This window comes from Centruroides sculpturatus, unplaced genomic scaffold (genome assembly GCF_000671375.1).
Source record: "Centruroides sculpturatus isolate CEXI.00-Female unplaced genomic scaffold, Cexi_2.0 scaffold1378, whole genome shotgun sequence".
NCBI lineage: Eukaryota > Metazoa > Arthropoda > Arachnida > Scorpiones > Buthidae > Centruroides > Centruroides sculpturatus.
Genome location: NW_019385597.1, coordinates 140,705 through 212,793, shown reverse-complemented (window position 1 = coordinate 212,793; position 72,089 = coordinate 140,705). Strand labels below are relative to the sequence as shown.

General features: G+C 30.9%; 3 protein-coding genes and 1 long non-coding RNA gene across 4 annotated transcripts; 3 read left to right on the top strand and 1 right to left on the bottom strand.

The window, feature by feature from the left end:
• The first annotated feature begins 14,570 nt into the window (after positions 1-14,570).
• On the top strand, positions 14,571-15,923 carry LOC111640449. Its single transcript, XR_002759274.1, has 3 exons — positions 14,571-14,630; positions 14,750-14,888; positions 15,295-15,923. It is a non-coding gene; the product is annotated as an uncharacterized LOC111640449 (long non-coding RNA).
• Positions 15,924-16,164: 241 nt separating this feature from the next.
• LOC111640448 (patched domain-containing protein 3-like) lies at positions 16,165-22,836 on the bottom strand. Its single transcript, XM_023386455.1, has 4 exons — positions 22,785-22,836; positions 18,975-19,980; positions 18,579-18,911; positions 16,165-18,504 (listed from the first exon to the last, which is right to left on the bottom strand). The coding sequence occupies exons 1-4, from the start codon at positions 22,797-22,799 to the stop codon at positions 16,967-16,969; spliced, it is 2,892 nt and encodes a 963-aa protein (XP_023242223.1). The 5' UTR covers positions 22,800-22,836; the 3' UTR covers positions 16,165-16,966.
• Positions 22,837-34,896: 12,060 nt separating this feature from the next.
• Positions 34,897-56,665, top strand: LOC111640439 (centrosomal protein of 192 kDa-like). The gene is made up of 33 exons (XM_023386443.1): positions 34,897-34,941; positions 35,060-35,111; positions 37,052-37,079; positions 37,156-37,338; positions 37,699-37,981; positions 38,048-38,254; positions 38,522-38,583; positions 40,594-40,791; positions 41,079-41,145; positions 41,224-42,432; positions 43,035-43,270; positions 43,340-43,591; positions 43,671-43,863; positions 43,938-44,068; positions 44,323-44,531; positions 44,601-44,789; positions 44,866-44,950; positions 45,029-45,184; positions 48,654-48,843; positions 48,924-49,006; positions 49,417-49,520; positions 49,592-49,695; positions 49,776-49,959; positions 50,031-50,318; positions 50,812-50,877; positions 50,949-51,054; positions 51,145-51,322; positions 51,392-51,471; positions 53,293-53,481; positions 54,664-54,746; positions 54,830-54,974; positions 55,366-55,424; positions 56,416-56,665. Exons 5-33 carry the CDS (start codon positions 37,795-37,797, stop codon positions 56,570-56,572), a joined length of 5,397 nt encoding a protein of 1,798 aa, XP_023242211.1. The 5' UTR covers positions 34,897-34,941; positions 35,060-35,111; positions 37,052-37,079; positions 37,156-37,338; positions 37,699-37,794; the 3' UTR covers positions 56,573-56,665.
• A 2,029-nt stretch (positions 56,666-58,694) lies between these two features.
• LOC111640450 (globin-like) lies at positions 58,695-65,054 on the top strand. The gene is made up of 3 exons (XM_023386456.1): positions 58,695-58,996; positions 61,436-61,661; positions 64,640-65,054. The coding sequence occupies exons 1-3, from the start codon at positions 58,833-58,835 to the stop codon at positions 64,781-64,783; spliced, it is 534 nt and encodes a 177-aa protein (XP_023242224.1). The 5' UTR covers positions 58,695-58,832; the 3' UTR covers positions 64,784-65,054.
• Positions 65,055-72,089: the final 7,035 nt, after the last annotated feature.

Genomic DNA, 72,089 nt, shown 5'->3' with positions numbered 1-72,089 from the left:
GCCATATAACTTTTTATTTCTTCGTGAAAGTGTCGAGTTTTGGGTATAATAAATTACATAATAATAGATCTAAAGAATAATTACTTTTACATTAAATAACTGAACCAACGTATTAATTTTTTTATAAGTTTTCAACATTTAAAATCGATTACGGCGCAGCGTAGCTCTTGTGCCAAAAAAACCACTAATCAACCAATTAAAAACTGATGTTAGAAGTACAGAATTATTGTAAAATCACCGGGATTCGCCCTTGCTAAAATATGATCTAAATATAAAATTAATGATTTTTTAGTAAATTTTATAAATAAAATAAGATTTAAGAGAACATTTAATTATTTGCATAAGAATAATTTCCGTTGTTCTTAATACCTCAATACTTTCACTCTTACTGTATTAAGAATGGCGGAAATTACGCTTACACAATCCTCTTCCTCCATAAATAGTAGCATTTTTGCCTTGTCCTCTCCCTTTAAATTGCGAAAGATTATGTTTACTTATCCTCCTTTCTGCTTATTACAGTAGGGATAAAATAGTGTCATCATATTTTGTACTGTGATACCATAATACTTGATAATAAAGCGAAGGAATAAAAATAGAATAATAAAATTTATATTAGTTATATATAAAATATTTAGCAATTTTTATAACAGGAAGAGGAGATTACTGACTCAACCTTCCCCTCTTTCTGTGGCAAAAAGGAGTTCAAATAATTTCTCTCAAAATAATATGACCCGAAGGAGAGTTCAAAAAAAAATTCCCCTTTCTATATCTAGTTATCATTTTACATTTAAACATTAGTATTTCTAATTAAAATTCTTGTTGCTATAAATTTATTTATTTTTTTTTATTGAAATCCATTAAATTTTAATGATAAGACTAAAGATGCGAAGTTTATTTTCCAACGGGTAGATCGCGATCACCCGATTGTATCTGAATGGCATTGCAGATTTTCAGAATCATAAAAGGTTGGGAAACTTTATCCCAGTGATGTATAATTAAACTATAGATAGAAATTAGATTATTTAATTGAATCTTGAACTTATTTTACATATTACTCGTCTTTTACTTACGTTTTACCTTATAAAATGATTAATAATATTATCAAGGTTAGTAATTACTTGAATCTTAAAAACATCCTCAAGGATAAATGCGTCCTGTTTTCCTTAACTAAAAATATTGGCGATAATTAAGTTTGCTAAGTATTAATTATAGTAAAATACAATAGTTATAATTAAAAAAGTCGAGGACTGGAACTCGATTAAGGACAGCAAGAGGGCCTTTATAACATGTTTGTAGGGCCTAACACCTAACAAACATGCTAAAAAGGTCCTCCTGCTACTTATAGAGAGAGAGAGAACAGTAAATAACAATTGCATCGATTGATTAATTAACGCACAACACATTGCTCAGCCACGATTGCTACCGTTAGAAGCTGTCATGACCTATAATGGGGTCAATCAGCATAGGCGAGGGATGAGAAATTATGACCTTGACCAATACTGCTCACGATAAATTATGAGTATATAGATGAGGTCGAACCGACACACCTCTTTACCTTAGATTTATAATGGAAAAACTGTATTATAACTGTATATCAGATTACGCAGCGATAATGATTAATCTTTCCTATTTTTATACTCGTAAAATCTAACGGGATAAGATGACGAATGCATTATTTAAAAATTATTTACCCTTGTTATTGCTTATATAAATCATTTGGAGTATTTAAAGGACATAATTGCACGCAATATGATTGTCAGTGTGACCGAAGGACGGGGTATGGCGTCATATCTGTTATAAGTATCCGAATTAAGTTTCATACGGATTTACCCACTATCACCTACAATCCGATTAAAGGCAAAATAAAAATTTGAAATTTTNACAATAGATAAAAAAAAAATACAATAATTCAAAAGCATTTAATATCAACACTTCCTAAATAATTATTATGGTATAGTCCCCAGAACAGTAGTGAATATAATAATATGTTTACTATTTATCTGATAAATACACACCCAAAAAAATTAAGTCGTATGTAGGACAGATGCTGATAAATATCCTAATGCGAAACACGTGTGAGAATAGCAATAGGGTATTGTTAACACGTTTTATGTCCATTTTCAGTAATGACCTTGTAAAAGGGCTAACCAGCCAGAAATATAATAATAAAATAAAAAAATTACCTGAAATTTTTCAACTAACGAACCAAACAGAAGAAACTTGAACAACTTTATTTTCTTATTTGGGTCAAGTAAACTTTAAACGTGTTCTAATTTACTCACCTAATATACTACAGGAGCATAAAAATAATAATTCAAACTGATAAACTCTTATAAGATGATGTATTTATTTTAAATTTGTTATAAATTAAAATTTTATTTGAAAATAATAACACTCATACAGCAATNGAATGCATTATTTAAAAATTATTTACCCTTGTTATTGCTTATATAAATCATTTGGAGTATTTAAAGGACATAATTGCACGCAATATGATTGTCAGTGTGACCGAAGGACGGGGTATGGCGTCATATCTGTTATAAGTATCCGAATTAAGTTTCATACGGATTTACCCACTATCACCTACAATCCGATTAAAGGCAAAATAAAAATTTGAAATTTTATACATATTTAATTTAAGAAAAACCAGCTTTAAATAACCTTAAAATTTGAATAATTATAATAAATAAAAATATTAAAAAATGTTTGTTCTTGACCCGAATGAAACAGAGTGTTATATTTTATAGAATATATGTTAATTGTAATATAAGCTTATATAATTTACTACTATACAATAAAATTTTACCTTGAATTTTCGACTTTTTTTTCATACTTTTATACTCTTTTGTGTGTCGCAAATTGCATAATTATTAACTTAATAAACGACATTAAATTTATATTTGAATACAAATTTAATTAAAAAAGCATTTTTTTCTTCGAAAGATAAAATTACTTTAAATAATTTTACATAATTCCATACAGAATTTGCCTTTTACACTCATCATTTTTATATGAAAGAAGTTTCATAAACGAGTAAATTACATTTTAAACAGAATATTTTCACTCAAATCTGTTTTTACACGAATTATAAATTTATATAATTAAATTATATTTATTTCTTTTACTAATTTTTCTACATAATGCCTGTCACGAGGTACAAGACAAGTACATCTATCTTGTTTCAATACTTAAATGACAGGTAGACTTTATAGATATTCTAAAAACGAGTAACTTGTATTTTTGATTAATGTAAATTATTCATTTTTAAATATTTTTGAAAGTACAGAGCCAACTATTAATTAAACGAATGACAACTACCTGTACAATTACATAAGGTTCTAGACAATACATCACAATCTGTCACTCAAGGCTAAACTAATTGTAGCTCTAAGCTATAACATATAACAGGCCTTATACTCCACCGAGTAATGATGCGTTTAAAAATGTGAGGTACTATCTATACACTCAACGCCAGGCCCTAAACTGCAGTTGTTTATCTTATATCAGGCCCTGCTATCACCTTATATATATATATATCCTAAAAATGACTTTTTTAAAAATTAATATAATTAATTTCTAAAGACTATTGAGTTCTATAATATATGTACGACTCTATGATTATTTATGTCCGAATGGTCCATAAATTTCTGAATTTTTGAGGTCCATTAGGTCTTCCATAACCTCAAATAATTCCATGCTGAATGGTAATCTTTTAGTGTTTATGTAAATAATTTTGAATATAAAATATGCAAGATAATTAATAGAAATTAAATTTTTTTATGTAACTTTACGAATGTATTTCGTTATTTGGAACATTAAATTTGTTATATTTTTGTTGGAAAAGTATTAAAAAATAAAAGAAATTTTTTTATATAAATTTAAATACTGTAATTTTTTAATTAAATGCACGATTCAATTGCTATATATAGTAAATAATAAGCAACAATTACTTTTATTTTATTGTTAAGAATTTTGATAAAATGCCAATGATGAATTTAACTATCTGACCATTGTTCATTGTTCATTCCTTTATGATTTTCTAAATAATACAAAAATACTTTTACCCGTTGTTTACGTGTGAATCGCTCTTGTCTATACGTTTCAAATAAAAAAACCAAATAAATATTCAATAATCTAATAAATATTTTGATTTACACAATGTTCGTGGCTACATAACACCTATTTGATACTTGTTATACTACATTTCATTACGTAGATTGTTATCACACAATTACTTGAAATCGTGTTCTGTAGAATAGAGTTGAAGATTGCTCATTTGATATTGCTGAAAGCCTTTATAAATTTATAATTATATAAATTAAAATAATTTTACAAGTAGAAAAACGTTGCGTGAATGTCTTTCTGAAGATTCATAGGATCAACCAAAATAATGCCAACTTGGCCAACATTTTTTTTAGTAACTATAACGAGGAAGTGAATAACTTTAAGTATACATTCTTAAAAATAATGTTTTTACATGATTTATTTTTAAAATGTGTTTCATATCAAGGTCGTCCTTCGTATTATCTAACATTTCAATCGAAGGTCACGTATTTCCAGAGCAGTAGGAAATGGCATCACTTAATAAACATAGTAAGACAGAAAAAAAGATCGTTCAGATAATTTTCATTAAACATTCAAGGATATAAATTACCGGTGACGAAAAATAATCGTCAATTATTCAACAATGGCTATTTATTATCCATTAATACGATCACTCTCATTCAGCGAAACTAAGCAACGATTNGCGGCGCCCCTGGTCTTCAGGTTGGTTCGGGAGATATTAAGGAGATGAGGACCGTAGCTCCCGAACCGATGGTCCGATTTTCTTGAAAATTTCTAGAAACATTTCCCCCTAATAAGCAAACCGCCTTGCAAAATTTCAGACATTTTAAACAAAAGCAACACGAGTTATTAAGTTTCAAAATGGGTAAAAAAATTGGCGCTCCCACACATTACCACCTGTACCTGCAGAAAAAAACCCCAACCTTTTTTGCATTTCTTCACTTTTAAAAGTCCCGTGAGTCGAAAACCGTAAAAATACAGGAGATAATTTTTGACCTATCGACGTATTTTCCCACTATAACAGCCGGAAAAGTAATGAATAAGAGAAATTCTAAAAGCAGCTATTGTTACCAATTTTATTCATACACGGGTTATGCAATTTAAGTCAATATTTTCCTGTAAATAATATTGATGTAATTGAAGATAAATAAGAATAGTTTTGCAATTTTCAACTGTGAAAAATTATTTTTAGTTTGCTCCTAAAAGTGATACAACATAATTTCTTCAAAATAATTGTTCAATAAAGTAAAAAAAAAATCAGATTTTTTTTTACGTTTTTGATTACCCTTTCCGCTGTGTGGACAATAAGATGGCCTTCTAATCAAGTCTATCGTGAGTTTAGAGAAGGCGATTGAGTGGCGAGAGACCACCCTCGAAAAATTTCTGGGGAGTTACTCGCTGGAATTCGATTTTGGATCCCCAAAGCGATAAACCGATGTCTAAACGCCTCGGCTATTTAGCCGTCGAATAAAATATTTTAAAATAAACGAGTATTATTTAAGGTAATAAAATACGGTATAATAAATTTCTCTATGATAAATGTAGTTGCATTAATAAAATTTTCAAGTTTCGAAAGAATTATTTTGAAAATAATTTGAAAAATCATTGATTTCTATACAAATTTCGAAAAAGCAAGCAAAAATTAATCTACATTCAACTTGTATATGTTATGTGAATAATTTGATTCATTTATATAGATTTCTCTTTGTATGCATCTATGTGAAGTCACATGATACTAAAGCCTTAAAGGTTGAATGCGTGTGGATGATCCAACACGTTTAGCATTCCGCTTATCTGAAAGGGGAAATCGAAGTTTAACCTGTTGCAGCAATCACCATGAAATGCAGAAACATAGTACAACCACTTATTCGTCTTTTGAAATCCCCAAGATATCAAACATATTTTAATGTCTACGTAAGAGCCCAATGTCAAATGTAGGTACTTCATTTTGCAGAAAACCAAAGATAATGCAGTTTGCTGCTCTGAAGGGTCGGGTCAACATTTAGTTATTATTACAGAAATGAAATACTTTCTTGCAGAATATTTTTTTACGGAATAATAATAATAACAACATAATTTTCTTTATTCTATATGAATATTTTAAATGTAATTTTATTTTTATCCTGCACTAAATTCAAGGTTATACCAGTGTAATAACTGGTTACAAGAATGTATTATTTCCTTTAATGATTTTTTAATTAAGTAGCCTATTATATAACACTATCGGTAATTAAATTAATAAGTGTCTTGATTTCTTTAACTCAGAAGGTGTTTTGTTATCTATTCTAATATTATAAAGGGGTAAAGTTTGTAAATTTGGATGTAGGAGGTAATCTCCGAAACTACTTATCCGATTTCAAAAATTCTTTCATAAATATTTAGGATAGACCTTCAGGATGGACATAAACTGTATATTATTCCGTTAAACATTCGTATAAATTAAAAGATAGCAGCTAGATAAGCGTTATATTTTTGGTGTCAGCGGGTGGAGAGGGGCAATATGCGTACGTATACGAAATAGGTAACCGCCCGGCGCAGTCGTGTGGTCGGCGAAATACGCATTGCACGTGTCCGAACTTGTGCTGAACATTTGCCTATTTGTTGTCACTTAAAATAATGAATATCTTTTGTCTCATATGCGTTCCTAAAACATTCATATAAATTAAAATATATCATCTAACTGATACTGTTATAGTCACAAACTGAATTCCTCGTGGGCAAAACCGCAAGTACAGCTAGCGTAAAATAACTTACAATTTCTTAAAAATTAGATCATTAAACACTTACTTTAAGAATATTACGTATTGTTTTGCTGTTAAAATTGTTTTAGTTCTCTTTTTTTTTCCTTTTTTACTCTTTTTGTCTCGTGGACACACTTTTATTAGGCCTTCGAGGGGTTCATTACTGGCTTAGTGTATGAAAGAGAGTTAGTCGCGGGTTCGCGCCTGGCCAATGGGCTGACCACGCAAATTTTCTTTATATAGGAGCCGGTTTTTTTACAGAAAGTCTTATAGAATTATAGTTGTTTTTCAAAAGAATGTGTGATGGGGAAGATAGTACCTCCTTTGTTTTTTAATTCTCCGAATACATTGTGTACGGCTTACAATTTTGTCAAACCTTCGTTTCTTTTACGAAATCAGGCATGCCGATCGCTCTTTCATCAATCATCAGTGCAATTCCATCGTTAATTGGGCCAGGTCCATAACGGGACGTTCGGCTAAGGAGCGATTGGGCTGGGCATATTATGGACGGACCACTCCCCGAAAAATTGCTTGGGTTTTTCCACCCGACCGGATTCGTTCTTTGGTACCCCAGAGCGACAGTCTGCTCATTCATCCGTCCGCGGGATTAAGTATAACGAGTTTCAACGACTAAATATAGTGCAGTTTCTTCGAAGCCTGAGCTAACAATAGATGTTAATGTTCTTTGCAGCATTATTAAAAAGAAAACTGCCTCGATTTCTTTTTACAGGAGTCGAAGACCTAAAGAAACCCGACTGACATCATTCAGACAATGACTTTCAACTGTCCACACCGTCCTTGAAGTGGATAGTTCAAAGTCGCTTTTATTTATTTATTTTTTTTCAGTGTTCAGTTAACTAGGAAAAAATAAATATATATTTTGTTTAGAAGAAAATGCAGAAAGAAATACAGATAACATTAGATTAGAATACGTATAGGGACTATTAATTTAAATAAAATATATTTTGCATTGAATTTTAAGGAATAATGACACAATATCTTTTATTTTATTAAAGCATTTGTCAAATAAAATTCTTGTTCTAAAGCAAATCAATACAAAGTAGGAATATCTATCTAAAGTATTTATAACTTTAAATTACGCTACTTAACAATAATTTGGGTTTAGAACACAATTAGTATTTTTTAGTAATTTCTTGGTCTACTTTAATTTAATTTAATTTTCTGGTGTGTATTGCTTGTAACTAATAACAAAAATAATATTTTATAAAATCTTTTTACCTTATTTTTCTTCGAGTTAACATTATGGATTGAAATTACATGATATTATTGCTTTATTTAATTAAAGACACAGAATTGCACATTTTAGACTGAATGAACGGCTACAGTTTCATTCATCACAGGTGAGGTCTGACCCACAATTGGGTAGACTCTACTTGGGTCGCCATAAATTCAAAACCACAGCAGGTGTGAGGTAGCATTGTGATAAAAGTTGATGTATACCCAATCCAGCATTAGGTAGTAGCTACTCTAGAAAATAACTAAATTAATTTTATTGAATTATTGATTATTGGATAAGTTTTATTATTTATTATGTTACAGATTTCAATTGTTTTCGTTAGAAAACACGGCCGCTCCATTGTAGTTTTTGCCGAATCCTCATTGGTTTTATTGGTGTAAAGGGGGATGCTTCCTAGGAAATCTTTTATGGGAAACTGGTCCTTACATAGGTGTTATTATCGCAAAGAAAACCCGAAAAATTCCACGAGGCCAGCCCATTGGCCAGGCGCAAAACCACGAACAAATAACTACCAGCGTTCAGTTTTATCCAGTCGGCCACTGGTGGGCGCCGAATCCTCGAAGTCTTGATTTTAATGTAAAGACCTTCTTAGTTCCCACAAAGTAAAAAGAGACAGGAATAAAAACTAGACTATGGCCAGATGTAATCATTGTCAATGATTGCAAGAAACCATGGAAGGTTTTGAAGCCATCGCACAGTACCACACAGGCAGTGCCGGCCCGAGGCAAGTTTTAGGATGGAGCGAGATCCTATTATAGCGCCTCCTTGGTTGCCTCTAATTTATACCCTTTAATTTTCTTTACCACTGAGGCGCCCGATAGGACTTAGCGGCTGGAGCGGCTGCTCCGTTCGCCCTATGGTAGGGCCTGCTCTGCACACAGGATCATAGAATACGACGCGTATGCCAATAATTACTAAAGGCGTGTGTATGTGAAGTTGAGAGGACAATTGGAACATTCATGCACGAAACCTATCGCCTATAATTAATATTTTATTCTTCTAAATAATAATCGGGATATCTGGCAACCCTTGGGTAAACCAGAAGGAATAAAGAATGAGGAACGATATCTCAATCACATTAGTATTCTAATATACTGTATACAATAATGTTAAAATTACAAATTTAAATTGATATTAAAGAAATATGTAATTCATATACCGAAATATTGCCAGTTATCTGTTTTGTAATTTAGAATTTTAAAGAATTTGAATTCTTTAAATTTAGAACAATTACAAGAATTTCGCTTGTTTGGTAAATAATAATAATAATAATAATATGATGTAAACAAACAGTTTTTCAAACCAGACATTTTTCCACAATAAATTTTGAATTTTATTAAATTTTATGTCACTTGAAATTCTTGAGCCATGTGCTAAATATTTTTCTGAAAATTAAAAATAACGTTTTGCAATAAAATTTTCATAAATTTTATATTTAATTTAATTTAATCACGCATAATTTCGCGCACACATTATTGCTGTATCTTTAAGAATGTAAAAAATTTCGGGGGTAATTTCTGTATGTATGGATGTTTTTGCGTGGGAAGCACGATTTTGTTCACCTTGTTCAACTCCTGTCATTTTTGTCGAATAGTTCTGAAATTTTGCAGGTTGATTTGTATATTAGAGAGATTAATGCTATTAAATTTTGGTGATTAACGAAGGGATGGGGAGAAAATGGAGGTCGTGTATATCTCCAGTAGGGTCGGATTAATGACGATTTTACTTGTTATTAGCATTTATAATTTTTTTATAAAACCCATTCCTACCCTCAAATTTAAGATATTTCTGATAAGAGATTGTAAAATCTTTGTAAAACTGCAGATTTGATTAACCATCGTGCCAGTAAAACAACGTACTTGGCATCAATGTGATAAGAAAATTATTTAAACTGACGATGGTTCAGTGCACGACCTCTTAGAAAGTTCACTACAGATACGTGTTCTATATTAATTTTATTAGCATATAAATTCTCCACATGAAAAATGTAAAGGCAAATAAATATATCACTCGTACTTTCCTTATGTGCTAATTTATTCGACAGAATACCTATGAAAACAAATTGCTCTACTCCAAAAGACTGGATACCGTCACTTGTAATTCCACTCAGTTTTAACAGCGAGAGTTAGTGAAACTTTTTCCAGTAATGTTGTTACTGGAAATTGAAAAAAAAAAGTCTATTCTTTTCGCAAAAGAAGTTGTCAAGGCATCAAAAGTAATACAGAGGAATCTACAAGTAAAAATCTATTTTGTCTGCTATAAATATGTGGGAAAATACCATTATTGGACTGTAGTTTTCAATCTGCACACCTACAGATTTCCACTGTCGTCCGTGTGTCTGTCCATTCTTAATCTCGAGAACGGAGTTAAATTGGAGAAAATTGAGACCAGATGTGAAAAACTTACGGATTGGAAGTCCGATTAGATAACTTTCGATTTAGACCAGAATTTGAGTGATTTTTAAAATTATATAATTAAAAATTTCAGCCAGGCATTGCGACGATGTCACAATAAGTAATTGTTTTATTTAACTATTTATGAAAACTTGAGAAAAATATACAACACTGAATTCATAAAATAAATTACGAGAAAAGCAAATAAAATTTCCTATTATTTCTCTACACACGTTTCCTTTTATTTTACATCATTAGTATCATTTTCGCCAATTTTTAAGTGTATTTAAATGATCAAAAATTTTATTAAAAAGTAATAAAATTTTGATGTAAAGTAAATGGATCACTTACAAGAAAATAGTAATTAGGGAATTTATTTATGATTTCTTGAATGACTCATGAAGGTTGTCAAGAATTTTCTCTACGAAAACAAAAACAAACTGGTACACACAAAAACGGAATTTATATCTGATATATGCAAATAATTAACCAATTACTAAACTAATGTCAATAGATCTATGAAAACTTATAGTTTATTATTTATTCAAGGTGAGTGACATTAAAATCAACTTTAAGCGAGCTGCTGACAGTTATGATTTAAAAGTAGATTTTAATGCCACTTTTTACTTTTATTTATTAACTATAATCCTTCTACAACGATCAATTTAAACAGAAAATTATCCTGTAATTTGATAAACGTTAATACATAATTATATATAGAAACTGTCTTTTACATATTTATAACATCTGTCAAGAGTGTATTTAGTTAAGAAAATTACAGTAGAGCGTCGATTATCCTAATCAATNAAAGCCTTTATAAATTTATAATTATATAAATTAAAATAATTTTACAAGTAGAAAAACGTTGCGTGAATGTCTTTCTGAAGATTCATAGGATCAACCAAAATAATGCCAACTTGGCCAACATTTTTTTTAGTAACTATAACGAGGAAGTGAATAACTTTAAGTATACATTCTTAAAAATAATGTTTTTACATGATTTATTTTTAAAATGTGTTTCATATCAAGGTCGTCCTTCGTATTATCTAACATTTCAATCGAAGGTCACGTATTTCCAGAGCAGTAGGAAATGGCATCACTTAATAAACATAGTAAGACAGAAAAAAAAGATCGTTCAGATAATTTTCATTAAAGATTCAAGGATATAAATTACCGGTGACGAAAAATAATCGTCAATTATTCAACAATGGCTATTTATTATCCATTAATACGATCACTCTCATTCAGCGAAACTAAGCAACGATTACAATGACTAAAATGCTATCATCACTTTTGCAAAATTAAAAAGTTAAAATTAATTTTATAAAATTAGATTTCATATAAATTTATATAAAGTTTTTCGTAATTTTCATGAAGTTATATTAAGAATCAGTGGTAAATAGTAGTGAGGAAGTGATTACTTTCAATTGTAGCAAATTATATATGTGAAAAAATTAATTAATTCAATTATATGTTAATAATTATAATTCCTTTTTAATTGTCTAACTTTTAACTAATTTATGCACAACAAGTTTTTAGTGATATTTGAATACATTGGGCACTTATAACAAGTTTTTAAGCAACTCATTCCTCAGAATTTTAATACAGTTTTAAAAATATAAGCTTATATAATTTACTACTATACAATAAAATTTTACCTTGAATTTTCGACTTTTTTTTCATACTTTTATACTCTTTTGTGTGTCGCAAATTGCATAATTATTAACTTAATAAACGACATTAAATTTATATTTGAATACAAATTTAATTAAAAAAGCATTTTTTTCTTCGAAAGATAAAATTACTTTAAATAATTTTACATAATTCCATACAGAATTTGCCTTTTACACTCATCATTTTTATATGAAAGAAGTTTCATAAACGAGTAAATTACATTTTAAACAGAATATTTTCACTCAAATCTGTTTTTACACGAATTATAAATTTATATAATTAAATTATATTTATTTCTTTTACTAATTTTTCTACATAATGCCTGTCACGAGGTACAAGACAAGTACATCTATCTTGTTTCAATACTTAAATGACAGGTAGACTTTATAGATATTCTAAAAACGAGTAACTTNAAACAAATAACATTATACTAGTCACTAGTCTATTCAATGCAGTACGATTTGGCGTTAGCCTTGGCTCTCGTCATCGGAGTTTTGAAGTGAAGGGGGCGATACTACTTAACGGTTTTATTGAAGGGGCAATACTATGTAACGGTTTTATTGAAAGGGCGATACTACGTAACGGTTTTATTGAAGGGGGCGATACTACGTTGAAGGGGGCGACGATTCGTTAGAGGTTGAGAAACACTGTTTTAAATGATCTAATTTACACCAACGATTTTCCTTAATTAATATGCATACTGCTATAGTTCATATGCATGCTAATTTATGATTATGTACTAATTTTATTATTTGAAATTACATTTAAAACTGTTATAAAAGTACAATAAGTTAATAAATGAAGTCTTTTTCATTTTTTGGGGGAGGAGGAATCTTTAAACGTGTCAAAAGAGGAAGAGAAGAATGCGATTCATATGTACTGTACATTGTCACATGTATGTCAACGTGATCTTTACATAATGACAGCTCTAAATTTCCTGTCGAGAGAGTCGAACTGTCAGAAACAGATAGCATCCTTTACAATTGTAAATAACGTTATTTCTATAGATTGTTGGGTAAATCTCAACAGGAAAAAAAAGTATGTTTATCATCTTAATCCTCAAGGACGTTTTAAAATTTTTGAATTACAATAGATTTAAATAATTAAAAAATTTTTTGCCATCTCTTAAGGCAGTCATACCACACAAATGCAATGTTTCATATGTAATATAGTGTGTTATTAAGCCATTCGTATCACTCATGCAATATGATCTTTAGCACGCAATATCAAAGTGATAAAAATTGTTAAAATAATATAAATATTTTAAATCAAAATTAAATACGGAATAAAATGTGTAATAAATGTTAAAACAATGAGAATAATAACACAAATCTTTTAATTTAATTTTATAGCACTTTCCGTAAATAATCGGCGAAGATAAATACCAGTCGACCCCCCTATAACACTGTTGATAATTCCGTTTTATATGAATTTCATGTTGTACGAGTCACTTAGATTTTACAAATATGTGTGCCGGGCTGTGAACGGCTTACGTATTTGTAAAATCTAAGTGACTCTTATAACATGGAATTCCTATAAAACGGAATTATCAACAGTGTTATAGAAGGGTCGACTGATAGCAATTCGCAATTTCCTTCTCTAACCGCGTGAAAGATGCTAAAGAAATCCTAATTTACTGTACTTGTGATTTAAATTCATTCCATTTAATTAAATTTTAAAGATTTAAATACAAATTATTAGAAGACAATTTGAGTGCATTAAACTTTGACGTCATTCTGACGTGATAAAAGTATAGTGTGCTTAGTTCTTATCTCATATTTATTTTAAGGGATATTTTTTATTTAATTTTTTGCCTTCTTTTTAAAATTAAAACAGAAATAAATATAAATTAAAAACAAAAATTAATTCTTGTAGAGGGTGTTAAAAACAAGCGTTAAGTATTTATATTGTTAATAGTACTCACCTATCTTTGCTAAGGTGATTTTACTCAGTATAGCATGCTGAATGCTACACCTGTATTTGTAGAAAAACGTGTTAATCAACCTCTACAAAATTAATTTCATAATTAAACTTTGTAAAAATTTACAGCGAAAATGATATTAAAAATGATATAAAGTGGCATTTCTTCACACGTAATTGAAACCTTTCTACTTTCTGAAAAATCTTCCAGACAGACAGCCTAACGGCAGAGAGAATTACAAACAATCAGCCGAATAAAACAAATTTTTAAATGATTTATTTGTATTCTTCTTATTTAAATTGTAAAAATAATTGTTCTTGAATAATAATAGATTATATTTTATTTTTAATATTGTAAATATACATTTTGTGGGGAATATATTATAAAAGAAACAGATGGAATCGTCTTCAACGTGCACAGTTTTCTTTTGTAGATAACTAAACACGTGAACGACATGAGGTCTTTTTAACAGTCACGTGGAATATACAAAGCCACCACCTACTGTTTAAAGCATGCATAAAACATAAATAGGGGCCATTCGCTTTCCAAACAAGATTCTGCTGTTAACATCTCTTAAGGTGAGTTTCTCTCTAGAGATAAAAGGAAACTTCCTTCCTTCATACTTTCTTATAACTTCCTTCCTGCTATCTAACTTAAGATATTTTAAGTTGCAAATATTTATATATTCCTCTTTTAGAATATCTTCAAAAATGTTCAAGTGGATTATCTGTTTGCTTCTCTTGGCCGTAGTCATCTGTTCGTCAGCGGACACTCAAGATGGAAAATCTGGACAAACTACCCCCTCTTATCTGCAACACGATAATCAGATAGGATCGGTAAGATATGAATTTTTTAAAAATATATATAAATTAAATAATATATTTTGCATTTTAAGTGCTTACATTTAATTGTTTTAACTGTTTTAAGTAAGGGAAGTAAGATAAGTCAGTTTATTGAAACCAGGGCATGGATCTATCTCATGCTGGTTTAACTCGTGTAACCTTTTGTGTATAAGGTTAACAACCTCTTCACAGTATTTTTCTGCTAAAAAATACCGTAAATAGTAATTTTAAATTAAGCTTATTTAATTATTTTAATAACGAACCTCCAGATATAAGGCCAAGAATCTCTTTAATTCAATAAACATAATCATTTAACACTTGCGGAATGTAATTCTTATGAAATACTTAGAATATACGAGAAAAAAATTAATTATATAATTAATAATTTATATATTTTTAGTGTTTGACTGATCTTATACGAGTGGTATGCACAGCCATCATGGAGGAATTGCCCATGCGAAAACGAAGAAACGAACTGATAAACAACATTTTAGGATTACCACGTGTGCTTCAGGATATTGGCAAATAATTAATATTTACTCTCATTCGGTAGTTTCAAATTCTAATGTAAATATTATTTATGAATCTTTAACATATTGGTAGCTAATTCGATCAAGTTTTACTAATTATGATCCAATTTCGTGTACATATAATCACGTGCTAATACATTATTATCATCTTGTGAAGTTTCATACTGTATCTGAAGACAATAGCAGTAACAGTAACGAAATTATTTACGGTAAAAAAAATCCGAAATTTGTTTCTAAAACAACGATAGTTAGCGTTGAAAGTGAAAAAAAAAGTATTGCAAACCTTCATGTGTTCATAAAACTATGTTAATAGTTTTGCAATTTGTCATTAGTCAATTGTTACTATTTATGTAATTTCTTGATATCTGGAGAAATAATTTCTCTGAATAGTAAAGAAATTGTTTGTATATAATTATGTTTGTGTCTGAAATTATCTGGAATAATCTTATCATAAAGTATCATCAAAGCATTTTTATTTATTTTAATGGATCTCTTCTGTACTTTTGAATAAAGTATATCCTGTAATGATATGTTTTTCCTGATTATTTTCACAATTAATTCTGTTTAATCTGGTAAATTGAGATACAATTACAATTAAAACACAATGACGTATAAAATTGGATAATCCTATGCAGAACGTGGTATAGGATTACCGCTCTGGGGATCCGGAAACGAAACATAATCAACCATTTACAATGAACAAAAATACGTCAGAATGTATTCGAAACGTTTCAACTACGTATTTATTATAATATTTCAGCCTGGTTTCTGAATATACAGTGACAAATTCTTATACAGTAGGAGTACGGTACTGGAGAAAAGAGCGTGCAAACTTCAGTCTTCATCACAATGGAGAATGTAGTTTGCATGTTCTTTGCAAGGTGAAGCGTGGCATTCGGTAGTAATTGAAATATGAGAAGCTGGTGAAGAACTGTACAAATTGCACGAAAAGAATTTGATGAATAATTTTATTGGAAAACAAACCTAACACAATAATACTTAATTACGATTAATGTTGTTAATAATTTGCATTAGTTCTTTCCTACAGAGATTGATCAGTACTGTGCCTATTTTAGAGAAGATAGAGTGACAGGATTAACATCCAGGCTACACAGATTTCACTTTTGTTTACGCAAACGCTCTTCATTCCTCGAAAAGAGCGTTTATATACAGAGGAAATATTACAGTTGATAAAACTCGTGTAGCAAAATTACTACAGAACTATCTCGTGGTCCTATCTCCCCTAAAATAGGTACAGTTGATTTAATATTGACCAAGTAATTTCTAATCGCGCCAATTATAAATATTTTTACTTTCAACTATCTTACGATACAAGGGACACGAACATAACTTATTGTACGAGTACAATAATATTACGAAATGTACCCAAATTCTAATTTTGCAACCGGTTATTTTGGAGAAACAGGTTAAATGTCAAGAATACAGTGTAAATTTAAAAGTATATTAAAGCAGAGATAATTTACAAAATTTTATTTATAAATGAGTGAAATTTGTACATTTTAATTAATACAGTTAAGCGTATTAATTCGTGACTTCTTCCAGACCTTCGTCGATAATCTTCTCGTTACTGACATCACCCATGAAGGCCGAATTGGTGTATTCTTTAACACTTAGTTTCAATGTCGCTGGAGAAGAAACCCTTCTTTTTAGTATTCTGTTACTGTTATTAATGTTCTCAAACATGATATAGTTTACGGGCATGACAGTATTTGATAAACTTCTGACTAATTTAATGGCGGATTTTTTCATCTGCTCTTGTTGGTTTGATGCTTGTTCATTTTCCGAACCTTCGATAACGGAATGATTCTTAGTCCTTCCTAAACTGTCGAACATAGTGAAAAGAACGGGTATCATTATCAAAGCGTGCAAAATCGAGATAATGACTACCAAAAACACGACTTTCACGAAAACTATAAAAGTATAAGCTGGAATGAGTATCAGCAACATAATCCCTAGTGCAGAAGAGATTCCACCTTGCAATATGGGTAAACCAACAGAGTATAGAGCCGTTCTTAACTTATTATTTGGGATTTCATTATCTGGACAGGATATATATGCATGAGATATGTGTGCCACAAAATCTACCGAAAAACCGATACACATGATCAAGTTTATCATCGATACTGTATCCAAATGGACTCCCCAAAAGGACATAAACCCGACCACCCCCATTTCTATAGATATTACGGCTATAACGACAATAACCACGCAACTGATTTTAGTCAAGAAGAGCAATGACACAAAAATCATGATGAGTGTAGCAGTGCCTATTGACTTCAAAGAAGTGACAGATACTATCAAAAATTGATCGTAGAAAGGGAATAAATTGTTGTATACCCTTACGTCGTAAGGAAAAGATCCAGCAATGCTCTTTAAATCCTTAAACATTTCGGTTTTCTGTCCGACATTGTCTAAACCATCCGCCTGTAAAATGAATCTACTAGAAAGGATATCAGTTTTATTTTTTGAGAATAATATATCATTCTTGAATATTTTGAATACGGGAGCTTTTAAAAATATTCTTTGCAATGCTATTAAAAAATCAATTTTGTTAGTGAGGTTGAAATTAGAAAACAACGTGGAACTTCTTTCGTCTTTGACCATTTTTAGAAAATATCTTAACCACGATTCGGTTAAATACGAATCTGCAATGTGAGGGGCATTTTCGAATTTCTGTAAAACGTGTTCCACTTCTTGTTGGACTTCAGGTTTCCAATATTCTAGAGGTTCATTGATGACAACTTGAATCCTGTCATTGTACCTATTAAAATACAGGTTTTCTTCTTGATGGAACTTAATCGCTACAGAGCTATAAGGGTGCAGTAGTTCTAACTCGATACCTTCGTGTACTACGCAGCACCCCCATATTGCAATGGCGAGATATAGAATATATAACAGAATTATAATTGCTTTAACTGGTTTAAGACCTAAAGTGGGTGCTACGTAATCCCTAAATAACGCCGCTGCTAAAACTTTTTTCGTCGTTTCGTTTTGGCTTCTTCTGTTGTTGGGGTTTGGTCCTCCGGTGCAAAAGTATCTGAAGAGAATATTCCTGTCCTCTGTCAATTAAAATTATATAAATTTATCAAGTAAATTGAAACGGCTTTAAATTAACAAAATATTCTTAACTTACGTGCTAGAGATTTGTGTTTGATGGGCAAACAGATAACAGAGTGTAGATTCTTCTCTTCGGCTTTACCAGATATGGCCAGACATCCACCAAAAAATGTAATTTGGCAAATGTACATAAAGAATATCGAACAAGCCGCGTAGGAACAGAATAGATAAACGCATGGAAACGGTGTTATGATCCCTACAAGAAATGATAATATATTTGTTAAGGATGTTATGGTTACAGCAACAGCCGCTTCTGAGTATGTCTTGCTCAATCTTTCTTCTACTGATTTGGCTGTATCTGTTCTGCTCCAAGCTGCTAACATAACGAAGGTGTCATCCATCCCTATACCTGTTAAAAATCTAAAAATAAGTTAAATGCTACGAATGCTTTTAAAAATCAAATGACACTTACCCAAAAGAAGAAATGGTATGGCCAGATGTATATCAATGTACGGTATTCCACAATAGATTAAGGTACCAAAAGCTGCCGCAGTGCTTATACAGGAAGACAGTGCTCCACACATACCAACTAAGGGTTTACTTCGTACCCAGTCAGCACTTAAACTCGTAATAACCGTAAATACTAGGACAATTATAACGTTCCCTACAAATAAAGGAAATGCATCTAAAGTCAATTCGTGTAATTCCTTCTCTAGACAACTCGTAGTCCAAAAAGTTATGGTGTAATTATCCATGCGATATGACATTAACTCTTCACTTAATTTCTGTTCCCACATAATCGATAACTGATCCTTTATTTCTGAGCTATCATCTAGGATATACAGCAATCGTAACATTCGCGCACTCTTGACCGATCCGTCCTTTGCAGTAATCACTCCACCAAGATTAGAGGCGTAGTAATTAAATGAGTTTCTGTTTATCTGTAAAGGATACTTAATTGTCTTGTTGCCAGTTTCTAGATCTTTAATTATTCTGCCTAACAATAGATAATCATTCGTGAAACACAAGTTATCGCTCTTGGCACATAGATCCTTGTATGTCCATACATTATCCATGCCTGTTATCTCGATACTGTTAACGAAATAATCCAATTTTAAGACATCTTGGAATACTTTTTCATTCAATATCGACTCTGTTTTCAGTGGCATTACGTGAACAAGTGCTAATCTTCCAATTCTAGTTTTTCTTCCATAATCAAAATTATTGCTAGGATGCATTGGAAAGTTGTTTTCAATTAACTTCCTATCTACAAATGTCTCGCTGTCCTCGGGTGTATACAGGTATTCTATGTTGGTTACGAGTTTAATTCTTTGTAAACCAGTTCCGAGTAAGGCATAAACGAGAAAAATGACTATGATAAAGTATCCTGGGTTCTTTCCAATTTGGTAACCAACTTTATCGAAGAGTAACGTTAAAGGATCGATGACAAAACCCGGTTTTATAACGTGCCATTTCCACTAAAAAATAAAATGTATATTTTAAATATAATTAATCATATTTATACTAGCTTTTCAGAATTTCTTACAAGATTTAATTAAATAATAACAAGTTGTTGAGGTTTCAAAAGAACAATTGAGAGATTGTGTTGATTTGGATTGATGCAACAAAGCAAAAGTTAGACAATCTATCCTCTCGAGAAGACTTTATATGAGAAACTGGTCTCTATATAGGTGTTAGACACGTGAACAATAACCGGTAAATTCTAATTGGCTTAGAATATTGGTGAGGCGCTAACCCAAGAACAATTACCAGTCTTCACATAGGCACTGTTGGGCGCTAAACCTATACATTTAAGAGTTCTTTCACGTAAATTTATCCAAGAGACGGATTCGATCCCTGGATTGAAGTGGAGCATTGAAATATGGACGGCAACGAAACACTTGGGCAGTCTGCAGATGGGGTGCCTTACGAGAGGACTTTTAATGGATAAGCTAATCCTTATTTAAGTGTTAAACACGTGAAGAAAATCCAGAAAACTGCAGGAATAAACAGCACCAATTACTAGTATTAAGCGGTTTTATTCAGTTCGTTTCCTAGAACAAAATCCATTACCTTTCCACTATTCTACCTTAATAACTTCACTAACGATCGTTTATTTATAGGAACAATCGATAAATACATTAAGGTTTACGTTTTTTTATTAATAAATAAAATAAGTTTAGTATTTAAATTACGCTAAGTTAATTTTTTAATTTTACTTAATAATTTAACATAAAATAAGTACAGTCCAGTCCAGAATCACGTAATTTTTGTCTAAACAGTGTAAACTTTTACGTCATTATCGCATTTAAAATGAAAAAATAGCATCAAATTGACATAATAGTTTACCTTAGTGTACAAAGAAGTGTACAAAGAAATGTCTTAGCGCACCAAAGGAATATTAAGGAAAATAAAAAGGTAGAAAACGATTTTAAATTCTCTTTTTGCGTAATCTATATTCAACAGCTCCAAGTAAATACTTTTAAAAAGCTAATTTATAATTTTAATTATCATTAATTAAAAATATAAATGAACTTTTTAAGAAAATGTACTTGAAGCTGTTGAATGTAGGCTATACAAGGAAGACTTTTAAGTTTATTTTACCTCCTTTTTTTTAGTTTTTCTTTATATTTCCTTGATGTCGATAATAATGTTCTGAACACCCAATTAGAAACTTAAACTGTTAACAAAATTATATACAGTATTATAAACTTCAATATAAGCATGTGTAGGCCCAAGCGCGTGAACATGCCTAACATTGCAGTGATCCCTGTTATATTGCGTGTCGTTTAGTGTATAAAAGAATAAATTTTTTTAACCTTTATAAACATGATAAAAAACAAATTAGAGGCAGCATTACGTTGAGTATGACATCTGAATGCCATTTAGACAATGGCACAATGACATTGATGTCATTTATCATGCTTTGTCTTGATTTGTATGAAGCCTACTTGATTCGTGCAATCAAGGTCTCTCCAAGTATTGTGTATAAAATGAAATATTTAATTAACATATCTCTTTGTTAATGTAAAACAATTATTAAGGAAATATACCAACATTTAAAATTATTTTTTTAAAACAATTTTTACTCTAAAATATGTAAAAATTCATTAAAAAATAATTGTTATTTTCTTTCATGAAAAACCAGTTTGTGTTTTATTACTTTTGTAAATAAAAATCCGTGTTTTTGTTTAGGGATTCGAGAGTTTCTTCTTTATTTACACAGGTGTTTTCTAGTCATTCTGTGAGATATTGCGCAAATTACAAGGAAAATTCGGTTTGTAATTATTTAATGTCAATTCTTCAATATAAGCTTAAGAAAAACAATTTTTAAAAGTTTTTATTTGTTTAAAATTCATTTACTCTATTATAATAAATAATTCTTTTACATTTTACTGACCTTAAAATACTTTTTCTGTTAATTTTACTTTATTTATAACCCTTAATACTTATGCTAAACCACATTCATTTCTAATTATCTTGTGTTTTTTCCACAAAAAAAAAAAGACTTTTGAAAGTGGGATGCGTATAAATTAAATACGTTCTTTGTAATCCCAATTTATTTTCAATAAACAAGAAGTAAATTGTTACAAATTACAGTTACTTTATAATTAAAAGTTAGATGGGCCTTGGTCATTAACCGCCCTATTCCATGCCATAAAAATATATAAATAAATTGAACACAAATTTTCTGTCACTTATTAAAAGAAAATTTAATTTATAACTTTTAGAACGTGCTAAGAGTGCTAATTTTGAGTTTCATTTCGCAAATTTTCGGACTTGCGAGGAGCAAAATAAATTTATAATTCAAGAAATATTCATTGATTAAAGTAAGAATTTAAGAATTCGATCTCAGCCCTTCAAATAAACTAAATATACATTTTTCTCGCATTAATTTTGCAATTTCTCATCACTAAAACACTAGAAGAACATTATTATATAATTATTAACTATTTTTCTAAGTATTTATCATATAAAATTGAAAATAATACGGTATATTGTTACCCTAAACGTCCTACTTTCACGCCACTTTAAACACGCATGCTGCAAATTCATTGCCTTAAAACTATAAACTATAAAACATTAACAATTTTATAGAAATAAATTAATTATAATCAATTTAAAGTCATTTTATTTAATATTATACTTTAAAAAAGTAATATATTTTAAAAATTCTTGTATCAAACACGTCCTAAATGACGTATTCGAGCAATTTAAACCTTATAAAGTACTAGATTAATTTAATGTAATAAAAATATTTATATTTCTAGAATAAACTTACAATTCTAGAAGCCATGGCCGAAGATTAAACAATAATCGACTCTCTTACGTGAGTAAACTACTTCGAGATTTATTTCTGACGTAATTAATTACGTGTGACGCAAATTCTTTAACTCCTCCCGTTTTACTTTCCTGGTTATTATGTATACAAGGGAATATAATGAAATCGTGTCAAAATTCACCCTCAAATCTTCACGTTTTGAGACCTCCTGAACCCCAAAAAGTCATCAGAGGGGGTCATATCTCGAGAGAAGTAGAATTTAATGAAGATTTTATTCGTTAATAACATTTATACTTTTTCATATAACTCATCCCTACCCTCAAAATTAAGTTTTTTGCCACTTTAAAGTAATTTAAAATGTAGAAAGATTTTAAACAGAATCTGTTAATGGATGACGCCGCACATTTTATTTATTTTGCTTAATAATATAAAAGCTATTTTTTTAAATAAAAACTCCTAAATGCCGAAAAAGTTACGCAACTTGTTGCTGGAATTTTCTTTGTTTTATGAGCCATTCACAAATCTTTTTATAGCAGATAAAAAAATAGCGCGAAAAAAAGGTAACGAATAAAAAGTATATTTGTTTTACCTTGATAAAGTTTGACAACTGTAATTTGTATTTAACTCATGTAAATTGACGTTTTAATATTTATGGTAAGTATTGTAGTAAATGCAAACAAAAAAGACTTACATATACATTTATGGCATGCCACTTCTACACCAACTCCAATAAATTTACAGCCATTCTTTCAGCTTAATTTACAGAAACAATTATGTCTTTCCAGGCCCTAGGCCAGCGTGTTGTCAAACTCCTTGTATACGTTTACATAATATAAAACCGTTAACGCACAAGATCTGATATTGAACTCTAGCTAGTAGGCTAGAGTCTTCCAAGTAGTGGACCAAAGCGAGTAACGATTAGCATATATAGTGGTACCTCGTACTTCAAAAAAACGTTAAATTCGTTCGAACTTTAAGAGCATCTTATTCATATATAATACGAATTATTTTTACAGTTTGTAAGGTATTAAATCCACGTCGTAACTCATAAAACATAATATATCCGATAGGTAGTAGTCTAACTTGGTAGATCTGGCGGCTATGTTTAAGATACCCATTCGATGGTGTGCGACCAGTAAATACAGTTTTCATTTTATTACACGGTATTTACGTGTTTTATTTGTTGTTTTCGTGTTTTAATTTATTATTACGGCATTCAATTACGTTATTTTTACCTTAAATTATATGTATTTGCTGTTTTAAATTTATCGAAATGGGTATTGTTTAGAGCGTGGGAATGAATTAACTGGCTTGCCATTATTTCTAATGGGAAAAATTCATTCGGAAATCGAACAGTCTAATGGAACGAATTAAACTTCAAATTACGAGACACCACTGTATTAAGGCATTTCTAAGAGCTCTAAAAGCACGACATCCTAGACAAAATTCTAGGATGATTGGGCTTTAAACTGTCAACGCTAAGGCTAAAATTATATCTATAAATATTTAAGAGGTGGCAAGTGGATTTAACCGAGCTACGGCCAGGTCTACCACGAAAAATTCCTGGGTTTTTCGATCTCTCTAAACTTGACCCCGGGTGGGTGGGAGCTTCGACTTTAACTGGTCTGCTATATCTGGATTTAGTGTCCAATATAGTGGAAGTACAGCTAAACAAGTCAATGTGGTGAAAAATTCCGCTATAAATCTAGTAGACTAAGCGCGGAAAATTGTCGCTATTGCAAGTGATCGCGGTGGAAAAGTGTTGAATGCAGCTTTGTTACGTCAGAATTCGCAGTTTCTTGAATTTGACTAATGGACATAAACATATATTTCAAGCATCTGAAATGTCACAGGCTGTGTCGTGGATGTAAAAAACAGTTGGAACATTTCAAGATGCAGATGTAAATTTCCATCATCAAAACCATTTCTGTAAAATTGTACCACGGCGTCCAACTCTCCTGTGTATAGAAGAATTGGACACCTTGGCCACTTTCAAAAGAAGAGATTCCACCTGTGGATTAAGGCTCACCAGTGGCCAAGCAATTCCGTTCCCTGAACACTGGGTGTTCAGCAGTGGGTTCGCGCTTCTCCAGGACGGGCTGGCCACGTGGAGTTTTCCGGATTTTCTCCACGTCTGTAACGCCTAAATTGGAACCAGTTACCCTTAAAAAATCCCCAGAAGGTATCCCCTAGGCAGATCGCCCAAGTTGCTGTAACTTAACTCCCTTGCGACTTTCCAATTTTTGATATTAATGTAATTAAACATAAAAAATATTTAAAACTGAAAAAAAACGAAAGAAATGCGTTAATTTTGAAGAAAAAGTTTCAAACTTTATTTTCCATTGTCTCGCCATTCTGTGAAATCTGACACCGATGAATCATTGTGTTTACCAGCTGGATGACCTTGAGAAAAGCTGGTGTTGGATTTCCCGGGACATTCTCATAGAAGTCTCAGGAGGAGGAAAAGGGTTTATAGTAGGGTGAATACTAGCTGGCCGTATATTTTAAATATTTTTAAAAAATTAAAATTTTTATTGCGATTTCCGACCCCCCGACTTAATTAAACGTATATATAATAAAATATATTAATTCAAAAAATTAAAAAACTACTGGAGGTCGTTTTTGACATCAGAAACTAGCTTTAAATAACTTTACCGAAGTAAAATCCATGCACTAGAACTTTAGAACGATGAATCAAATTTGATAAAAAAAAAATCACATTAAAAAACAATTAAGCGTTAATCGTGCGTCATTAAAGGTAAATTAAAATCGCGATAAAATTTTTTCGCGGGGGTAAAAATTTTTGAAAAAATTTGGAGACCTAAAAAACATCCAAAAATCCAAAAAAATTTTCAGAGGATCCAAACGCCCGAGTTTTATGTAACGCTATGGCAATTTCCCGAGTTATCTCGGGTTATTAAAAGTGCTTGTTTATACGGTAGTTACGTTTTCTAAAATTCGGAGCTTCAGTATTAAAATATTTTTCCAATTTGAAACAATGTAACAACAAAATATAAGTTTTTTTTTCTGTGCGAGATATGGGGGTCCACAAAAAAAATTAAGAGGAAAAAGGGTCCATGGGTAAAAAAAGGTTGAGAACACTCTGGTCTAGATCATCCCATAGCATTACAAAAATGCTGAAATTGTCTGTGATTCTTTTCGATGATTTTGCGTGCAATGTTCAACATGCACAAGTTGAGGACATTACACACTGAATCCTGGATTACTGGGCATGATGAGGATTTCAGAATTTTAAACTGGGAGTTTCGAGTTGGAAAGCACTTTATAAACTTAATTATCTCAGCTGAAGAATCGAGTGTATACCTCATTATTTTGAAATTTATGATGACGTCCTGAATGGCTAGATTCAACGAATGACCATAATAATTCGTGTAAAGATAGCAACTCTAATTGCTTGATTTGTGTAGCGACACTTTCTTGACTTTCTTTCATGATTGAAACACCGTTGTATCACTGTACACGAAAGTATTTAATATTTAAATTTAATCGTTGCAGAATATCTTAAATATTGCGAAATATAATCGTGGCAAGCAAGTTCTCCACAACATACAAATCAACAAAATTTTCATGCACTTGAAAGTCTGGAGCAATCCAATAAAAAAATCTATTTTTTATTTGAAATGTCAGTCGTTTTATCAACCATTATTGCAAACATATGACTTTAGTATTTCATATGCTGTTATCTGTTTCATGCAAAATTGCACGAGACGCAATTATCACAAGTTCAGTCTTTTTATCTAAACTACAATATTTGTGAGAATATATCGCGCTGAAATTGCCAGATTCACATGGCAAAACTTTCAATTTCTATGCGAAATTGCTGTTGTACTCGAATATTGTTTTACTGTCTCAGCAACATAACTCTATAACTGGTGCGACTTACATAATGTGTTTTTGAATTTTTGTTTTTTATTTTCATAACAGGATGATGTAAGGTGTCGTTCGAAACGTTATAGTAATTTCTTAAACTTTCTTAAATCAAAAGACGACAGCTTACGAGCAGCAAAATTTCCCAGTTTTTCCCAGTTATGCATTTTTCCAGTTAGATCAAATACCCCTTGTAACTGGTTTCAGTTACAATGGGTATTTGATCACAATTACCTTTTCATTTGTAGTTTTTTACACTTGACCGCCGAAACGCACACGTGACTGAACATTCGCAATATTCCTAATCTCATCATATGCGCCTGTGCACACCAGTGATATTTCGATGTGTCAACATGACAAATGGAGCGATGCGCACGTAGCGCATGGGCATTATTCCATTTGTTTTTATATACTTATGGGCATTGCGTCAAAATATTGCTCGTGTGCACCGGCACTAATGAAATCTGTCTGTGATTCTTTTCGATGATTTTGCGTGCAATGTTCAACATGCACAGGTTGAGGACATTACACACTGAATCCTACTTTTACTACTACTTTTACCACCACTACTACTACAACAACAAGGTCGGATGGCGGAGCTGTCAAGGTAGTAGCCTACCATTCTGGGGGATATGAAATCGAATCCGAATGGGTCAAAGGATCCACAGGAATTTTTTTGGGGGTGGTCCGTTCGGATATGTCGGTCTCCATTCGGTAGCACATAATGGGCCTGCTATAAGAAGTCCTCTTAATTCCCACAGGGCGGAAAGAGTAAAAGAAAAAAAAAACAAAACAACTACTTGTGCTACTTTTCATCTATTTTTTCTATCTGTTAAAATTCATAAAAGTTTTCTTGATAATAAAAAACAATTTTTCCTATCCCGTATGAATGGATTAAAATGCTATTAATTAATATACGTCTTATTGCATTTTTTAGCTATATCTAAAAAAACTCTTCATTAGAAGCTAACGAAACAAGTATCTGTATTCAGGGAGAAAGAACAGAAATCTGAAACGCAAAGAGCAATAAGATTAAGCGATTTGTTCGGTCCTTTCCAAAGCTACCAGTGTGGTGTAATAAAAAAATATTGCAGTGTCTTACGTATTTCTCATGGCAATTATTTTTAGTAGTCTGAATAACAATCACTTGGAAATAGCATTTCCTTGTTATAGAGGAGTGTATTGCTATTCGGTTTTACTCCAAAGAGAAGAAGAGGGATCGCAAGGCGACGGAAGAGTCGGCCAGAAGAGAATGAAGGGGATAGAATGCCTTCCGGGAAAACTTTTATGGGAAGCTGACCCCTATTTGGCCATCATCTGAAAGGATGAAAACACCGGAAAAATTCCAGGCTGCCAGCCTGTCCAATCGAGGCGCGAATCCACAGCCGAACTCCAGTGTTTAGGATCCAGTTACAAGGAGTATTCACCGCCACTATGAACGGAGACGGAGTCCACTCGGCCACTGGCGGGCGTTAGTTGGAAGTATAAGAAGGCGCTCATTTATATAGTCCGACATCCGTAACGGCCGGCGGGGGCGGCGCGGTTAAAGCGTCATCTTAATTCTCGGGGACCCAAAATCGTACCGGACGATCAACCGCTGTAAGTTTTTGCCAGTCGTTCGGCCGAATCTCCTTTGTGGTCCTAGCTCATCCATAACGGATACGACATAAAAAATGCCCGTTACCAACAAAGCAAAAATAGCTAAAATAATAAACAAACACACATCAAATAGACAAATAATAAAATATTGTTTATTAAAAATTGAAATAGCGAAATTTTGTAACAAATTTAAAAAACTATAATTTGAATATAAAAAAAAATTTAATTTAAAAATCGATTGAAATATTTTAACACCAGGTGGCTTACTGCGGCGCCTTCTCTGAATTATGAACGGATAGGTTTGTGTAGGTTTTTCTATTTAAAATGAAATTTTTGAAAATTCTGTTTATTATTTACGTTTTATCGGGTTAAAATTGAATATTTTAAACGGAATTACGTCAAAATATTATTAAATTCTGTTTAATTAAATGAAATTTGCCTGTGTCGCCTTTGTTTACAATCTCATTCTAGAAATTTGAAATTTTTCATGATTTTTTGCTGCCAATTTTGAATTTTATGGAAATTTTCTTCAATTCTACAGTTTATTCAATCTTATTTTTGGTATTTATTGTTGATTAGCATGAAATATTTAAAATATTTAATGGTTTAAGTTAGCACATGGCCATTTGATGTGCAATTTACAAAAGTGTGGCTATTTCTTGGCGAAATTTTTTATAATTTCACTTAATAAAAAATGTAATTAGTGTTTTATAGTTGTATGCTATCTTTCAAATATTTTAAAATCTGTCCTTAACCTTTGTTTTATTATTATTGTAACTCTTAAATTGATAAATGATAAAAATAAATGTTCTGTTATTTAATATGGGAAAGCTTGCCATGTGATGCGTGTCTGTGGGTACGTTTCGGCATGCGTTTGTCTTGGACGTGGTTGATGTGCTGGCAAAAAGTCTGATGAAATGTCTGGTGATCTGACCAAATGGCGGAAACATGGTGATGTGTTGCATTTGCAGACTTATTTTGTCAAAATGATTTTGGGTAATAAGAATGAGTGGTAAAAATGGTGTTGATAATGTAACAAGAACCAACGGCTTGATCTGAACCAGGCAAAAGAGGCGGCCATGGATCGAAGGCATTGGAGGGGCATTGTGGAGAAAGCTCGGCTTCCTGCGTGCCGCAGGAAGTCGAGCTTTCTCCACAATGGCCGCCGCTGCATGGCACCCACAGCAGCATACTGGTTACGCGGACGCTAGCAACCAAATGCCAGCTAGGGACAAAAGAAGAAAGAATCATGAAGGAAATGATATTGCTTCGTCGGAGCTGGTCAGACTGGTGTTGTGCAAATTGGTTGTTGCACCGACAGATTTATCGGTGAATGTTAGAATGTGTTTTGGTATGTTGCAATTTACCTATGATCTTTTTGGTGTGTATCAGAATGTATTCTGTGCTGCCTTCGTTGCGTCAGTTTGAGCCACCCGCCGATCCACTGGCCACCAAGTGGATGAAATCGTGAAAGTTTTGGGTATGCTTAGAACCCTAAATTGCTGGATATGGAGCCTGAAACTAAATTATTTACTTGATGTCGACGATAAAATTGTATTGCTTTCACTTTCGTTTGTCATTATTACTGCTTTTTCCCAATTTGGTCTCATTTTGTGGTCAGATTTCCTTTGTTTCGCCGGTCTCTCCTTGTTAAATATTAACTTTGTATAGCTGTAATTGCCGGGTTCTGGGTGGGACGAGATAATGGCATTCGTCAGTTGTGCGCTGACTGCGACAGAGGACTCGTATTGCTATTGCTTCGATCTAGGTAATAGTATATTTGGTATAGGTTAGCCATTTCTTCTCATTGATAAATCCAAAATTGAAAGTTTCATTTTTGTAGAAACAGTTATGATTTTATACATTATTATTGTAAATTGAATAAACATGATTTTGGGATAAAAAGAAACATTAAATATTTTTTGAACAAAAATATATTTAATTTACTGTTTAGGATATTTGTTTTATTATAAAATTTACTAATTTATTCATACTTAAGGCTAGTTTACATGATACGAATAATAAAGTTTGCATTTTGTTGTGCAAAACTGATATGCATGCACAGAATTGCTTTTGAACAAATTCTCAACTTGATGGCTGATTTGACAAATAGGGCTCATGCTGCAGAAAATCTAATCTGACGGATTTTTCACATGTTGCGTTGACAAACTAATTGCTAATGAGATCAAAATTACAAATTAGATTGCCTTCTCACTGCTTTTGAAAGAAATGAATGCTCGTGCATGCTAAGATTGACTGAAAAGTCTTATTCTGGTATGTTGTGTAAACATTAAAAAGCCAACAAACCCTGTCCATGTGTTTTTTGATGTAACACAATGTAGTACTTTAGTTGTATCCTGTAAAGTTGCCTGTAATGTAAATTTTTAGTGGTATAAATTGAGTTAATGATACATTAGTTGTTTGTAACTGATATGAAGGTTAAATATTAAAACATTTTGTGCAATATTTTTAAAATATGAAAGTTATTTAAAAGATAAAAAGTTACTTAACAAAATATGGAATTTGGACAGGAAATGTGTGATGAAAATGGGAGGCTGAAAGTTTTGAACTTTTATTCTAAAGGTTTTAAAGAGTTTTATTATCTGATCGTGTTATAGTAATTGATTGATATATTTGTTGTTCATTGATTTTATTTTATTGATAGGAACTTATCCAATTGACTGATTATTCCAAGAAAATCAGTAGTTCCATTTTATTGAGACGACTATAATTATATAAGTTTATCTAGAAATATTTGAAAGTCGACAACTGTAACTGAATGTTTTTTTTTTATGGTATTCTGATATGATATATTTTTTAAAATGATGATGATAATTAGAAATTACTGTTAGATTACTTAATTTAATACAATTTATTTAATGTTGAAAACATTAAATGAATTGTAAACAAATAATGAAATCTGTATTTAATTATTTATATAGTGTATTTCTTTTATAAGGAATAGAAATGTAAGTATAACTATCTTAATGAATAACATTAAGATCATTCATTTTATTTATTTGCAGGTTGTGTACTGTTTAAACTTGAAATTTGATAAAGATGATGAACGAAGTGAAAGAAGGATTCTTAGACGACATTTCCGTCTCTCGTCTTACGTCGCTTTCACCGCCTCAAGCCACGTCGACGGCAGTCAGGAAAGACGTCAAGTCAGTTTCACCAACTAATTATTATTCAAATAGTAATTTATTCTATTCACACATGGATGAAATGCATTTAGAATTCTAAAGGAGCTTACTTAAATATTGTATTATAAGTGAACCAGAAATTAAAATTGAGGTGGTATTTATGCTCTAATTGCAAATAATTTGGAATTGTTGTGGAAGGTTAAGACCCAGATTCATAAATGTTTTATAAGATATGACATAGTATCTCTCTAATATTGTAAAGTTACCAGAAACTAACAATATTTTGTTTCTTGTATTTAAAAAACATGTCATAGCATTTATGACAAAACATAAAAGATTGATAACAACAGTCTGTCTTACAATATCACTAGAAACCATTTCTGTTTTAATAGAGTTAATAGAAAGACTTTTCTTAATGATGAATTTTCAGAATTTTCTCACACTGCATGCTTGCAGTATTTTAGAAAAGAAAACATTTTATTTTGTTAGAATTCAAATGGATAGGAATTACTCTAAAGTAAATTATTTATATGTATAATAGATAATACCTAAAACTTGTTTCTACCAAAAGCTGTAATTGGCCTTGTTATTGAGCAAAATGTGCCAAAAATTTATACTGATAATTATACTGATAGAAAGATTGAAAAAATTCAAAATAAATTCACAAAATAATAGTTTATTTTTTTGTTAAAAAAAGATAACATTAAAAAATGATATTTTTTTTTGTGTCATATTCTATAAAAGGTTAATTCCACCATTCTATCAATTTTTTTGGCATTTGATAGCATCTTAGAAGTTTTGAACCGTGCGAAAATGGCGGAAAACAAGCTTTTGTGTATGTTCTCTTGTGGCTACTCTAGAATAAATCTGGAAAGATTTATCAAAAACATTCAAAAGTATTCATGTATCTACAACAAGAGATATCCTGTTATAATAATGGATGCCTAAAACACGTGATATGGACTGCCAAAAGAAAATCCTTCAATTTAGAAGAGCATATAATAAAAAAGCTAAGCTTATAAGTGCTGTATATTATCTTAATAATATGATAATAATAGTTAATATATGAAAGTAAAGATATTATTTTTACTACATTTGTAATTATAGTACAGAAGAAAAACGTGTAGAATATAATCATTGTCCTTATATCGATATATGTATACAACTGTCTTCTATTTCCACCAATTCATGTGCATTTACTTTTGACACTTTGTGCAGCACTGTAGCCAGACCTCCACCGCAATCCAAATGCAAATAGGTCATGTGATTAAAAGTTTTTACAGCGAGGGTTTTTATGCCCATTTTTACGCTTGTTTTTACGCTAGCGGAGTCGCGGCCTTAGTGACAGCAAAGCATAGAACTAAAGTGAAAACTAGAGAGAGGTAGAGAAATCAATCCAACATCTCATGTTTTGTTGTAATTTTTTTTAATAATATAGAGAATATTACTGTAAATATATTTACCGCATTACAAAATCACAGTTATTGGTTGGGAAAAATTAATGACAAATATTGTAATGTGAATATTTGCCATTAATTTGCCACACAATAATAAAAAAAATTATTATTGTTATTATTCTAATTTGAATATATTTTTCCAGAGAAGATAACTTTCTGAAACAACAGCACCTCTCAAGTGTCCTTCAACATTTATTTGAAAGTCAATGTAACTTAGAAATGGCTCATAATACTGATATGCATCATGATATAAAAGGAAATACAAGCAGCACTACTTCAAATGAATGTCTAACAAATAATTCATCATTAGGTATAATTTCATTAGATAGTTTAAATGGTGAGAATTAAATATATAATTTAAAGGAAATTGTAATATTGAAGAATTATATATTGAGTTTATTTCTAGATTTTAGCGGAAGTGTTATTCCTTTAGATACGAATAGCCGCTCGACTAAAACTACTCAGCCAAAACAGAAAGAGAAATCAATAGTTTGTGCCAAAGATGATAAGGTAATTATTATGCAAAATTTGTTTAATTCTCTTAATTACATGTATAAATTTTTATCAGGTTATTGTACATATTAAAGTTAAGTAGCAGTTTAATGATAAGTAAACACACCTATATGCTATGTATAATACATTTCTGCAATGCATAAATAATGCTACTTAATTAACATGTTTGCTGCCTCCACAGGGAGCAAAGTCCCTAGCTTTGTGCCAAAAAATATTTTATGTATTTTTGTTTACTTTATATGAATGTTAAAAACATTAATAAAGAAATGATATAAAATATGATACATTATTGAAGTGTACAGTAAACAATAAAATAAGTTTTTTCTTAAAAACAAAACATTTTTTTGAGCAAGAAATGACACTTTTATGATAATTGTGAGAGGAATTAGCACTTGTGGTGTTGCAGCATAAACTAAAAACAAGATTGCTTGACATGTTGTCATGCACATCACCCAAAAGTTAAAAAAAAGGGGAGAGGACCACCAAAGATTAGTTTTTGAAAATGAGGCAATGCAAATTACATTGAAAGATCAGAGGAAAATATTGCTTTTTTTAATAGTTGTGTGAAGAATGAGGTACAGTAGAGCGTCGTTTATCCGAATCAATTGGGGACTGGGGTGGTTCAGATAACTTATTTTTTGGATAACGAATCATGTACGAAAAAATATATTAATTTATCCCACGTTGAAATTTTTCTCAGTTGCGTGTCGCTTTTTGTTGAATTTTCGTCGATGTTAAGCCTAACGAAGACTATTGTATCGTTAAAAATTATTTTTTTATTTTATACAAACAAAATAAATATATTGAAAAATATAAAAACAATAAAAAATTATACTTCAGATGTTAATTTAGTATCAAAAACGTAAAATATTTGAGTAACCCAAGAAATAGCCAAAGATTGCAGCGCCACAGCACTAGCAAAAATTTAAATTTGCCGACTGGAATGCTTTTGGATAACCAGCTTTCAGATAAACGATGCTCTACTGTATATCTAATTTGCAGTAAAAATAAATAAATTTATATCTGTGAGGTCAGTTTGCATTTTGTTATCTTAATCTTAATTAAAATGAACTGGATGATTAATTTTATTAATATTGAGGTAAATAAAAATTTTTTATAGCTATTTTGTAAAATTGGTTTTTTAATTTATTTTATATTCTAAAATTCAAAATAATTCAGATTGTATCTTCAAAGATTGATACAGAATATAATTTTGGTGAAGACAGCGATAATAGTCTAGCCGACATAGTGTTAAATGAAGAAGAACTCAAACTGCTCGATGTAGGTTATACTGATATATCCACTGAAGATTCAGATAAGGAGAATGAAGGTAATTTTACTTTACATTTGAAATTTTATAAAATTTTAAATTTATATTCATTTAATTTACTCTTTTGTTCTTGTCCCTTTTAGATGATGATAAAAACAAGGAGGCTATTCCTATAAATAATCAATTACATAAATATTCTAGTCTAAATTTAGGAAAATTTGGAACTGATAAATCAAAATTTGACTTATTAAAAAAGTCTATAAATTACAGAATTTCAAAAAATGGTATATTCAATTTTTTTAATTTAAACAAATGGGAATCTTTAAAATTTGTTATAATTTTAATTGATAATTTAAAGACGTTTTCTTTGAAAAACATAAACATCTGAATTTTTTTTATTAGGAAGCAGGCCAGAATCTGTTACAGAAATAAAGGAGAATGTGCACAAAATTAGGTATGTATTATGGTATAAATTTTGATTATTCTTTTATTTGCATTACAGCTTTTGATATTTTTATGTAAAATAATCATTAATGTGACATTCATTAAACTGAATAAAACAATTTCAAATGTAAATTTCATCTAATTGATTAAATGTTAACACAAGTAAAATTATTTTTAAAATATAAATTTTTGTTTATAATAACGTATCTTCTATTACCAGGACTTATTATACTGGTATTTCAGAAGTATTACAGAAATATTACAAAGTTTTACAGAAAAACATTTTTTATTTTACTTAATATACTTAATATACAGGTATATTAAGTAAAATAAAAAATGTTTTTCTGTAAAACTTTGTAATATTTCTGTAATACCAGTATAATAAGTCCTGGTAATAGAAGATATGTTATTATAGACAAAAATTTATATTTTAGAGAAAAAGGACATTGAGGCATTTTAATTAAAATTATTTTTGTCTATAGAGTTATATATATTACAACACTTTTCAAGCTTCAATTATTCTAGAACAGGGCATTTTAAACTTTTCCATTCTTGACTTGCTTTAACTTGAGAAAATTTTGTGTGAACTTTAGTAAAAATATATATACAAATAAAATCACTTATTGATACTAAATCATTGAGCATTAGCAAAGCTTCTTCTATGTAGTTTATAGAATTGAGTTTGTTTTCAAAATTTGATTGCTCAATTTTGGTTAAACTTTGGTGTTTTTCATAACATGAGATTAGGAAATTAAAAATGTAATAAAAATCAGGAGTCCTAGAATTTATTTTTGAGATCCAGTTGGGTCAAAGTAACAATGTCCAAGTGTCCAAGGTCTCTAGCATGAGCTTGTTCAGTTTCTTTTGCAAGTATTGTCACTATTGCAGCACTGATGTCCACTGAACAATGTAGATAACTCCTAAAACAATATTATTAACTTGCTAGAACTTCCACTCAATTCTTAGTTTAATTCTTCTTCAACAGAAAACAAACTGTGTTTAGTAAAGCAGTTTATTCCAAGCCACTCCTTTGAATTACATATTATTTTATCATTTATTAAAGACAAAAGCAAATTTGCATACTAATGATGTGCTTGTTTATTTTTACACAAAGAATTAAATCTAGGCTGAATATTTCATACTGCAGGACATGGGATATCTTTGACACATTTCAGAGTTGATCCACAATTTGATTTTGTAATTCTCAATGCTGAAAATTCCATTTTGCATAAACACTTAATACAACACTTTACTGTTGTCAAATTTTTTTGAAACCTGTACATTCAATTTTGACAAGTAAAGGAGATTGCAATCCACAGTTTAGTCATCATCTGATTAAGATGTCTTGCCCTAGAGCAAAGTCTTAATTTATTATTATTGTTAAATCAGAATGTTTCTTGTCTTGCAGTTTATATTCTATGATTTTCTCTATATTATTCACAAGATAGAAAGTTCATTTAAATGAAATTATTCAGTTGATTCAAACTTAAATTTAACCTTTCAGCAGTGGGTTAGTCACGTATGGTGCTATCCCTATGTAGTGGAGAATAAATGTGGGAAATTTTTAAAGTATTTTCCCACGTGTTTTTTCTCATTACCATTTCGGAAAAAGATTTTATAAACAGTTATGTCTAGTAAAGAAAAGTCTTTTTTTATTGTTACATAATTCCTTTTTTATGTGAATTTTTTTTAGCAGTAGTTTTTGGTGGTATCCACAAAAGAATTTTGCGGATATATCTGTTGTTTAACAGTGCCACATGATTGCTCTTGACAGATATATCCATCAGTCACTGCTGAGTGGTTAAGTCTTCCAGAGTAGCATGCTGATGCTCTGGAAAAGTGTCGATTGATTGACTTTATTTCTATTAATTTTAATTTCTATGCATTTTAATTTGGTATATTCTAGTTTTTTTGTATTTGATTATTTTATTATTATTTTTTTTATCACAGTTTTGCTTCAAATGTATTGGGAGAAAATGTAAGTATTTATTTTTATTCTTATATGAATTTGTTAATTTTGTTTTAAAAGTTATTAATTAAACTTTTTCTTGCAGAGTACTGGTGAATGCAGTACTCCTTCTGTTATAAATTCAAAATATTTTCGACCATCCACTAATACAAATGGCAGTGAAAAATTTGCTGTAGGTTCTGCGATTTGCATAGAAAAATCTAGTGAAAGTTTAAATTCTATCAAAGACATTTTGTATTCGTCACAACTAGATAGAACGTCAAGTGAGGTATGCATTTAATGTAATTTCTAAAAATCTTTTGCTATTTAATTAGGTTATGTAAATTGTAGCGTGTGATAACTTGATGCATAAGCTCTAATAATATACTGGCAAGTAATCTTGGCAGCTGTCAACCATGTTTAAAAACATCAAATTTAATATTAATAATAATCAGTTCAATAAAATTAATTTTAATAGTATATTTTATTTATTTTTGTGGGAATTTATATTTATCTTTGGTGAGAAGTCATGAATTGTAATCAGTAATTTATAGCATTAATTCAAAAGTTTGATTGTGTTAGGTTGTTATAACATTGTCATTCTATATAAAATATAAAAGAATTCAAACAAATTATTTGCTTTATTCAGGTTAATTTTAGGGATGATCAAATTACCTTGCGATCATCATCATATGGGACTTACATAAATGAGCAAAATACATGGGGACTAGATAAAAATCTCACAATGTCTATAGAGAGAGGAAAATCTCCAATTTCGGATATATTAGATGTTGAACGGTTAAATTTAAATAATCTTCCTAATCTACTGCAATCTACTACAATTGATAATGCAGCTAAACAAAATACATTACTTAAAGAACAAGATGATGAAGATATAGTTTCCATTATTTCTGCAAAATTGGGTTTGTCAGGTAAGGAATTATAATGTTAAGTTCATGTTAAAATTATAAATTTTATAATTATAATATGTGTTTTAGGTTCGGCTAAATATAGAAAGAGCGCCCCACTTAGAAAAGCTGAAAAGGAGAATGAAATATCTGTAGTCTATCCAACAGAAGAAGGAAATTATGTTACAGATTTAGCATTTGAAACTGATTTAAAGAAACAATTTAATGAAGGTTTATTCTCCGATGGCGATTTTAGTAAAGTTGCTCTGTTAAACTCCGAAGAATTTTTTCCTTCAGGTAATATATTTAATTTATGTCTGAGAAAAGTGATTTATTTATAAGTTATTTGTTACTTTAAGTACTTAATCACCAAAGATCTCTTTGAATTCTTAGCTTTTTACATTCTTTAAATTTCATCTTCAGATATATAATATTCTACATTCTTTGGAACCTCTCTCTCTCTCTCTCTCTCTCTCTCTGACTTCTTCGATGTTAAAATTGTTGATAATAAGTTATAAGTTAATTGTTAAGAGTTCTAATCTTGTAAATTTGTTTTTCTTTTAGATGAAGCTGCAAAAATGTTAGCTAAGGATGAAAAAGATTTTGAGGAAGCCCATATGTTTGAGGTAATATTTTCTTCAAATTTAATTAAAAATTTTTTTAAAGACGATATTAGCAATAGACCGACTAATAATGAATATTTCTGCAATTTCACAAAATATAATAATCATAAAGTTAAGTTTTCATTGTAAATGGCTCTCATTATTTTTCCCGAGTATTTTCGTGTTGACCCCAAATATATTCGTTTCTGCATCAGAATGTTTTTAAACATCAGGTGTTGTTACTTGTATGGAATTCTGAAATTAGTGACTCATATCAAAAGAATTGTTATGTTATGTAGTTTTTGCACAACAGGATATTACAATAATAGGAATAGTTGTTTACAAGAAATCATACAGGAAAGTAGACCGTTAGTTTGTCTCTGTTTCGACATGGCAACGGCTGGGAGAAATAGCGCTCTGAATAAGTCAGAAATGATTGAATATTTATTTAATTTAGGTTCTGATGAGTCTGAATTTTCAGACAGCAACAACAAATATATACAAAATGAAAATGTAAGTGATGGCAGTAGTGATATTGATCGCGAAATACCAACTACAAATGGATACAGAGGCCAATCACGCAGTTGTACTCGAGGAAATAATAGTACAAAACGTTTGTGATTTAGTATCGATGATGGTTGGATCTGTACGAACTTCAGAAGCCCTCAAGTAAACAGTTTCACAGGATAAGCAGGAATCCAATGTAATTTACAGAGTGACGCTTCACCATTTGACTTTATTGTATTTTTCAATGATGAACTTGTCGACAAGATCGTAGAAGAAACGAACAGATAAGGTGATAATTTGATGAACTGTGATGATTTATGGGAAAATATTCGTATAAAAAACTGGAAACTGACAAAAAACCCAAAAATTAGAAAATTTATAGGACTTATTATGGTCTCAAATATCATTAGAAAACTGTGCCTAAGTATGTACTTTACAATTGAAGATGATTTTTTCTACACCATTTTTTTCTTTAGTGCAATGTTGAGCAACTGCTTTCTGCTTTTATTGTCATGTTTGCATTTTACAGACAGTAATCAAGCCTCAGGTGATGATGATAAATTGCATAAATTACACAGTGCTATTGATCATTTTTGCCACGGTTCAAATATGCTTACATCCCAGATGAAAATATGTGTTTAGATAAAAGTCTTATGTTATGGAAAGGCAGACTGGGATTTTGACAGTATATACTGAGCAAGCGTGCTTGTTTTGGAGTAAAAAGCTTTGAAATTTGCAAATCATGAATAGGATATGTTTGGGACTTTTTAGTTTACACAGGAGCTACGACAGAATATGGAAATTTTGAATGTGGGTAAGGTGAGAAAGTTATATATACCTTTAAAAATGAATTTTTCAATAATTATTTCTTACTTTTTCTATAATTATTTAAAACATTTTATAAATTCTTTAATTATAAATTATAATTGTAATTATAAATTGTAATTGTAATTATAAATTATTAATTGTAATTATAAATCTGTGTATTTGACATGATTAACAGAAATTTATACTTTTCAACAGAATAAATTTTTAGTGACCTTTCCCCAATTTTTCACAGTTGCTTTATTAGTAAAGATGTGTGGAAAAAAATAAAAAATTTATCAAAATACAATTTCTGTAGACTATACCAAAACTGCCCAATTTGGCCAAATACAGCAAAAATGATCAGCTTAATTTGATTGATCCTTCAAAAACAATCAACTGTTCAATTATTTACAATCATGCTAAACACTTATGGTCCATCTTACATGTATGGGAATTAAGTTGACCAACTTCTAGCATTGCTAAATAGTCAGTGCACTGAATTTTACCATTGGTTGATCTCTGTATTGTGGGTATAACAATCCATAATGTACATGATCAAAATCTAACAAAAAACTAATTGGACTTGTATATAAGTTGAGGGTCAAATATAAGTCAAGAGGAATATTTTGATCTTTTAAAACAGAAAAAATGTTAACTAATATTCAGACCAATGCAGTATGTATACCAGATATACCAGATGATAATTTTTATAATTTTTAGGGAGAAACAATCCATAATCCAAGTTTGATCAGTATGAATAGCAGTTGGAACTTTGTGGGGAAACAAGACATAACACGTCCGTCTTGGTTTTCTGACAAAATTGACGAAGACAAGTCTTACATGCGAATATCCATTGGACGGTTTATGCAAGCAAAGACGGAAGCTCTCGGATCACTTTCTGGAGAAAATGCTGAAAGGGTAATTAATGATTTGCAATTAATTTGATTAATTCTAATTGTACCTTATAAGTTGGTGCAACTGCTGCTGCTACCTTTTACAAAAGGATGTAAGATAAGAGAAATTTAATTAAATATAAAATTTTAATTATTAATTCTAGCACAAAATATTTATTTAATTGCCTACTTTTAGACCAAATTCTATAATTTACCGAATTATTTTTTAGCCAAAATAAATTTTAGATAAGCTTAGCTGTCAAAAATTAAAAATATTCAATAATAATTAATAATAAACATTTTTTTTATTAGCCAACATTTGGTTCTAATTTCACTATTCGTGATTCCAAAAATAATTTGAAACAATCAGAAATCAAAGGTAAATTACTTTGTCAATTTACTTATTATTATATTTAACATATTCAATGTTTCAGCTTGCAAATTGTTTTTATTTTAGATGTTCAGATCGAATTACCTCGAATATCGGCTAATAATTCACCACAGGTATCTGACAGTGATTCAGAAAGAGAGACTTCAAGCGTCAACAGTGTCCTGAGTATCAAATCAATTTCTAAGTTAATATCTGAAGCATCTCTCAGCGATAATCCAAAAGAATTGGCTGAAAGATTCCTAGCAAATATGAATGCAAAAAAATCTAAGAAAAAAATTCATAAAGAAGAAAGAAAGGCTTTAAAATCTCAAGTCTCTCGATCAAGAAGTATGTTTTTGTCATCTCAGGATTCTGGCATTCACTCAGATTTAATCAAAACTAATTCTAATCAGGAATTATCTTCATCGTCATCATCTACGCAATCGAAAACTATGAGTCTGACTAAATCTAAGCATTCGCATTCTAAGAAAAAATCTCTTAATAATAATGTAGAAAAATTACAGAAACTTCATGAAAATTCTAAGTCAAAAATAAAAATCAGTAATTCTAATTCATTAATTAGAAAAAGTTATTCTGCTCAGACTTTATTTGAATCTAATCAGAATGATAATTTGACAAGTTTAAGTAAAGAAAGAACAGTTTCAGATACCAATCTTCATCATCCAGTTGATTATTTTGTTGAAAATAATGCAAAAATTGATTTAAATAAAACTTTAGAAGCACCAATACACAACACTTCTGAAGAGGATTTAGACAAAACACTAACGACGGTGCCAGACATGAATTTGTCAGTAGAAAAAGTAGAAATATCTAAAAATTCATCTGGTAAGGTGGAAGCAGCAACCTCTCCTCTTCAGTTATCACAAGAAGATAGGAAGAATTTGTTTCATTTGGTTCCTAAAGTTGAGAATAACAGTCAGACTACGCAGCTTGTAGAATCGCAATTATTATATACAACTGCAAATTCAAATTTAAGTGGACATTCTTGCTCTTATCATCCTTCTAATGTCTTTAATCATCAGTACTCTAAGTGTGCACCTACTAGTTGTGTGCTATCATCTACGATTCCTATGGCCATTCCGTACGGCACGCCCATAACGTCCATCCATCCAACTCCTTACATGCCGGTTACCATGAATACAAACTGTTTCACAAGTCATGGAATTACCAATTATTGTCATGGTTCACTTCTAGAGTCACACAATTCAATTAATTTTATGAATACTAATCAGTTGCAGTTTAACAACTCTGTGTGTCCGACATCAACTGTTTCAGGTAAGACGATAATTTACTTTTCTAACTATGTGGAGCTTAACAATTATTCTTATTAAGTATTTATCTAATTATATTTAAAATCATACAGACAATGTGATTATAATATAAATATGGGTAGTTCTGGAGCTCATACATTATTAAGCTATACTATTTTCAGTTATTACATTACTATACTATATACATTTCAAGTTATACTATTTTAGGAAAAGAAGAAATTAATTAACTGATATTAGTCTGTTATCTCTTCTGGGGATTCAATGTCTATTGAACTACTAACTTGAAACTAGTAATTAAGAAAAAACTGGCAAATATATGGAGTAACATACTTGGCCAAGTCATCAGTACTTCTGAGTACTGAGGAGAACTGATTGGTTACTCAAGCATGTGACTGCACTCTAAAAATTGGACATGCAGTGATTGACTGAATGTCACAAATTATTTGTAGATTATTTATTTATTTAATTACCATAAGGCAAGGTGCAGCTTGGTTGAAATGGCCTACCTATCAATAAACTAAACTATAATGTTTCTTTAATATTTAACTAATTTTTGTTTTTGCATCAACCATAGCATAAATTGACAATTTTGTATTTATCATACAGGTGCCGCAAATACGAACCACAAAAGAATGGTGGAACTGCGATTGCTTGAACCAATTTGTGTCGGTGACACTAAACAGTTCATACTCATCTTGCAGAATCCCACTCTCTCGTGTCTCCTGTGTAGTTTAGATGTGAGTGTAACAATAGATAAAAAAGTACTGCCTACAACTAGTGTTTCTGGATTTGTTTTTCCACAACATGTGCAAATCGAATCGGGTGCAACAAAGAAAATTCATGTAATTGACTTATTTATCATTCTTATTTAATTACAATTATGTTTTGTAAAATACTTCATCTTTCTGTAGATTAATTATATACCTCGTCAGAAAGGAAATATTGTTGCTGTTCTGGAAGTAAATACAGATTCATCTGCACCTGTATTTGGCTATCCGTTGACTGCAGTTATAACAGCGGAAGTAGAATGGCCGAAAGTATCTATATTAATGAATCGGGGAGCTAATTTTGGAACCGTACCTGAATGTCAAAGTGTGATTCGTTCAGTTAAACTTGTAAATCATGGCACTGCAGTTGTTCCTATACGTCTACAAATTTCAGAAGTAATTACCTTTCTTAATTTATTATTAAATGGCATATGGTTTGATATTAAAAACATATAATATTTATAAACTATTATAGGATTTTCACTGCAATCATTCATTTTCCTTTGGAGTTCAAGAAGTAAATACTAATGAATCCAAGCATTGCAATTCGGTCTGGCATTTTCTCTCTTCAAAAATTCTATTTTGTCGATTGACTCCGCAGGAAAGTCAACAGACATCAGAAGGGATAGAATTTCCCCTCATTTTTCAGAGTGAGAAAATAAAAGAAGGTATAATTGTATCTTATTTCTGCAATAAATTGATAAAAACTTTAAAATAATTAACATGTTTGATGTGAAAATAGGTAACTTAGAGCAAGTTTCGGCAATATTAAATGCAACTTTGGAAAGTTCGGTTATTTATGAAGCTCTCGGAAGCATCAGACTGTTTGCCGAAGTCGGAGTTGTGAAATTTGTAATTAAAGAATCAAATCAGGTAAATATCTGTGTATTTATTAGATGAAACTTAATATTAGTAAAGCAAAGTGTCATTTTCAAAATCATTAGTTTTTTCCATTTGGATAAATTTATCAAAAATAATTACTAAAAATGAATTAAATAATTCAAGCAAAAGTTGGAATTATAAACAAGATATTTATATTTTTTAAATAATTCTATTAATAACTAATAAAAACTTCTATTCTCCATTTAAAAAATCATCTTTAATTCTATAACTTAATCTAATTCCAGGGAATAATAATGGAAACGCAGCCAAAATATGAGATTCATAAATCAGTTTTGCTAGAGAATCAAGGCAGTGTTTCAGGAGTAATTAATTTAAATTTTAAAGATCCCGAATGCGAGTTTAAGGTGCTTCCTCATACTTTAGAAACGAACCAGGGAGAAAGAATGAAGATTCAATTATCTTTTTGCCCAAACGATATCGGAATCCGAGAAAAGTAAGGAATTTTTAACTTGTTTCAATCTTTTCTGTTGGACAAATCTGAATATTTTTCCATTTTTTACAGTATTTTGCAAGCTAAATTTGAAAACGAAGTGTATGAATTATTAACAGTTAGAGGAATTTGTAAGAAGAAAGAAAGAAGGGACATTACTAGAAAAAATTATATGGATTCAAATTACAATAACAGTCCAATAGTTTTAGATGGTAACATTCATTACTTAACATGGGGAGGAGTTGCTATAGGAGATAAGCAGTATGATTAACATATAACTTTTTGAATATTATACGTTATTTTGTCAAAAAAGTAAATAAAAAATTTTTCTCAAAAGGTGTAAGAAGTTAATACTCAGAAATGCATCTCCAACTAATATGGTGCAGTTAAAATTATTTATTAAAGGCGATTCTTCTTTTCAGGTGAGTTAAGATAGAATTTTATATCTTCAAAAGATTAAACACCTGAAGCAATCTTGTAATATTTACTTTTATTTGTAGCTAGAAGATAACTTATTAAAGAAGTCAGACGTTACTCTGCTGCCTTTAGAAACAATAACGATAAAGGTGGTTTTTGCACCAAAAAAAGTGTCGGTAGTCAAGGGTACATTATATGTCAAGCCAATAACGCAAGAACAGAATAAATTTCATTATTCTGTAAGTAGTCTAGGTATTCTTTTAAAGCAGTGATTCCCAAACTTTTTCAATCCATTGCCCCCTTTGTTCCATAAAGTTATACCCAACGCCCCCTAACCCATTTTCTCTTGTGTGAGAAAGGATTGGAAATATTCTTAGGAAAACTTTTCTATGAATCACACACTTTGTGCCCTTACCGTACATTGTTCTCAACATCTGGAACCCATTAAACGCAATGTTTCCTCTTATTAGTTTAACAGAGGAAAGAGAATGGCATTCAGTGACCCCAATTTTGCCTTTGGTCATCGTTAAATACCCTGCCTCCAGCACCCCCTAGATTTACTCATCGCCCACTTTGAGAAATTCTGTTTTAAAGCATCATGTATGATTAACTGACTCTTGCCTACCAGATAACCAAAGTAACAGATGCCACCTTTACTTTGTGATATCAGAATTGAACTGGCATAAGGGAATAATAATATACAACCACTTTTTTGTATTACCAAAAATTATTTCTTCAAAAAACATTTTCAGCTCTGTTAGAACCATCATTGGTTTCACATTTTAAATTTGCTATCTTTTAAAAACAGTTTATGTAACAGACTACTCAAATAAAATAAAGTGACATCTCAATTAACGGACACTCCCAAATTGTGGACACCTGTACTTAACAGACATGTTTACAATCCCCATGCCCTTCAAATAGGATTGGAATATTCTTAGGAAAACTTTTCTATGAATCTCACACTTTGTGCCCTTACCATACATTGTTCTCAACATCTGGAAACCATTAAACTTCAAATATTTACCTCTAAATAACAGACACCATTGTCCATAATCTATCTTATGAAAAGAAAATCCTATCTTCATTATTCTGAAAGAATTAATTGCATATGAAATATTTTAAAACAAAAACAGAAAGTCTGTTCAAATACTCTTTCAGATGACTAATTTTGACCATAGGTATCAAATAAAGGCTGGCTTAAAATAGGATTAGGGGAGGAGGACACATTGACAAAACTGAACAATGTTCTTTATCTATTAAAGAAGACTAATCTGGTTATGTTGTCAATCACCATTTATTGTTGTACATATTAATGTTATTAAACTTCTGTGTTATTGTTAAAGTTTATGGTACCAGGAAACTATAAACTTTTCCAAAGTTATGCATTCATTTGACAAGAACTAACACAGTAGTAATGAAAAAGAAACAGTTTTAAGGTTACGACAACAGCACTTATCTATGAAAGTTCAAAGATTGTGTTATGAAGACAATTTGCTGGCCACTTTAAAGTGTAGGAAGATATTTGGTTCTTACACATTTATGACATAATTTATTATCTTAACAGCTTTGTGGTGGCTAGAATGTAATTTTTAATAAATCAGTTATTGAAAAAAAGCAAAAATGTTCGAAAAATTATACCTATTTGATAACTACAAAGCTGACAAATCACTATATCAATTTTTATTTGTTGCTTAGATTGTAAACAATGTTATAAATGCACTAATACTGAAGACATTTCTTACCCCTTGAAGTGGGTAGCAAATTGCCTTCGTAACGGGACATGCAAACTCTCACCACCTAAACCAACCTTTGTCCACCCTTCTGTTCATAATAACAGTTTCATTTTTCTTTTTTGTTACTTTCATTCAGGTTGATAATTTTTCATTCAGGTGACTAATTTTTATGTTCCATTTAATTAAAGTAACCTGTTCAATCTGTTTGCTACTTAGTATTCAACTAAAATTAGATTTTTACAGCTGAAAAAAGAAATTATACCCTGTATATATTTAGCCTATATTTTAACTATACACACTATGTATACTTTTTGGTATTTTCACATTCCTAACTCAAATCTGATGTTTTCATAATCCATCATATTCTTCACTATATGACAACCACGTTAAAATACAGTATGGCTGTCGGTATGTACTTCCCAGTGGCAAATGTCTTGATCTTGATGGTGTCTGCTATTCGGAGGTTATACTGTATTTTAAAACATATCTTAACAGAGATGATGGCTCCAGCAAAACCAAAACCATTTTTTGTATTAATAAATAATTTTTGGTAATCAAAGAAGTTGTATATTATTATTATTATTTTATTAATATGGTTCCAACTTTTGTTAACTGTAATCTGCATTCTCTGAGATGTTGTGGATCAAACTTTGACATCTCGCAAGGCCTCTTCTTTTGAGATTTTTGCAATATACTTGACATCTGTTTTCAAATGTAAGAAGTCTGTTTCTACTTAAACATTTCATCTTTAATCAATCAATGAGATAAATGTACTTTTATATTTGATTATTTGATTAAATATTGGTTAAGTTATTGAAAAGATGTTAACTGTGTTTAATAAGTGTTAAAATTATGTTAAATAGTACAATTAACCTTCTTAAATTAGTTCTTATCTGATTAATCGTATTGACTTGTTTCTATACCACATTAAAGATAAGTGTGTTTGTTTCTACTGATGCTGTTCAATATGGATATCGTGAAACTAGTCATACCAAAACAATAGTTAAGAGTATAGTTATAAAAAAATGACTGATCAGTAATTAGAGATCCTCTGAAGCATCATACCATTTCTGTTGTCTTTTTTGAATGCTTGAATAAGATAAACAGGAATGTGTTTGGTAATGCAGAACAGTAAGAAAGAAATCTAATTGGCTAGGAAGGTGTGAAAAATTATTCCAAATATCTTCAAATGTTATCTGCAGTTGGCACATTTAAAATGGCAGAAGAGAGAAAAATGATTATTTATTTGTCATGATTGTAATTTTATCATTGTTGTTATAAATGAATATTTATATCAGCACATATAGGCAATTTTTCAATGAGTACCGTCAACATCTCCAGCATGTACAGTACTTTGGCAGACAAGAAGCCACCTTAAACTACTAAGAATTCTAGAAGCGGCAGAGTCAGGAATTGGTTAGAAACAATTTTGGGATTCTGGCATAACAAGACGGCAAGAATTTTCCGGTATTGAATGCAGTTTGATACTTGCCAAAAGAACGCAATAACAAATTTGAATAATTGTTAATGGTTTCTATTTACAATTTATTTTATTTTGTTCTTTATTTGAAAACATAAATATAAACTGGTTGGTTATGATGACGCGATGCATACATAATGTCTCAAAAATTATTTAATTGGAAAATTTATTTTAACTCCCCAAATTGTGTAGCATTTTCTTTTTGTTTTTCAATATTTCTGATGAAGAATGAAGTTATGAGGAAATATATGAAATTCAATGCTCGATTATTTGAGAGCTTTGATATCACATTTACAAAGAAATAACCATCATTAATGAATTGATAAATTATTTTTAAAGTAATATATTTAGCAAATTTTTGTGTAGTAAATATAAATTTCATTTCTTAAAAATTATCTTTATAATTATTTTAACTTTGATTAACTTTAATTTTGTTATAATATACCAAAGTACAGAATGATTATTACATTATAAAATTTTTGAAATATTTAGTTTCCTCTGACTGGATTTGGTGGCATTTGCAAACTGACACTTCAAGGTATTGACAGACACGAAGATGGCAGCTATTATTTCGAGATACAAAGCCAAGTTGCACCGGAATATTCTAATATAACTCTGACAGATTTTACGTTAGTTAACAATGGAGAAAGAGCAGCATTCGTCAAAGTTTTATGTTATACCGGTAAAAATATTTAGATTATTAAATGTTTGCTATAATCATAAGAATCGACTTAAATTTTTTAAAATATATTATTTATTTAGATAATAAAATGACTCAATTGGTTCCGACTAGTGTGATGAGTGTGCAGCCTTCGGAATTTGTTCTTCAACCACAAGAAAATCTGGTAATCAATTGTTTTTGTTAAAGCCTCTTCCTTACAGAATACAAGCATAAAGTCCACATACAAAAATATATTTATTTATTTATTACAAATATATTTTTGGCAACTTTCTATAAGACAACAACAGCTTCTTTTTTATGCTTTGGCATTATTATTCCCACTTTTTGTGAGGTTACCGTATTTTGATTTGGCTTTGTTTTATGCCTGTCACTAATTGTCTCTATCAAGATTTGAACCAGCTATAGTGTGTTCTAAAGCCACAAAAGAGCACTTATTAATATAAGTTTTTATATAGATTTAATATTTTGATAGATACTAGCCTTTTTCGAATGCATCTCAAAAGCTTTATAGTAAAATATGTCAAAATGGAAAATTAAATGACAAAGATTTTCACTGATCTGATCGTTCTTTAGATGGTGGTGATCGTATTCAATCATGAAGTTGCTAATGTGACAAAAATTTCATCCGGAATTCTTGGAATCATGTATGGAGAAGAAATTCTTAGACAGAGATTGAAGTTAGTTTTTTTGTTCTTTAATTTTATAGATGAGTTCATTAAATAAAGTAATAAACTTCATTTATTTTAAGGTCTATGTCTGTTGAAACTGATAAATTGGTAGACATGCCTTTTCCCCTTTCTAACACTTTTATCTTTACTTCAAAATATGCTGGCGAAGCCAAAATTTCTCAAGGTAATACCAAAGTTTTTCAGCATACTACAATTTTATCATTTGGATCTATTCAATAATTTTTTTTTAATTTATCTTTTCAGATCCAGTTTACCAAGAAGCACCTAGTGACGTGAATATTTTTTATGAAAATTTATTTCGGTATTTTATAAATTTTTCAGTCTGCAGCTCAAATAATATAGAAAGTTTCTTTAGTTCTGATCATATGACAGAATTACACGAGAGTTTAGGTAGTATAAGTGAAACCAGCCCATTAGAATCACTATTGTAAGTAGAATTGTATTTTCATTCTATATACTTGAAAAAAAGTTATTAAGGAAGTAAATATTTTTATATAGAATGAACAAAAAGGAAAATTTTTCAAATCTGTATTCTCCACCCGTGAAAGGCTGTTCCAATAATCAGTTTTCGGTCTTGAGTAACATAACGGCAGACCGTAATCCTGTTAAGAATTTATCACTCTCGAACAATCTTTTATCTAAAACCGAAAACTATATTTTGGAAGATCGAAAGCAAGAGAACGAAAACAGACAAATGTGGATGGTGGAACCGTCATCTGTTGAACTTGGTCAGGCAAAGCGCGTTGCAAAATTGCAGTTTATAAATCTGTCTGACGATAATTTAAGGTTTGTTAATTTTAAATATTTAATTAACTGTTTGATCATGATTACAATTATTAGATTTTTATTGCATTTATTGTTATGAGTTTAAAATCAGATGTCTGCAATGTAAGAGTTTGGCCTTTCACAGTAGAGATAAATTATGAGGTTCCAGATTGGAACCTATTCTGGATACTCATGATGTATCATTACTATGGTTTAGGATGCAATTTCTTATCCTGTACCTATACTGACCGACTCCATTTTGTTTTGGACCCATGCATAATGAGCGCAATTTTGGCTGGCCCTATAGTTTACTGTATTGATGTTTGCATTAATTAATAAATTAATTGGGTCCTTGCATATGGTTTACTGTGATTTCTAAACAATGATTTATATCAGAAATAAGAAAGAATGATTTATACAAATATCATATGAATAATTTTTTGAAAAACTAGATATTTTTCTTAATATAGACAATTGTTATTGAAGAATTAACTAAGTAATACATAATTTTCAGGTTCAGATTGATCAGTACTCTTGGTATTCTCGTAATAGCTCCCGAGCAAGGCATAATTTTAGCGAGGTAATTTTTTTGAAAATTAAATTAAATTATAAAACTTAAACACTTACTGAACATATCTGAAATTAACTTAGGGACAAACTCGACATCTGTATTCGTCTCCCTTCATCATACAAAGATGAAAACGGACCAGATTTACTAGAAGGCATCGTTACGGTTGAATGTAATGGTACTCGAAAGGTATGTAGTTTATATTTTATTTGCATAATGTAATCTCAAGAATTCTACCATTAAAAATAAAAATATAACATTTTTATTTTATTTTTGTAGGCTATTGCCATCAGAATAGTGAAAGAGGACTCATACGATGCTGATAATTCGTGTGAAGAATACTCTCACATAGATACATTGCTGGATGCAAGTGATGTAAATGGAACTCTCTTAGAGTTGGCTGTGTATTGTCCAGAAAAAATTGACTTTCCGGCCACAGAAGTTGGTTTGTCATCACGTAAGTAACAGGTTTAAAATTATTGAATTTATTATGATAACAAATTAATATAAAGTTAATTTTTTCCAGAGACGATGTTTACGATTAGGAATTTGAAGAAGCATAGTATTCACTGGATGCTTTATCCATGTTCTCGTCAGGCAGACATGGTAATAATATCAACATAAATTTTGCATTAGATATACAAATATGTTTAAAATGGAACAAAAATTTTGATACTTAATTATTTAAGTTTGATTTTCTTTTAATTAAACTTTAAAACATTTCTAACTGCTCTCAGAAATTCATTTCAACAATAACATGTGGAAAAATGCTTATCCTATTATTAAATATGGATAATTGTGAGCAAAGCACTGCTGGAATGAAACATTGCTGATAGAGGTATCTTCAGGCCATTAGTACCAATCAGAAATGTGTTTGACATGGCAGCTGTGGTTAAAAACTGGCAATCGATACTGTAAGATACTATTCTCAACTGCAGCATGCAACGATCCAATGAAATCATACATACTATAGTTAAGAATTATGGTTACAGTTTTCTTTAAAATTGCTGGTAATTAAATTTGTCTCTGTCTGAATTAGCTAATTATTTGCAACAATGAATGTTGTAAATCTGACTGACAGATTCTATGTGGCACTGCTAGTGGTGAATTTTGAAACTTTTTTCCATAATGCTCTTTTTCATGGTCCAAACCAAATTAAAGCACCATATATTATAAATAATGACAAACTAGTTTGGCATTTAAAACAGAATTACTAATTAAATTTCTAAGATAATTTAACTACAAGTCTGAACCTACGTGGCTGAAATATTGGCCACTAGAAAACTGCAAAATAACCCATCAGTTGCTATATATGTAGAATTTTACTTATCTACTTGATTGAACTTCTATTGCTTCAAACCCATTTAAGAGTTCATTATAATTTTACACGATCAACATTTATGATTCTGTTAAGCCTCAACCATTTGTGACTTCATTTTTACCATATACAAACAAAATTGTGGCATAAGACTGAATTTTATGCTAGCCTTATCTATTGCATAATTAAGAAATGTATGATTCAAACAAAGTTTTAAATCATATATTTAATTTATTTCTTGATTATCATATGATTTCTCTCCTGAAAATGACAATTACAAAATTGTGTGTGTTTCGGCATTTATTTTTCATTATATCTTAGGACCAGACAAATCAAAAATTTTGAAACTGCAGTTTTATTTTCATGGCTACAGTATTTTTCTCCTGTTTTTGATGTTTTTGGGTTCAGGAAGTCTCAAAACATCAAGATTTGCAAAAAACCCAGAGGGTCAAATGTGACAGTTACATTATTATATTGTGATAGCCTGTGTAGTGATATCGGACCTTCTTGTCCTCCTTCTCTGGGGGGTTTTCGTTGGGGCAGATGTGATTCATCCATCGACACACACTAATGAGGGGGCCGTTAAGACCAGGGAAGAAAAGGTGGGAAGAGGGAATTTTTCGGAGAGAGGAATTCGGGACACGAGAGGGAGAGGGTGTGCGAAGTAACGATCCCTGAGAGTGGAATAAAGTTTTTTTTGTGGAAATATTGGACTGGTTAATTGGTGAGACGAACCGATGGGGCAGAATTTACTGATTAAGAATGGGTTCCCTATAGCCTAAAAGGTAAAAATTTGAGATAATTACAATACTTTTCCCTGTTATGTTATAACAGTCAGGAATGTAAATGGTACAAGTGTATGAAACAACTTTATTTCTTACAGGGCTGTAGGGAATTAAAGTTATGTTTCATGCATACACTTGTACTTTTTGGTCAGTTCATCTTTAAGTATGTTTTATTAAAAATTTTAATTAAATAGTAAGCAAATTGATATATATTTTTATGATTAAAACTTACGATTATTTAAGTTACCTGTTTTACTTTTGTTTAATATAAAATAGTTTTATAATAATTATTAACTAGTTGTCTTATGTGTTTATTTAATATAGAAAAGTCAAGAAGTGGATCCCGGATCACCACAGATATTCAAACTAAATGTACAGAATGGACTATTGAAACCTCGGGAAGCACTAGAAATATGTGGGATTTTTGCTCCGAAAGAAGCCATAACTTACTCCGAAACATGGCAATTAATTGTCACTTCTAAGAAAAGAACTTTTATTTATTTTAATGGAGAGGTAATAAATTTTACATAACACTCTGCATTGCAAATCAATTAGGTAAATTGCCATTAGTGATGCTTATGTCCATAAATATGTCTTTGAGAAGCCAACAAATTAGCTATCATAGATACAAAATAAAAGGTAAATGACATATAATTACGAATTGATTGTTGCGGATTATAATTTCAGGCATCATTTCTTACTTAGTATTAGTGTTATTGCCTGTTGCACGTCAGGTTTACCCTGTGCCGTAGCGTGGGTGTCAGTCGCCTGGGGCGGAGGAAAATTTCACTGCTCCCTTATTTAGGTATCTCAATTTAAAAGACAAATTCAGTTTCATCACAGAATAAATAATGAAAAATTCCATGCTCATTTCAATCGGTCCGAATCATAGGTGCAACAAAAATATGAAATGAAATGGTTCAAATTTTTACAAGATATTATTTATTGTGAAATTTTGCCGCCCCTGCCACCCCCACTACGCTAAGCCACTGGGTTTACCCATAATGGTTTAAATTGTGGTTGTCGTATAATCTTAATGTGCTATTATGAAATTTTGTGAATTTTTATTGAGAAATTTTATAAATAATGTAAATTGAATAAAGTGTTGAGCTTATTAATCTGACAAAATTATGATTGAAGTCCAAGTTGGAACGTTAGCAGTTTTCATGGGTGTTTTGATTTGGATATGTCGAGTTCTGTTTTTCTACAGATGGCGTCTCCTTAGAGTATGTGAAACTGCTAAATGCCAATAGTGTGTTGTGGAATTGTACTTTGCCAATGGAATGGCCATGTAGAGTTTTTGGCTTTTCTTTATGCATCTAACACCTAAATAGGGGTTGGTTTTCAACAAAAATTTCCTCTCCAGACACATTCCTTCCCTTGGTACATTGTCTAAGTGTTATATTGCCTCATTTTGTTAATCTTCATTGTGAGTCTGGCCAGACCAGAAATAGACTAGAAAAGACCTTATCTTCACAATAGCATTTTTGCCTTTGTAAATTATGTAACAAAATTGATATAAAGACAAATTGTGTGAAGTTAATAGTTTAAAATAATAGATTTTTTTTCCTTAAATAGAAAGTGCTTATTAAATAATTATACTAATTATACATAAATGGCATGAACTGATGACTAACTACAGATACAAATACAAAATATATTGATTAATTAATTTTAACATTTCAACTTTTAAAGGGAATTAAAATGGTGACAGAAGAGAGACATAAAAGTAATCAATCTGGCTCTACTACTAAACACGAGTTCAGCACCAGAAAGAAGTTAGTTATGTAAAATTTTACTTAAAGAAAAAATAATAATGATAAATTTGTTTCAATTTAGTTTATACTCTTTTGCATAACAGGCATTCTGCAATAGAGAACGGCAAACAGTTTTGTGGCAGACCTATTTTTTCGACAGTTAAGCAGATAGACTTTCCGTTAGTTACATTCGGGGAGAGTGCGAGTGTGAAAATAAAGCTGAAAAATGTTGCAGAAGAAGATCATAAGGTAATGTTATCTCTGCATGGGTATACATAGCAAAATATTCTTTTGTAAATAATATAAAGTTAGATAAATTTGCTTTAGCTATAAACAATTAATGCCAATTGACTGTCATAAATTTTGCATCATAATTTTTTTTATTGTAATTTATTGTGTAAGTGATTGATTGCAATTAATTCATCATCTTGTATATATTAATAGATGCCACTCACAATAAATAATGACTAATAATATATTGTAAGTGTAATTAGCTTTTTATTTACTGTCCCAGTTTTTTACTATAAAATTAGTGACATGATTATACATTTGTCTTAATTAAGATAGATTGTACAATATCTCAGATAGATAATTTGCTACTTTATTGACATAAAATTAAACTACTCATTTTACATTTCAGATCTCTCTAATTGCACCAAATTCGCCATTTTTTGTCAAGTATAGTAACTTGATAGTCAAGTAAGCAAAATGTTCATTTTAATTATAAAGCAATTTGATTAAAATATATTAATAAATTGCCAAATTCTCCATAATTAATACATCAAAACATCTTAACAGCTTGTTGTGGCACATTGTTTTTCATTTACACAATTTACTTATTAAAATAATGCCATTAATAATTTTACTCAAAAATGATATATTTATAGTTAATCACAGACTCAACGTTTATTGGGGATTAAATTTGGATTTATTATAACTCATCTTTTTGGATACTTTATTATCTTACTTCATGTTTCTAAATTAAATCTGAATACTTTTGTCAGGTAGGATCGTGTAAGAACACGATTCCCACCTTTTCTTGAACTGGTCGAGAATCACACCATACTGCATATTTGCACAGGGCTACGGCCAAGTAATCGCTGATTGGTCGTCCAACCCACTGTTGATGGCTATAAAAGGTTAATGTCGAAGCGGGAGATTTAAGTTCACTGCGGAGCTTCAAGTTGACATCAAGTACTTCATAGATCTTCAAGTGTGCATCAAAGTTCGAGTCAAGTCTGATTCGTCTTACTGTGTGTTCTTCAACCACCGGAAGAAGGCTACTTCTAGCCAACAACTCATCAATTTGTCGATGGACAAGAACGGGAAATACAAACTATCTGAACTTTGTTAATGTTATTGGCCTACCAAGTTGGTTGCCAATTGTGAAATACGACATTTTTGAACTTCACTACTCTTTATTTTAATGTTAATTTTCTCAAGAATACACTTGTTAAAGAGTATTTAAAGAGTTCAATCCGAGACATCCACATTAGATTCAAGTATTTTTGTTATTTTAATGTGCCTCATTTCCAGATTTTGAGTTGAGTTTTATGCTTTATATAAGTTATATATACTTTATTTAGTTATATAAGTGATTCAATATAATGATTTTGTGTATTAAAGATGGAATTTGGATTATAAAAGATTTTAACCAGACTTTAAATGATTTTTAAATTAATATTTGCAGGGGTAAGCATTACATGAACATTCCGGTCAGCTTTCAGCCGACATCTGAAGGTATCTACAATGACGTCTTGTTAGTTCATACCGAACTGAATTACGACATCAAAATTTCTCTGAAAGGAGAAGCGACATCATCACAGAAAAAATCAGTTTGTAAATAACAATTTTATACTTTTAATAATTTCTTGTAAACTATAAATTATTTATATTGTGATATTTATAAATGTAAACAGAAGTTTTTAAACTGTTAGGCAAAGTTGTAATTTTGTATAATTGAACAAAAGAATATTTTTTTATACAGAGTAATTTGTTATGATTAATTTCATATATATATATGGGAATGTAATATACACATATATATGAAATGTAATATACACATTCACACACACATTCTGTAAATTTTAAAAATTTGTATAATAAAATGAATATCTGGGTGTTTCCGTCTCATAAAATATCCATATTCTAACTGTGTACGTTCAATTTATTGTTGAGTAAATATATTTAATGTAATTCTAATTTGATAGTCATAATTATTAATTAATAAAAATGGAAATTAACATTAAGTTTCGTAACAAATTATAAACAAGAAGTGGACGGTTTTTACTTAATTTAACATCAAGGAACATTGCTTAACTCATTTTAAAAGTAGAGAAATTTAACCTCAAAAACTGCTTTTTAAAAAATCCAGTTATAAACAGTTCTAATTATTACAGAGTCTCTCTTTAGTGGTGGCGATTACATATTTTATGACTCGGCTCTCCGGTATCACCCAAAAAAGCAGTTTTTTCGGGTAGTAACTGGTCAAGATAAGGTAATAATTTAATTATTTTTATCATCATTTAAGATCTTAATTAACACAGAAACATAATTGATAACTCCAAAAAAATGTAAAGATTTTGTGGTGATACCTGAGTTGTTGTAACAGTTAATGAGATTATTTAACCTTGTACCTTATTTAATAACATACATTAAATTAAAGAAACCTTGGCAGTAAATCTAGAATGCATTGTTAATTGGATACCGTTAAAGAACATCATTAGAATTGCCAAAATAACAAATTTTGATTATTAAAAATCTATTTCAAAATCCACACATCGTCATCAATCTAATTCCATCAATTCTAGAGCATGTTTTGCATTTAAATATCATCAAAAATGAATATTTTTTTCAAACTAGAGCCTTTTTATTTGTCATTATCCGGGTTTATTATTATTATTATAAGTGATAAGAAGTATAAATTAAGACCAAGAAAATTTCATGATCAGAATTACAGTGTGCTTTGACAGTAAAATATGCATTTACTACTATTAAAATTTAATTTAACAAATTTCCTTCAATCCCATTAGGTCTTTGATTCCCTCATTAAATTTAATGAGAGAATCAAAGACTTAATGGGATTGAAGGAGACGGTTTTGGAAGAAATAAAGAGGAAACAACTTATATGATTTGGACATGTGAAAAGAATGAGTGACGAGAGACTCCCGAAAATGTCAATGGAATACAATTCACAAAAAAGAGAGGAAGACTCAGACAAACTTGGTAGGACGGAGTAAAGTTAGCGTGTAGTGAAAAAGAGATTAAAGAGGAATTGTGTATGGATGGAGAGGGTTCCTGGAGATCGGAAGGTGATGTCAGACGCCATAAACAGAATATAGATAGATAGAAAATTTTAATTTAACTTAAAATTTACATTTTTAAATCATATTTTCTTAGAATTTAACTTGATTTATGTTAAAACTTTACAAATTTTCCAACATTTTAACATGTAAGCTGATATATTAATAAAAATATTAATTTTGTTAAGTAAAAACGTGAATTATTTGATTATTTATGAGTTAGATACGAGGAAAATTAACATAGTTATGCAATTTTTATTATGATCATTTATTAATTCCTTCCACTGTTAAAACGTTAAATTTATTATTTTCCAGTAAATTATCACGTAAAATTCGATATTTTGTAATAGAAATTATCTTCTCTCTTTATTTAATTAGTAACTTAAATATATATTTGAAAATACGAGCAATTTAAAAGTAAATAAACAGACCCCACGTGATAAATCAAAGTTTTCGATTAAAAATATCACGTTTGAGATAATTGCGTAACAATGCCTTATTTGTGCTATTGGAATATTTAAAAAACGTCACACCAGCTCGCGCCCTGTTTATGCCGTTTAAGTGTGTCGTCACAGAAGAGAAAACTCTCATACGGAGGCGTGGTAGCTATCCTCCGTTACGTCACACCGATTCTCTTTATTTATTGGTTTAAGGATATTGTGACGCAGAATTTCGTATCGTACAATAGTTGTTTTAAACCATCGACAGTATAAATGAGAAAAATAATTAAGGATCAGTCGAAGAGAGGGACAAGCTTGATTTTTCCATATATTTGTTTGTCTTAAAAGTAGTTAAAAGTAGTGTGATGGGAAGTAGCTGGAGCACGTTGCTAGTGTCGAAATCTGACACGAGCGCAGATTCCGTAGATCCTGCAACTGGATTGACTAAAAAGGAGAAAGATGGCATCAAATATACATGGGATATCGTCAGAAAAGACATACCAAAGAACGGAGTCGCCCTGTTTATCATGTAAGTTAATTCTCCAACTTTATATAAGTTAAGTTAGTGCCTCACTTTTCCTTGTTCTCAATACACCAGCAGTAAAATTGACACACACACTACGTACAGAATCTCAATGACACCCATGGGGACCCTCGCACAACTAATTTTTGAAAATTAACAATACAACTGTTTCCACTTATGCTAAGCATCCCCTTCTTAAAGATGTTTATTTTGACTTCTCCCGCAGAGTAAATCGAATTTTAAGGTGTTTTACACACTAAAATTTAACTCGAACACTCAACTTAATCGATTTTCCGCGCGAATTTTGCGTGACGAGCGCGCGTAACATCAATATTTACACCCCTTTAACTCTATATACTGTGTTTGTTTAATGATCTTATCATCGAGATAATTAACCACCTGTTTAAAGTAACAATAATAGGTGTGTAGTGTATTCGAGTGCACATCTTGCCCTTATTTGGTTGTAGTTTCATCTTAATTTAACAATTTAAACGTAATTTATAAACAATTCAGCTTGCTTCTATAAACGAATCAAAGAAGGAAATATTTTTATTCGATTAATATTCATAGCTTAGCCTTGACTCTTATATACAGGTTTTTTTCTCCCCCTTTATAACGTCTTGATTGGTGTAATAATCACGAATAGTTGGCATACTCGTATTGTTTGACGTAAAATTGTGACTCCAAGGCTCGAACAATGTGATCGTTCTCTACTTTTATCCACTCACGCAACGTCATAATGAGTTTTATATACCACGGAACGTTTTCCATCCCCTTAAAAGCCCCCAAATTGTGTAGAAACAATCCTAAGCAGTTGCTAGTCAACAGCGTACTACTAAAATTACAATTGCTAGATATCGGGGATCAAAAATAAACTAATTCAAGGATATTTTGAGGGTTTTTTTTAATAAGTCCGAGCGCCGTTTCTACTAAATTTCTCTTCCCCTTTTCTCCTTATCCTAGTTTTCAAGGTCGTGTAAACAGTGGGTAGAAAATACCATATGATCTCAGCAAGATGAGAAATTAATCCCACTTGTTAGATAAAGAATGCTTTTTATAAGATTCGAGGAAATTAACCACCCCCCCCTTTTAAATGTATCGGATTTAAATACATTAAACGGTGATGGCTAAATTATACACTTCTCCCCTCTAAATTTGTTTTGAAGAGGTTGTTTTTTTAATTCATAATTCATATTATTTTGCATTATTTACGAGCGGTTTTATGCAAAAAAATTGTCGTTTATGGTGATATTTTCTTTTAAGGAGCATTTCCTGTATAAATATGCTCGTTCAAAAACAGTAAATTTATTCAAGGATAGCGGAAGTACGTGTTTATATTATATTCGTTTCAGAAATGTCATAGCCACATGCCTCTATAAATGTGTTAATTTCGGGCGCCGTATAATTACGTATTTATATAAACGTGTTCATTTCAGAAGCACCGGATCACGTGTCTATAAAAAGGTTTCGGTTTCAGGAGCACCGAATCACGTGTTTTTTTAGAAAGGTTTCGATTTCAGAAGCACCAGAGTCACGTGTTTATATAAGTTCGTTTCAGGAGTAACAGAATTAATTATATTATGTAACTAGGCCGGTTACAGAAATAAAATTGTTTACATATGCAAATTAACCGGTTTCAGACATTTTCTAGCACAATCTCCGCAAACCACCTTTAGTTCTGTGAAGACAATAGCTTAATTAATACGGTGGATATAATACAAGGAGCGGAAACGAGCCATTTATCATAGTAAAAATTAAAAAAAGAAAATTATTTTGGACGTAGAAAAGAGTAAATTTGAAAGAAATGAAGTAATAATCGTTTCCTGTATTTAATATTTTTTCCTGTAATGTAGATAAGTGAGGAAACAAGCAGTTGTAATGTATATCATTCTACTTTTCCTGCTCTTTAAATAATTTTCTGACATAAAAAAATTATGTTTACGTTACGAAAGACACCTTACGTCTTCAATTTTAACAGTATAAGTAACGTTATTTATAGAAATATTGCGTAAATTAATTACAAATTTACTCGTCCAGGTTCCTAAGTAAGGTTTAATGGGCAGATTAACCTTATTTAATCTATAGCAACCCCCGTTTTAAGTGGAGGAAATCGTTCTGAGCATCTTAAACATTGAAATTTCATATATATTAACTTTTTATTTTTGCGTGTTTACACTTTAAAAAGTGGCGAAAATGCTTGTTTTTATAGCAAAAAACGCATGCAATTTTGCCTTAAAACTTCTATTACAAACGATAATTACACCATAATCATTGTAGATTTTCAAAATTAGTAGAATATAATTAGAAACTAAGTTCAGTGTAATCATTCGTGTAATATATTTACAACAACTGAATTGGAAACAAACGTGTGTTAACGCTAATTAGATTGTTAATTGTATTATTATCGAACGAGTCTCTTAGGGATTTTTTATTTTTTTCATTTAGGTTCTTCAAAACGAATCCCGATCATCAAAAGGTTTTCACTTCGTTCGCTGACGTGCCGTTGTCAGAATTACCAAAAAATAAGAAGCTGATGGCCCACGCCTCTTCGGTGTTGTACTCCATATCCTCATTGGTGGACTCTCTGGACGACGTGGAGTGTCTGAAGGAGATGGTGATAAAAATAGCACACAACCATCTGAGGCGTAAGGTCGACGATAAACACTTCAGTGTAAGTCGCATTTAATGTGTATAAAACTGAAAAAAATCACACACAAGTACACTGGCACACCCCTAACACCATAAAGTCGCATTTGTTTACTTAAAAAACACCGTCTTCCCGTAACGCGATAGTTTAAAATTCATTACTATCTCTACCATAACATTTAATGCCTTCCTCGTGCATAAACAAAGCCGGGGTATGGCGCCGTTTGCGAATTTTCCGAAAATAGCACCCCGGAGGACTAATTAGTGTCGAATTTAATTAATTTATGTGTAATTTACTTTCGTTATAATGCTAAAAGTTCGGGGTATGTCGTTCGGGGATGGAGTTACGCCTGGATATTTTTATAACTGTAGAGCAACACGTGTTTTCTTTCATACTTCGTTCGGTGTTTTAATACAGCTAAATTCGCCAACGAATTTAATTCTAGGGTCGTTGCCCTTTACTGTTCATTTAGTAAGTGTTTTGATGCGCATTAGTGTTTTTTTTTATAATCGAAATGCATTAAAATTTACGGCCGCCAGAGTTAGTAGGGCCACGTGGGAAACGAAACGGATTAATTAACGTGAAATGTTTGATGTAATCGACACCTTTCGACCGAAATTGAAAAATTGAAATGCATTTTTAAAAAATGGCAAATGTAATCGATTTCTTTGCGTTTTTTTAGTTGGGGTTTAACAATTAAAAAATGCAACACGCGTTAGTGTAATTGACAGATTCGAAATAAAATACAAAATAAATTTTTAAAATATTTAATTAATTATTTTAATATAAATATATTTAATTTTTGGCAGTTATTTTTTGTAATTTATTATCGATATTTTTTTTTTTACAAATTTATTATTAAAAAAAAACACACAAATGATTTTAAATACGTTTTACAGTAATACAGTCGAAACTGCAATAAGTGCCACTACTATACGGCGGACATTTTAATTTTTCTGCCGTGTCCGTTGTTCGGAGGTTCGACTATATAATTTAAAATTTCAATTTCACTAGCTTATTTTATGATGAAAGTAAAGAAATTTTTAAAAAATAACTGTAAAAACTTCAAAAATTTATTATTTTTTCTTTCAATTTTTGCATTTTATCTTTAATTAATCGATTACGCTGACGCATTTTGGGTTTTTTTTAATTGTTACGTGTAAAACAAAAAAACGCAAATAAATCAATTACGATTGCAATTTTTTAAAAATGCATTTAATTGTAAATTTTATCCGTAAAGTGTCAATTACATTAAACGTCTCTCGTTAATTAATTCGTTTCATTTCCCAAGTGGCTCTTACTCTTGTGTTTATAAATATCAATTTATTTCGACCGTAACGTGCTAATTATGCCAATTTTTAAATGAATTTGAAGTAACAACAGTCGATTATGCTTAGAAAGTAACTGCTCCTTATTTATAATTAAGGATTTATATTAAAAATATATAAAGATCACGGAAAATATTGTGTCTAACTTTAACACGTTACGATTCGATAGCTCTTTCTGTTGTATAAAAGTAACCATTTTGGCAGTAAAAATTTGCATTTATCGGCGTGTAATCTTCTGTACAATTTGAAATTTAAGGATAAGAAACTGTTAAATGAAGGAAGTTGTGCGTAACGTAGACGGAAATAATGGTAATTTAGAACAATGGCATTAGTTTATAGAAGGTCAACGGGTGTTCGATCACCCCTAAAAAATAGACTTTTTTGCGTTAGATTTTTTTAGAAATATCAATAATTTGAAGTTTATAAGCAAATGATATTACGTTCTTTTGTATCAATCCAGACAGCTGACAGATTGATGAAACGATCATGGTCTGTATACAGGTGAAAAGATCGTCCAGTAATTCTATTAATCATTATTTTAAATCCGATTTTTGGGAAGTGGTTACGCTTGCATCCATTTAACGTAACTCTTTATTTTTACCACATTTCGTCGTAACAATGACACGAAACGGATGCAACTTTTATAACGGTTAAAGCGTGTTATGTCATATTTAAACGAACGAATTCGCTGTTACGCCAACTTTTTATCGTTAATAAATTAATTTTTTTTAAATGTTTATTCTTTTAAAAAATTTAAACGAATTGTTTATTACATTAATATTAATGTTGCAGAAACGGACAATTTTCTATTTTTTATTGTTACGTGCACAATTGTTGAAGAACTGACAATTTTTAACCGTAACAATTCGATTATTTTGATTATTGAATAGAAAAAATGTACTGAACGTGACAAATTTTTAATAAATTAAGACCATAAGACAATAAATTAGCGTAACAAACAATTTTTTATTGTAACGGATTATGTTTAACGTAACAGCTTTTCTCCTGTAGTATGTATTTTCATTGTAAATAAGTGTAACGAATAGGGTAATTTTTCATTTTTGCGGTGATGTATAGCATTTTATACTATTACATGTAGTTTTGCTACCGTAAAGCACATCTTTCTGTTATAGCGTAACAGACAGCTTTTCTGCGATAACATATAGTTTCTCTACCGAAATTAATGACTTTTCTGCCGTAATAGCCGTTTTTTAAAACCATAACGTATATTTTGTTGCTATAACTCGTAATTTTTTTTTACCTGTATTGGATTATCGAATTTGTGACACTCTGGAACTAGTCACGCGCGAGTTGTACTAATTTAATTTTCTTTTATTCTTTAACAAAAGGTAGGATTAGTGCTTTTACACGATTGGCTTACCAGAGTAACGCGCTTTATAAGTCAATTATCCTTAAATTAAGGAGAAACAAAATCAACAAATGAAATTAGTTAGCTCCTCGCCTTCCAGCTCACATTATTAATAAATTAATATATCGATTATAAATGATATAACTTAATTTTTTTTAATGACGTTTAAACTATAACATCAACTATAAATTATATTCCCTATTCTTTATACTTTACTCAACTTTTTTTACGTATAATTCTCCAATATTCTAAACACAATAAATGAATAATTATAAAAACGTTAACTTAAAACGATTTTTTTTCAGAGTTTGGGAGAGAGTATTATTTCTTTTATGGAAGAGAAATTAGGATCAAAGTTTACAAGTCACAAAGAAGCATGGCAGAAATTCTATTCTGTCGTCGTAACAATCGTCAAAGAAGTACAAGAAGAAGAGCACTACGAGTCATAAAAGAAGACACAAATCTCATTTTTTTAAAAAAAAATACCATTTAAATAAATTATCGTTGTTCGATACGCAGGTTTACCTTATTTTTATGTAACAGTTTTTATTTTTTTCTTTTTTTAATATTAAACGGGTTCGTGCCGACACACGTACAGTATTAAAGTATCGATAGTATTTTATTATAACTTTGTTTCTGTAGTAGTTTGCATACGTACGAATAATTAATTGTTATTTTTATTAAAAGAAATAATAAAAACAATTATATTTTGTGTTTCTTTGTAATTAAATTGCTTTTATACTTGTTGTTTCGTGTCCGAAAATCCACACTTTATCGATATATAATGACGAATTGTTAAACAATTTATAGTATCGTATATTACAATTCCGAATTCTGGCATCTTGGTAAGGTCAACTGCTTTGCCATTCTGCCAGGTCAAAGTTCAAATTGAAGTAATGCTCTTCTTGCATTTAAGTATGGGGTGTTTACAATGAGAGGATTTGGAATTAATTTAATTCTTTGGCCTTTTTGCGTTTTATAAAGCTAAAATGTCTGCCTGATCATTTCATTACTCAATTGATGGTTTCCTGGATTCTGCAATTATTCCGGACACCTTTAAAGAGTACTTTCATTATATCAATAAAGTTAAATATTAAAGCAAGAGAATAAATTTCTCTGAAAGTTGCAACACGTAAAGAAATCGCTCGAAAAAGTCTTATATAGTTTCATCTATTATCAATAGAATCGTTCTTACTACAAGATACTTTTGAACCTATTAAATACAATTATAATTTATAAATAGCATAAATATATTAAATGTATTTATTAACGACGTTACATCTTGCTTAATTAGCTAATTACATAGCTTTTAATTACTAATTTTTGCTTACGAAACGCATTAAAGTGCGAATTGCATCATTCTTTCATCACAACTTTGTTTATTAATCTTTAAAAATTGTCGGTAATATTCGTTATTATTTTTGTACGTTTTTATGCATTAATTTAATTCGTTTCGTATTTGGCCCATCTTAATTTTGGCAATTATTTCCTTAAAAATCACGAATGAAGCTTCCCGGTTAACACTCCTCATCTCTAACTCTGTGTATTTAATTATATATAATTCGAAATATCTCGTGTTTTTCACAAAATTTGCATTAGAATTTCGCGAGAAACATTGCAAAATGTATTGCTGTACGATCATTTTTCGAAGTTGTAACATTTTTTACGAAATTTCCTATCATTTCTTATTGTTAAAAGCATCCGCCAGACTTTAATATATCACAACTGGGCTAAACATTTTGGAATGAAATTTGAATATTTAAAGATAATTGGGTTCATTGTTACTTTGAAAAATAAAGAAAAATAGCGTAGAAATTTTATCTGGATAGAATTTTCAACACGGGTCTTCATGGTCTCTTCTAAAAGATTACGATAAAGCGACTCAATGAAATACTTTATATAGGAGATTTCTGTACTTATAGACGGTGTTGCTCTGAAATATTATGCCGATTACATATATTTTTAGTGTGAAAGACTTGAAAAAACGCACACAATCCAATTAATTACCGATCCACCGGTTTGTGCCGTGCCGAACACTTTTGGTGCACAAGGCAAATCTTGCATCTGGCGCCCCTGATTACTAAAAAATTCTCTGTGATTTTAATTTTAGGGGCTCATTTTGGCTCCTCCGAGGTCGACACCCGGGTCGTGTTCTTCCTCATTCACTTAGTTATGCCGGCCCACCAGTGGCCAAGTGGTCTTCGTACCTTGAACACTGGGAGTTCAGTTGTGACTTCGCGCCGCGCTCGGACCGGCTGGCCATGCCACGTGAAGTTTTCTCCACGTCTGTAACGCCTAAATAGGGTCCAGTTTCCCTTAAAATACTTCCTAGAAGGCATTCCCTAGGCAGATCGCCCAAGTGTTGCGTTGCCATAACTTAACGAACAAACTCAATTATGCTGCTGCCCACTAGTGTCCGAGTGGATATAATCACTGAGTACTTGTCGCGGGTTCGAGTCCCACCAACGAGCTTTCCACGTGAAGTTTTCCAAGATCTCTACACGTATCTAACACCGAACTAATTTCCCGTGGAAAGCAGTTGTTAGATACGTGGATCCTCTCGGGTGGATCCTCTCGGGTGGATCCTCCTTGGCAGATCGCCCACAGTTGGCATTGGATTGCCCTATTTCCAATCCAGTTTATTGCTATTCAACATTCGATTGACCCCCCCCCCCGAGAAGAATGTAGAGTTAAATGGTTAAATCTTGAAATTCGATACAGTTAAATGTAAAAAATATCCATACGCTTTTATATTCGTCAGCGTGAATAGTGAAAATCTACTAAATTAAATTTTATGGATTCAAACGATAAATATTGCGAGTTTCTCTTGTTTTAAGTTTTAATTACTTCAAGACAAATCGTTAATCATGATTCTGAAAACACAAAACAATGCAATTGAATTCCTCGAAACAACATGCGAATCATTTCTACAGAATTCGGATGCACCTGTAATAAAATGTGCTCTTGCAACATGGCATGCAAATTTACATGTCTAAGGCCAGGATGATCCGGAAAAACGGCCGAGTCATGCCAAATACGTACGCTTTTATGAGCAATCTTTGGGCTATAAATCTATAATTTAATATAATTCTATAATATCACCGAATTTTCACGAAATTTCAAACAATTCGCCATCGTTTCCTCTGGTATAAATTCTCTATGACTCATGTGCTTCTTAGTAACAACTATTCACAATAGTAACTTCTTGTATAGATGCTTAATTACCATAACTTCGTGACCTTCATCTTTCTCTACAAGTTACTTTCATTTTGTATTCAACACTCAGGAAGGAAATTGCCTCTGTAGGCCTACGTATAAACTTACATTCATCTTTATGTTTTCTGTGAAATTTTTCTTTCCCAACCAGCGGTGGGTGGGAGATTTTTTATTGATAAGTAACATAATATAATGATGTTTTGAAATCCGATTGTGTAGTTGAATTATAATTAGGCCATTACGTTATATACAACTTCTCGCTGCGGGGGTTTAAGTCATTTGCATAATTGATGTGTAAGAACGAGGATGAGAAATTCATTTGTATGAAGTTAATTGCTTTGATGAATGGTCAAATTTGCAGTATTTACGAGACTTGATCGCAGTTTTTATGGCATAATTTTATGCTAGATGCATTTTAAAATTTTAAATAATTTTTAGAACATTTTATAACAATAATTATAATAATAAATCAGTTAAAATAAATCATCATCTTTGAATTTTCGATTTCTTTTTGTAAACCTAACCACAGTAGGGGCCTGCTAAAAATTAAAAAGTATTTTTATAAAATTATAGGTAATCTTCAACGATCTATCTCGTTGATAATCTTTAATTTAAATGTATAAATAAATATTAAAAAAGACGTCTTATCGATTTATGAATCATTTTTAAAATATTTTTAATTAATTAATTAATTAATTAAATGAATCATAAGACATAAAGTTATAAATTTTTATCATATGTAAATCATATTATAAATATTCAAAAATTATTTATTTATTGTTTTAACATTGAAAAAACACATAATTTTAATAAAACACGTACAACGAGTAGTTATATTTCCTTTGCATTAGTTACTTAAAACATTACGCCCTTAGAAACGATTATAACAATGTAACACTTCACAAGGACGACCAAACGAAATATGACACTTAAATATGGCATTTTGTACAGACGTAATTGTAAAATATCTCTCCCAACTTCAAAAGTCTGTGCTATAAAGTCGACAGTCGTGAAGACAGGAGTCTATTGTTTAACACTTCCTACATAAACATAATTATGTGATATATTTATACTTTACTCTTCAATATATATATATAATTATGTTTAAGTTAATATAAACTAAAGTAAAGAAGAATAAAAATGCTGAGAAATATAACCATTTATTGATTACTTTCCTTGAACACGAAATGTATAACTTACGGTCGGATGGCTGAAGCGATAAAGGCACCGGCTTAATGCTTTGAGGAAGCCGGAATCGAATCCAGGACCAGAAACTCATCAGGAAATGTTTGTGGGAGGGTCCCTCAGCACCCGCTCACCAGTGGCCAAGCGGTTCCGTTTCCTGAACACTGGGAGTTTGGTCGTGGGTTCGTGCCTCGCCAGGACGGGCTGGCTACGTGGAGTTTTCCGGGTTTTCTCTACATCTGTAACTCCTGAATAGGGGCCAATTACCCTTAAAAAGACCTCCCGGAAAGCATTCTCCTCTAGATCCAAGTGTTGCGTTGTCATAACTTAACAAACCAAACCAAACTAACCCTCAGCACCCGGTTGCTCCCATTGTGAGCCGGCCAAATCCACGATGGGATTCGTAAGATATTCTTTTAAGTGCCCATAGGATGAAAAGAGGAAAAATGTAAATTATGATAAAAAGTCAGCCATTTGAGATAAAATATCTATCAGAGAACCGCGGGACGAGTCTTTTATTGACATAATGTCTCCGGATTCAAATTTGGACTCTCAATTTATGAAAGTTAACTAGAATAAAACCATCGTTTCATCTTGTGATTCTATTAGAAAGTAAACTCGCTCATAATGGCTAAAGCTGACAAATAAATGCCTTCATTTTAAAAGTGAGCATTACGGAGTGCCCAAGTCGTAGTGTTTGTATATCCAGGATTTTACTAATATCGAAATTACTGATGCGAGAATTTCCCAACAAATTTTAGGGAAGGATTAGCAAATCCCGAGATATTAAAAACAGGATTAGTGAATCGAATGGTGTCGATATTAGGTATGCTTGAAATTTTTTTTTCGCGCATTACTCCATTTATAGTTTGGAAAGTGACAATACCCGCTTAAATACACACATGGCGGAGAGTAAAAATCGAACTCAACAACCAGATTTTTCACTTCCAGAAAAAGAATATTTTACTCCCGAGCAATTTGTTCTGCCGGACAATGTGGTTAAATTTCTAACATTTCTGCAATAGCAACCAAGAAAATCAAATAACGAACATTATGAATACATTAATTAATCAAATTTAACTGTTAAATAGCTATATTCCGCTCATCACACATTGCCCTTAATTTTTAGGATCATATTTTAGTTATATTTTGTATTTAGACCATTATAAAATTAGCATAAAAGTAATAAAATCTGTATTGCCAGCAATTAAAAACAAATTTTACATAATTTATATTAACATGTATGTAGAGCATGTTTAAATTCATTCGATGAGATATATTTTTAAATCAGGAATTACAAGGTAAAAATGCATTAAGCTAGAATTTGGCTTTTTAGTTTTTGTATATGAATTCTAAAATTAGAAAATGTATAGAATAGTCTATAAATTAATTTAATTTTTATTGTATTTTGGGTAAAAATTATTTAAATATAAAAACTATATAAATATAAAAGAAATCGTCCTCTCTCATTTATGAATTGCTTCAAGAAATAAAAATATAGCGGGCGGCCGGACGGCCGAACGGTTATGTTGTCATCCCGCCGCTCTGAGGACCCGACATCGAATCCAGACGGGTCGAAAAATCCCCCAGGAATATTTCGTGGTTTTTCATATCACGACTCTAAGTTGAAGTCTTTTCTCTGCCAAACAGCAATGACACTACACATATAAATAGAGACTGTATTATAATCATCGGAAGTGGGCACCGAATAATCACTGAAATGGCGGGTGGTGGTTCGTCCGGATTTATTAAGCCCCGTCCCACACCAACCAGGCCACCCCATTGTGCGCTTGACCGAATCCATAATGAGATTGCTAAAAGAGGCCCTTTTAGTGCTCGCAGGGCGAATTTGCTTTTTTAACTCTTTTCGCCCTGTTAGCACTAAAAGGGCCTCTTTTAGCAATCTCATTATGGATTCGGTCAAGCGCACAATGGGGTGGCCTGGTTGGTGTGGGACGGGGCTTAACAAGAGTTAAAAAAGCAAATATAATATTTATAAAATAATTTATTCTAATTATGTATTCAAATTTATATTTTATGAAAGTAATACAGAATTATTTCAGCATTCCTAACTAATTATTGGACGAGATATTTTGAATTAGCATTGGTTATATTTATCACTACAGTGCAGGTATGTGTCACATTTGTTATTATAATATAACATATAAATAATGTCTCATTTTTATACAGTTATCTGTCTGATTACGTGTATATAACAACACATAATCAGACTAAAAATGAGACATTTGTTATATAAATGCTTCACTGCAACGTCTCCCGGTAATCGGATGGCCACCGATTGAAAACTGAAAACTACTCCATAATGTAGGACAATAGACAATAGTATAGGACACGTGTTTTACTCATTAAATAAAACTAAGTTATTAGGAAATCTGGTTTACTTTACACGGTAAATCAATGCTTTTATTGTAAACTTGAATTATTTACACGTCAACCATAATAAGCAGAAAAGTTATTAAATTAAATTGGAGTCTTGGAGATGAAAAAATGACCAGACATCCTCTCTTCCCAGACACATCTTACATTTTAGCCTTGAGCCCATTGTCCGGGAGGAATTTCACACTGCGAAAAATGCTTTATATTTTAATGCATCAGTTCCAGGATGACTATTGTTAAAATAGGCTACAGGATTAAGAACTCGGATATAGAAGCATAACAATACCCTTCTGTATCTTGTTTTAACAAGAGTCATTAGTATATTGTTGTTAGTATTGATATTTGCCACCAGGCGCGCGGCTCGATCCAATCGCTAACACTGTATATACAGTATTAGCGACTGTACAGGATGTACAGTGGCGTAGCGAGGGGAGGTGCAAGGGGGTGTATCATGCACTATGTGTTTCTGGAGGGGGAGAGGGGAGGAGCGCCAATAAAGTGTCGTGCCCCGGGTGCCAGTTATGTTCGCTACGCCACTGAGGATGTAGTCTGTATTAATGCATTGTAATTGTTTTCGTCACAGTTAAGCAATTACAAAAATATTTAGGAATCAGTAAAAAATTATTTGAAGTTATTTGAAGTAAAATTAAAACTTCTAAGAAAACGTAGATCTTCCAAACAGCAATTTTGTTATGGGGGCGGTCTGTCCCGGATATATGGGTCTATACGTCACTACCCGGCCACCCCATTGTGGGCCTGGCGGAATTCACAATGGGAATGACCAATTCTTGAGGGATGAGAATTGATATATCTGGGACACATATCACTCCGAAAAATTCCTGGCCTATCGTGAGTAGCATCTTAATAGTACAAAGTAAACTATTCAATTATGGACAGTATTTTTATCCGAAATAACTTTATGCTTTTTTTCAGAAAGTTCTTTTTCTTTTTATCTTA

Coding starts and splice junctions, on each gene's coding strand:
- LOC111640448 (XM_023386455.1), bottom strand. Junction 18,912..18,974: donor CATACCATTTCTTCTTTTGG/GTAAGTGTCATT, acceptor GATTTTTAACAG/GTATAGGGATGGATGACACC. Junction 18,505..18,578: donor CAAACACAAATCTCTAGCAC/GTAAGTTAAGAA, acceptor TTTAATTGACAG/AGGACAGGAATATTCTCTTC.
- LOC111640439 (XM_023386443.1), top strand. CDS start 37,795: ATGTCTATAGAGAGAGGAAAATCTCCAATTTCGGATATATTAGATGTT. Junction 38,255..38,521: donor CGAAGAATTTTTTCCTTCAG/GTAATATATTTA, acceptor TTTTTCTTTTAG/ATGAAGCTGCAAAAATGTTA. Junction 54,975..55,365: donor TTGCAGAAGAAGATCATAAG/GTAATGTTATCT, acceptor TTTACATTTCAG/ATCTCTCTAATTGCACCAAA.
- LOC111640450 (XM_023386456.1), top strand. CDS start 58,833: ATGGGAAGTAGCTGGAGCACGTTGCTAGTGTCGAAATCTGACACGAGC. Junction 58,997..61,435: donor GGAGTCGCCCTGTTTATCAT/GTAAGTTAATTC, acceptor TTTTTCATTTAG/GTTCTTCAAAACGAATCCCG. Junction 61,662..64,639: donor TCGACGATAAACACTTCAGT/GTAAGTCGCATT, acceptor ATTTTTTTTCAG/AGTTTGGGAGAGAGTATTAT.